This window comes from Musa acuminata, chromosome BXJ2-3, assembly GCF_036884655.1.
Source record: "Musa acuminata AAA Group cultivar baxijiao chromosome BXJ2-3, Cavendish_Baxijiao_AAA, whole genome shotgun sequence".
Classification (NCBI taxonomy): Eukaryota; Viridiplantae; Streptophyta; class Magnoliopsida; order Zingiberales; family Musaceae; genus Musa; species Musa acuminata.
Window position 1 is genome coordinate 31,010,923 of NC_088340.1, and position 71,835 is coordinate 31,082,757.

Below are 71,835 nucleotides of genomic sequence, written 5' to 3' on the forward strand. Positions count from 1 at the left end.
TTTTTCTGTGATTCTTAGAGATCAAAATTGTTGTAGAGGCCAAAAGTTCTTCTCCCTCTGTTCTTCCAAGTTCTTAGTTGTAAAGAGAGGAGAGAAAATTCTGTCAGGGTTGTCTCCTAAGCCCGTCAAAGGGAGTGAAACTGTAAAAGGGTGGTTGGCCTTCGCCTATTGAAGGAAGGCCTCTAATTGACGTCGGTGACCTCGTCGGTGGAGGAAGCCAAAAGTGGAGTAGGTCAAGATTGACCGAACCACTCTAAATCTCGGTTTGCATTTACTTTGAGCATTTTATCTTTACTGCAAACCTCCTAAATAGCTACTGCCTTCTGCGCTTTTATGAACGAGTTTCTAAGTTCAGAACTTTCCGAATCTGCATTTAGACGTAAATCAACTTTTTCGTACGATCATTACATTTCAGTTTACATTTACGTTTTGATTTCAATCATAACTGCAAACTGCCTTTTTGTGCATTTATAAAACATATCTCAAAGTTCAGTATCTTCAAAATTGACATTTAGACGTAAACCGGTTTTATCATACGAACGTTGCATTTCAGTTTGCGCTTGCATTATGATTTTTATCATAAACTGCAAACTGCCTTTGTAGATTTACTTTAACGTCATCTCGCTTAATCTTAAGTTAAAGTAATCTTAGAATCGACTTTTACATCGAAATCGTTTTTATCAAACGAATGCAGCTTTCGGTTTTAATCGCTGAAATATTTCCGCTGCACTAATTCACCCCCCCCCCCCCCCCCTCTTAGTGCTCTCGATCCTAACAGCATGTGCCCAGAAGCTCCCTTCGTCTTTGGCACCATACAAGATGAGTATGCTCCGTCAGAATGAAGGACCCATGGAATAACATGATCCTGCTCTTGCCTCTGCAAGAGTTCATGTCCTTGACCTCTGTCCAAGGAAAGCACTGTGCCTCCGCTCCATTTTCCATCTTCTATGCTGGCTCCCTTTATGCGGCTTGGGTACTTCACCAAGTTACACCCAAGTTGCTCCGCTCCTCGTTTTTGCATTGAGTTGATGGTGGCCCTCGCGCCCACCTTTCCACGGGTCAGCTCTCCCTTGAGTCCGATCTCCATATCGACTCCAAGTGTGCCTTCATTTTTGTTGCTTTGGGTCACTCCCCCACTTAATCTTGCTATGCATCCACTAATGCATTCTCTCGAACGAGATCATGCGACGACTCCTCGTCGCTTGCTCAGTCCATTGAGCTTCGTGGAGTTGTTGTTTGTTGAGATACTCCTCCTCAACATGTGAGGTCCGTCCCACATGATTCTCCCTCTAGAGAGCCGGAACTTATCCCTCCTGGATAACTGTCCTATTGGAGTAACATCTCTCTTCGTTTCGGAGACCACCATCTCCTTGGACTACTCCGATTTGCTGAACAAACTGTACATTGTTCTGCCTCCTGCAAACGCACTTGCTAGATTGCGACTCCATGTCAATACAGCCCCCGCTGCACCACTCATGGCCTAGTAACATGCTGAACTCGTTACACACTTCAGCCTCCTACGGATGTATCCTTCACATGCCGAAGAGAAAGTTTCAATGCTCTATGGTGCCGAGTTTTGGTCGCCTTGGGATAGCCGCGAACATTCCATCGTCCGCATACAAGCCCATGTATGAGTACCGAATTCTTTGAGTTAGCAATTCCCCTCACCTCTATGAGCTTTACACAACTCTTTCGGTCGCTGAGCAACTCATTCCACCTTGCATGGTCTCATCCTTTACCAAGCGCCTCACTTGCCTTGAGCACCATCAAGTATAGTTGTTAACGTTGAGCCGTAGCTCAAACTCAGCCATTCCAACCTTTATGCACTCCACATTCTTCCAAGCTTGCTTGTTCTCGTGGTACCTCTTACGCGAAGGGTTGGCCATTCTTCTGAATGCCAATCTCAGATGCCCGCTCCTCCGAGCGACTCCTTTTCCCTACATTTCCATGCCCTTTTTCCCCTAAACGGTCACGTGTGTGCTGACTATCCTCAACGCAGCCCCGCTAGGTCCCCTACGTTTGCATATTAAGTATTTCTATGAGTGCTTGTCCCACTCTGATACCATCTGTCACGAACTTAACTGGTTTTACCTAAGTCGTGCGGCACCCTTGCGTGTCCGTTCGCAAAGGTCAGCCTCCCCGAAGTCTCCCATGGTCCCTTAGGACCCACAAAAGAGAAAACGGGTTAAAGAAAATGCCTCACTCGGGATCCACAAGCAAACATTCCAGGAAACACTTCATAGACAATGCAAATTACAAGTAGACTTTACAAGCTCTGAATAGTTGCATATCAAAGGGTCAAAATGGTCCACTATAGATCGAAAATCTCTCGCAAGTGTCCACATGACACAACCTTTATTTACAACCCTAAAGCGGCCACCAAACCCAACTAAAATGGGACTATTAAGCCTTTGGCTGTCTCTCTACATGCTAGGCAAAGAATGAACATACCAAAAGACACGGACATACATAAGCATTACATTGAATATCCTGTTAGAAGTTTGTCTGTGACAACCCGTAGGCGATGCTACCCCACGGGCGGGTGCCCCTACGGGTAATTCAGCTCGAGGGCATAATGCCCATAGGCAACATTGGCCTCGCGGGCGAAGCACCCACAGGCGTCGCCCCTACGGTTGCTTGCCTACAACCCGCAACCAGTCAGCCACCGTAGATGGCCAAGGCTGTAAGTAGCCTTTGGCCATTCTACGAGCACAGCAAGGGCAACAAGAGTTGCTGCCCTTTCTTGCCTTTTGCGTCATAGTTTTGACGACAAAAGCTTTTCCAAAACACAACACACATAATTTAAAACTAATCTTTCGCATAAATAACCAAGCTCTGATACCACTATAGGAAAATCTAGGCGCGACATCACATGCACAACAGAATAATAGAAAACAAAAATCCCCAATTTTTTTAAAAATGTGTTCGTCGTCGTGCGAAGATTGGTGTGTAAAAACCTACGAAACTTAAATCAGCATATAAGATAGTTGTGGTTTACCTAGAGAGACTATATATCTCCGAATCCCTATAGATCTGTAGGAGAGGATGAAGGAGATCAAGCACCCTCCTCTCTAGTGGTGATCCATACAATAGGGCTGCGATTACGCTCTTCCAATCGCTACCTAAAACTCCACACTTGGAATAGTTCATGGCAATGTGATACATAGATGTATGATCGGGAGCTACTAAGAGCTTCACTTCGATGAACAACACGATGACAAGAAAGGTTATGGATTCAAGGAATGAATACCATGGTATCATAGAGGTGAGTCTTTTGTATGTACATCAAATTTTGCATTAGATAAAAGCCTCGGTTATCAGCATATGGGAGCTATGTACCATCGAGGGAGTATATCGAATGCAAGTACTAGTGAGTCACATGGGGGGGACTTGATAATATAGAGGTATAATCAGAGTGACTAAAGAGTTGGACTACTCCATACTTCATATCGCTTAAGGGAGCCCGACAAGTCAGAGGACAAGGCCGAGTATGCTAAGGAGAATAGAATCACTGTAAACCCTACAACATGGGAGTTATATTTTGTTTTTCCATCAACCAAGGAGAATTACTCGTAGAACAAAGAGATATTGAAGCAGAAGGTTGAAAGGGGTAAGGAAGCGACGATGAGTCTAGGGAGGCCTAGCTACCCAAAACTAAGCATCGATTAGAATGGAGGTAGACTTGGCGGAGTGCCATAGAACCACAGAGGCAGATCTACTGATCATAAAGAAAGGAACACAGATACGAGGTGATGGATAGTAGAGCCATGGGCTATATAGGTGGGACTTCCGCGAAGTCATTGATCCTTTGTTCTCTTTGAGGGAGAGTACTTAAGTGGTCATGAAAAGGGTCGAGGAGGCAGAGAATGCAAAGGCAAACTCAATGTACCGAGATAAAGTTGAAAGGCAAAGGTCAGGGAACTTCATAAGACCGGTGTCAATGAGCTTCTTATCAAGATAGTCAAAAGTGGAGAACTTCGGGTCGATGCAAGAATGTTCAACCAAGGAATAAACTAGGCAGTACGTGGTGTTGCACCTTTGCAACTAAGAGGAGTAGGCGACAAAGATGATGAAAAAGACGGTACAATCCTAGAGACGATCAAAACTAGTAAATACTTGTTCTACGTTGGGGTGAAAACTTCTTGCATTCCAAAAGTTCGATGGTATTGAAAAGGTAAATTATAGTAGCTAACTTAACACAAGGAGTGCAAACACTTTGAGTGCTTTAGAAGTGTGAACAAAGAGCGGGCAAAGGCTAATAACCAGCTCGATGCATAGAGTACAACCCTTGAGGAGGCAAGTGAAGTTAAATAACCTTTGTCTTCTCAACTTTTAAGAGAATGGGCGAAATCAAGTACCCTAATTCTTTTATATATCCAATAGTGGAGCTTTGCATAGGTTCAAAGACCCTTCGAAGAAACTTAATAGAAGATAATAGTTGTCAAGTCCTCGGTAATGGTGATCAGTGTTACTGAGAGTAGATTATTCCCTTTATTTTCTAACATAATGTCTATCGAAAGCAAAAGTGATGCGAACCTACTTAGAAATGACAACTAAATGGAAAAAGAATCGATAGATAAATTTTACGGAGGAATGACTCAAAAATTTTAAAGTCTATGAGGCAATGCTCGTTAAAGCTCCAACAAGCATTTACTTAGTTCAGGCGGCATGATGCATTTGAGAGACTAGCACATACTAATGATGGTTTTTTTCTTTATTTGAGAGATATGTAGGAAACAACAAGGATCAACACAACTCAACCAACCCCACACCAAAGTCAAAGTCATTGGCGAGTTGAAGCAGCATAGCGAATCAAAGTTTGACTACTCAACAATAGTGGCAGAGTGCAATTGGGAGCCAAGAGGTGCATTGCAATTGGAGTAGAAAATTGAAGACTCAGCAAATGCGAGGAGATGCAACGTCTGCAAAGGCTTTGATGAGGATGTCAAAGGAATAAGTGGGGGAGAATGTCATGGACAAAATTATAAACAGGGTATTTGATATAATGCTCATGTATTTTCGTATCTTTCGGTTTTGTTCATGCTTTGCACAACATGTAAAGGGCTAACAGTAGACTTAGCAACCCCATTTTCTTTGGTTTTGGTGGCCGTCATAAGCTTGCAAATAAATGTTGTGTCATATGAACACTTATGGGGATTTCGGTTTATAGTGGACCTTTTGTTGTGCGACCGTTCAGAGCTTGTGAAGTTTGTTTGTAATTTGTATTGACTATGAAGTGTTTACTGAAATGATTGCTTGTGAATCCCGAGTGAGACGTTTTCTTTTACTCATTTTCTCTTTTGTAGGTCTTAAGGGATAATAGGAGGTTTCGGAGATATTGATCTTTGCAAATGGATACATAATGGTGCCGTAAAATTTAAACTAAACTAGTTAAGTGAGTGGCGGGCGACTGTGTGCTCGCCTGCCTAATTTCCACGACTTCCGGCAGCATGCTGCGATCGAGAAAGGTGGCTCGGCTGCCATCTAAGCCCAGGCCTCGCTGCAAGATGTAGTGGTCTGCATAAACGAAGAAGAAGCTCGATCATTTCCTCACCTCAGGAGGGATGTCTACCCGTTCGATCAGCTTCACATGTAACGCCAAAGGTAAAATGATCTGGACATGGTCCTTTTTTGGCTCAATATCGTTGCTCCGATCAGATTAACTCTTCTTCACCTATTTGTTTGAATTCAATGCAGTATGTTGATTTTTGTCCATTAAACGTAAAAAGATGGGCATGAGCATGTGATTTCATAAGCTGCATTGATCGGAAAACCCATAATTAGGGAGAACCTGAGAGTGATTTTTTTGAATGAGATAAGTAGTGTTAATGTGTTCTTGGTTGTAGGTTAGTTGTACAGTCTTTAAGTGAGTCACCATACTCAAATTTCTCTCTTATCTTTGTTAATATATAAAGAAAAAGGATGGATTCAAGTAACAAGTTGTCAACTGCTTTATGAATTGTCCCTGCATATAAGATTTATCTCTGTAAAATAGGGAGTCAATATAATGTTGGTGAAATTAGGAAACAGTAAATGCATATCCAAGTGTAATCATACAAAATCTCTTGTATTATTTAGTTGATGTTGGGTGTCAGCAAGGAATGAATTACTGGTATCAGTCATAATATGAGATATGCATCATCATCATCAAGAATTCAACAGGGCATCCAAGAAAGGAAAGCAGCACACTGTTGTCTGAACACAATAATAGCTGTTAGACTTTGATCCTGAGAAGCTCCGATAAAATTTATGTACATTGTCATTCGTAACCATCCCAAGCGTCCATCATCTTTCGTCCACCTTGGCTCGTGGGGCTTGTTAATATAATAGAGGCAAGCAAGCTGTAGTGCTGCTGCTGCTGCTTAAGCCCCTCCTCCGGTCTCTGGTATCTCAATGGGAAATTTGTTTCTCGTCAGTAGTAACACTACCAGTAAGACTGTTTCATCAATCTTCTGAATCGAACATTTAATCCAAATTACCTGATTCCTCCTCCTCCTCCTCCTTCGTCTCAGTATCTTGATCCATCTCCCATTCCATGAAATCTGACAGTGTCATGGAACCGTTTGATTCTAGTTTATTAAGCTTTTCGGTTTCCTCCGCTGTATCGACGAGGGATTTGGCCGTTCCAGTAACTTGTTCTGAATCCAGTAACTTGCCATGAGCCGGATCTTGAGCGAGAGAATCTGCTCGAAGAACATCTTCTATCCGAGACATCACGGTGAAAGCTAAACTTTCTAGAATCCTCGAGTAGCTTTCGAGGATAGAGTAGCCCACATCCTATACGTACGTACGTACAGAGAGTAAAATATTTTTAGAGAAGAAATAACGTTCATTCTAGTGGTAGGAAGAAATACCTTATTGTATTGGATCTTGCTTATGTCCAGCTGTGATTGAGGGATTCCAGGGAATCTGTGCTTGAGAATGAGTAAAATTGTTTCTGCTCTATCTTCAAACTGCTCCCGCTTCCCCCAGCTGACGGCTGAAACCCATGATGATTTGACGTCTTTGTTGTGCATCTTCCTCTTCCAGATGACAACAGATGCTTCGATGCGATCTTTGAGGTCTAGGATCTTGTGCTCGGTCGATAAGTCCGCGGATTCAAGGAACGCTTCGGCATCAAAGTCTTCCTCTGTAATATTTCGATATAGTGCATCTCCGAGGCTTGATCTACCGTTCTGTTGTGTCATGAAAATTGGTCGATGACTATTTATTGGCGGAGGAACATAGGAAAGCAGTGCAAAGAGTAGGTAGACATTTAAATGTGACTCCCTTTGCAAAGTTCACACATGGTAAAGAGTAGGAAAATTCATCTAGTTGATGAGATGGTTGAACTCCCTAAAGTAGCGAGTCTGGCTACTATGGGAGCAAAATCACTTTCCCGGCCTGCAGAATGTAAGTTGTAAGTTCCCGCCTCTACTTCACAATTAGTGCAGTGGTGCTCCGGAAGCAGAAGATGATTGTGATACGCACTGCATTTGAGTCGGGCAAAAGCATCTCTTGCACTAGTTTTTATTCCAACCAGTTATGGGTTGTGAGGATATCAAACTCAGATGGCCTACCTTAGGAAGGGATTCGATGTAGTCTTCCGGAATCTCCATTTCCATTAGAACATTCGCGTTGATGGCCATAGCTGCTTTCAGCACTTGGTTCACCAGCTCTTTCTGATGCTGAATCCATTTTCTTGATGCTTCCGACAACCCGTTCGGAGGGACTCTCACGGTTGGGAGCCACCACTTATCATCGGTCCTCTGTGCGTTTCCCTTCTCGGATTCATCAGCATCTCTGGATACGTACCAGAACTCTTTTTGGTCCTTGAAATTGTCAAGGTATTCCTGTACGCACCATCAAGATCATATATATATATATATATATATCAGAATCGATTATGGTTAGTACATCCGAGGACCATCTATCTCCTCCAAGTTAAGTTATCTACTTACAATCAGCATCGCATCAAGCTTCCTCAATGCAGGAATGTTCATGCGAAGATCTTTCCGTTGCTGTGTTATCATTATCTGTAAAGAGGATGACACAAGTGTTGAATCGGGTTAGGTCTCGGGGTAGTTTTTGTAAGAGAAAATGTTGCGAGTGTTGTTCTTAGATGTCGATGAAAGGTAGCTTATTTACCTCCATGTGTTTTCCATCCTCTGATGTCTGCTGGGAGGCAACAAACTCCACAATATGATCGGTGACGGATAAGAGCCAGTCGATTTCCTTTCTCCACCTTGCCTTCCTTTCTGCCGACATCGGTTCCAAGCGCCACTGCTCTCCGAAAACAGAAGCTGAATAAAGCATGAGCAATGGGGAACCATTAGAGGGGGAGGGGGAACGTTCATTTGGATAGCTGAAGTATGCATCGGAACGGCAAACAAGTCTCTGGTTGAGATGAATTTTTTATGCAAGTTGGAATTCTGCATGTAACTTTATAATTTTCAGAATAATTGTTGCATTAATGTATTGTTTCTGCAAGATTTGGGATCGATCTACAGAAAGGAAGCAAGTTTTGAAAGGCCAGTTTATGACATCACATCACATACATTGATACCCATTATTTGTTCTATATGCTGTATATGAAATGCTTCAACTGTTGTGTGACATTGAGATACTGCTGAGCCAAGATATTAGACAAAACCTGCAAGATTTGTGATGGCATTAGAGAGAGCCAGAGCTGAGGAAACTCCTGTTCCTGCACCGGACATGTCTTCACCGAGAAGAAGCTTTGCGAACTTCTCCTTCATCAACTCCATATCTGCCAAAAGAGTTTGTCAAAGAGAAATGATTCCATCACAGTGAGGTTAGCTATGCCCCCAATCAAATTTAAGCTTCGTTACTGCAAGAACGATATTGTTGTATATGGTGTCCAAATCCGGGAGACCAAAATGTGGGCTGTAATTTTGCTGCAATTAATCTCAATGTGTCATCATCATTTTTAATATTCGAACAAGTAATTGCTGCTGGCTTACCTGATGGGGGGCCATTTCCATCCTTTCTCGGCCTTGACTTGGGTCCTTCCTCAGGTGAGCGATCAGGCGCGGTGCCGATCTGCTGGCCCTCCGAAGCGTCGCTGGCCGTTGTTGAACCCTGGCTCCTGACGAGCACCTTGTCGTCGGCAAGCGACCCGCCCCCTCCCGCATCCTCGAAGCTTAAGGTATGTGCTCTGTTGCCTGTGTCCTCCAACATCTCCTCCCGGTGCATCGACCTGTCAAACCCAAGTCCTAGCTCGAGAAACCGAGCTATCAAGCGCCGACGGCTCGAAAGGGCACCATGTCAAGGCAAGCCTTGTGCATGCCCGGCCGGCAGACGGAATGGAAGGCAGGTCGAAACGGTGTTCCTTGGACGACGAGGAGGGCAGCGCTGCTCAGTGCGACAAACAGAGAGAGAGAGAGAGAGAGAGAGAGACGTCGTCTTTGGCAAATGGTAGAACGGGTTGAGGAGGAGTCCACCTCCGACATGCACCCAAGGGAGGAGCGGGGATTGTGTCAGGACGTGGGGTGCATGTAAGAGGGAAGGGAGGAGAAAGAAAGAGAGGGTTAAGGAGGGAAGGAAGAAGAAGAAGAAGAATAAAATAGGAAAGGAGGCTATTTATGGGCTGTGGCCGGGTTTGTTGTGTCGAGGAGAGAAGTGGGTGGTCAGATTTCCGGTCCATAGATTCCGAGACTGGCAAATAGCCCCGGGAATTCTGGATCTTTCACTGACCCCAATCCCAACCACAAGGATTGATAACGGGTCGGATTCTTTTCCTAAACAGACGTCTGTCTATCCAACCCGTTTAAATTGGATCCAAGTATCTTGGGGTAGGAAATTAGACAGTTTCCTAATTCGGATTGATGAAGTTCACCAGTTTAATATCCATTATATCAAACACCAAAGTCCTCTATTTTATGATACCACGAAATTGACGGGCGCTTTGCCTAATAAAGATCTTGTTTTTTTTATATATAATAAGATTTTTGGGATCAAATCTCATCGCTTATCTTAAAGAAAATAAAAAACCATTAAGATGAGCAGCATGCTAATTGGAGCTTGCACTTGTAAGGAGTCGATCCTCCATTTCGATTTGCTTAATATGATATAATATTATGACATCTGTACAGCAGCGAATGTAGAGAATCATTTTATCGGATAATCAATCATTAATCAAGTTAATATCGAATAATCGACACTTTAATTAGCTCTCTCACACAACTGACACAATACTAATACCTCTCTCGCACTTTAGTTTTATGGATAAAGTTATAAACAGAGTGTTTGATATAATGCTGGTGTATGTCTGTATCTTCCGATTTTATTTATATTTTGCACATCAGAGGATTAGTCATAGGTTTAACAATCTTATTTTGATTGAATTTGATGATCATTTTAGGTTTATAAATGAAGATTATATCACGTGAACACTTATAAGGATTTCAGTATGATGGATTATTCATGTATGTCTGTACATTTCGATTTTATTCATACTTTTCACATCATGTAGAGAATTGGTCATAGGTTTGACAATCCTATTTTGATTGATTTTGGTAACCATTTTAGGTTTTTAAATGAAGATTCTGTCACGTGAACACTTATAATAGATCATTTTAAATCTTTTGTTGTGTGGTCGTTTAGAGCTTGCGAAGTCTATGTTTATAATTTGCATTGGCTATAGTGTATTTGATGAAATGATTACTTGTGAATCCCAAATGAAATATTTCGTCTAATTCGTCCTTTTTTTTTACGGGTCTTTAAAGGACCATATGAGGTTTTGTGGAGGCTGACTCTTAAAGAATGAACACGTAAGGACGTCACGTGACTTCGAAAAAATCAAGTAAGACTGTAACATTAATGTCATGCAATTGACACGTGCCCAACACTTTAGAATCATATGGCCAACATATATTTAACATATTAATATCGGTATCTCAACGTTACGTGCTCAAGTAAGCCAAAGTATCATTGTCTTGGCACTACGTGATCAAAATCAACTACTCATGATAGCCAACATCGATCATGAGAGTAACGATCTTAAGAGTTAATTGCAGAAGGCTCCCCAAGTACATTCATCAAAAATTTGAATGTAGCTTTAGACTAATTTAAATATCAAATGGGTATTTATCGAAAATGACTCGATACCCTTAGAGTTAGACAAATTAATCACAAATGGAGATTGAATTAATGCATACTTAGAAAAAGGTCACGATAAAAAAAAAAAAAAAACGAGTGGTAGGTTCAATTTTTTTTCTTTTCATTTTTTACAGTTTTACTGCTGGTAAATCATACGGCAATGAGTCGGCCAAAGATTAAACTTCTGTACTTTGTAAAATAATAATAATAATAATAATAATAATAATAATAATAATAATAATAATAATAAAGAAAACAAAAGGATCCAATTCGTGGGTTGCCCAAAACTTTGCAACAGTGTCATCTTTCTTTTGCCCACGCAAAAGTTGATAGACCAGTGCAGTGCTTTGTGGCAGCCAATGGTGGCCGTCATCATCTCAGTGCCAAGGACCTCCTGCTTTCTTCGTTGTTCAGCCATGTCCATTGATTTCCTTGCACTCCATGCAGCCTCCTGTGGGGCCCCTCAAGATTGACAGCCTGCCTAGTAACTCTCTCACATATGATAACTAATGAATGGACTGCCTTCTCTTCTGAAAAGATGACAGGATAAAAGGCATGCATCCACCATGAACAATAGATGGGAAGAGGAGAGGAGAGGAGATGAAGAGGTTTTGACTGCTGAGTTTAATCTCAGAGAATTGAATCGGTTTATAAGCCTAGAGTTGTGTATTACTATTTAATGTTAGACCTCGACAAAAAAAAAACATCAAGTCACTTTATTTTATAGAATTAGATTATGATTAAAAAAAGCATAATTAAAGTTTATCCATAATGTTCCTTCCTCAACCAAAATATACGGTCACCAATCGGGCAGAAACAGTGACAAAGGACAACAATCATGATGTGTGCATTATATTTGATATTTGATATCAGACCTGAGATATCAAATCATAGTATCCTTACTTACAGCTGCAGCTACAATCATTCATTCAGTGAGGAATCTTTTTGTTGTTGTTGTTGTTGTTGTTGTTCTCGAGAAGATTTTAATTGGTGCACTCACAATACCCACCCACGGAATCAGAAAAAGGCTGCAGAGACGTGAATGCCATAACCAAACCCCCCACAACGATTGGAAGCACAAGGAATAAGAGGTGATAGATATATTTGCTGGGACGATCCCATCATGCAGCTTAAAACCCAAGCGAGAACCAAGTTTAGAGGGCTGCTCTTCCTCGCTCCTCATCCGATCCCATCATGCATCGTGAGCGACTCCTCACCGTCTCCATCGTGTCCACCTGCTCTACGAACGAACGCTCTGATAGAGCGCTTTCGAGGGGGGCTTTCATCGATGAAAACATGGTGGGTCAACTCCTCCTCCATTATTCCTTGGAGAAGACGATCTCCCCACATCAAATGAAAGGGAAGAGGAAACGGCTAAGGTTCACAGATCTGGTCCTGCGTCTGCGGCACGGTTTCGTTGTCTTCCTTCCTCCTACTGCGGAGTAACAGCATCGCATGGACCCGCCAATTAAATGGGCTCAGTCTGCGTGACGACCAGCAGGAAGCACAAGGCTCGCTCGTCCTCCGCCTCCTCGTGCTCCGCGACGTAGACGAGTCGAGACATCGCATTTCTTCTTGGTGGGGATGGAGACAGGTCTTTCTTCTTAATCTTCCACGCAGATCATACGCTTCATGTCTCCGGTAGGTCTCTTTCTCCTCCCTTGTTCTCTTCGAAGAAAGGGTTAGTCTTCCACGCAGTCAAATTTGCTACAGATTTCAGTGACGTGCTGATGCTTCTGTTGGCGAGGAAGACATGGATCGTTTGGCCTCGTCTGTGGTAGTCTTATACCTATATATGGATAGAATAATGGTTTCAGCCAATTTAAGGTAGCTGGTTGTGGATTCGTATTGCAAATCCCGTCGGCAGAAGAGAACGATTTGGAACGGTTGAATGAAGATTTTGAGTCAACCGCATCGCCTTTTGCTGTAGTGGAATCCCCCGAAGAGGCTGTCGATTGCATCGGCTTGGGTGGCGAGGAGGGAAGGCGATGCGATGGCCTTCGGGGAGAGTGGCGACGTGCAGCTGTTGGAGATCTCCGGGCGAGCTCGCAGGCTGAGCTACGTGGTCAGCTCATGGTTCAAGGTGGTCAACCTCGATGGCGGATCGAAGAACGCCGGCCGTGGTCTTCAGAAGACGAAGGAGAAGGCAGGGTTTTTGGGCAAGGGAGAGCTCGTGGAGGGAGGAGGGTTGCAGGGGTCGAGAAGATTGGCAGTGCCGGAGGAAGAGAAGCTCTGCGGCAGTCGTTCGTGGAGGAGCTGCGGGGCGGAGCTGAAAGAAGTGATCAGAGACAGCCTCTACGGCCGCAGCCTGCTGCTGAACTCTTCCGACGATGAGAAGGCGTCGTCTAGCCGATCATTAGGTTTCCATCCGAGAAGTGGATCGAATGCCTCCCGTCACGAGGAAGAGGTCAACACAAGGAATCCAATCACAGCCTCGGGTCAACCCATGAAGATGAAAGCTCCAAGCTTGATCGCGAGGCTTATGGGATTGGAACAAGTCCCTGCCGAATCCATCAAAAGAAAACAACAGGTTCGAGCGCCCGAGGCGACAAGGTCGATGCTGCAAAAGATCGAACGCAGCAGAAGATTCGATACGGATGACGAAGCCACATCGTCGAGGAGAGGAGCGAAGCAGGAGGAGCTCGGTTCCTGTAAGACTTCAGGAAGACAAGTGGCACACGAATCAGAAAGGAAGGAAGTTGAGATCTCGAAGAGTGGAATGGCAGCAGGTTCTTCCGCGTGTGATGGGCGACAAAAGTCGGGTTCGGATCGAAAGCAAGCACAGAGCAGAAGAGATGTGAAGACTGCAGCAGCTCCGGTGGTTCACGCCAAGAAGACGAGAACAGCATCAACCGAGGCCCGAAAGCAGAGCATCGCTTTCGGCAGAGGGAGACCACAGCAACCGGTGTCGAGGAGCTCCACCATTACTGCGTCAACAGAGAAGAAGGTTACTGGATCAAAACCAGCTCAAAAGACTGCCAAATTCAAGGTAGAACAAATAAAAAGAAGCTTCTTTTTCTTCTGATGGAAAAGTGTTCGATCGATGCGCATAAAAGATGATTTATAAATGCATAGAATCTTTCAACCATTTTGGCTCCAAAGATATCCTTTAGAATTTATATATATATATACTCGGTGGTGGTCTGACTTGTAACTCTTAATTCACATTAGAATGCTTCGATATTACCATCTCTGTTTTTGTAGACTACAGAGCGGAAAGACGGTGAAGGAATCATCGATCCTTCCCGCAAGGCAGAGGATGCATCAGCGATCAACATTATTATACCTGCGGCTCAACCTCCTAAACAGAGAAGGCTGCACCCAAGAGCAGCCATTAATGGTACAGCATCCACTCAGCCTTGGAATCCACGGAGTTGGAACTCGAGAAATTAATTTCGTTTCCTTGTAACCTTGATGATCTCACAGAGAAGATCATGTGCGAGATCATGCCGAAGCCCAGCACAAGTCCTGGCAAAGCAAAAGCAGCAGTTGCGAAGCTTGTTGGCAGCGAGGCCAGAAACACCGCTAAAAGAGAAGATAAAGAGGGATACCTGGAAGCCTTACTTCTCTCACTCCTGTCGCATGCGCATGAGATGAGCCTCGCTGAGCTGAAGCAGGTTGACGAAGATGCCAAGCTGTATTGGGATTGCGCAGAGGAGTCGGTAGCGCGTAAAAGGAGCCATCGAGATCTCTGCGCCCACCCTCTGCTGCCGGCCTGCTCGAGGAGCTCGTCAGCGGACGACGCGGCCATGGATAAGCTGGTGGGGGAGATGAGCAGGGGAATGAGAAGGCTCGCCAGTTACGGTAAGGCGGACGAGAAGGTGGCTTCCACGGACGGGCTTTACGTGAGACTGGAGAGGGATCTCCGATGCGGAGATGGGTGGTTGAACGCGATGTGGGACTTGGGCTGGAGGAACGGCATTTGCGTGGAAGAAGTTGATGGCGTTGTGGGTCTGGTGGAGGAGCGTGTCATGTCTGCACTCCTCGAGGAGGTCGCCATGGAGTTGAAGCACTGACGGTTCTATTGCGAGAATAAACATGGAAATATACATATATCTCCATGATCCATTTGACACAAATGACTGTGTCAAGTGTTCTGAGCATCCATATCTCTCTCTCTCTCTCTCTCTCTCTCTCTCTCTCTCTCTCTCTCTCTCTCTCTCTATATATATATATATATATATATATATATATATATATATATATATATATATATATATATATATATATATATATATATATATATATATATATATATATATATATATATATATATATATATATTGAATTTAAATTACTAATATTAGATCTATCTAACGCAAGTTGGATATTATAATCCCCTGCACTTAAACAATTAAATAATCCTTAAATCCTTATAAGAAAGAAACTAATAAAATTAAACTATAATATTGTGCATGTGAGGTCCAATCTAGTGGTTGTTTCACGTCATCATATACTCTTCAATAGAGCCCTCATCATATATTATTTGTCATCACATATAACTTAATACAATTATCAAGTTCTTATAAGTAAAGTCAAGTCATTATTCATTTCTGATATTCGATATGAGATTAAACTTTCACGATGTTACCATAATACATAAAATATTTTAAGGTATATATATATATATATATATATATATATATATGAACTTGTATCAGAATGTTGGATAGCCAACTATCGTTGAATTTTTAGTTAAAAATCTAAAAGATATCAACACTTTTTACAGACTTATTATGATAGTAAGAAATACTAAAAACTAGTGTAGGCATTTTGCATGCCAATGTAACTCAAAAACCAGCCAATGTCAAACAAGAATGCACAAGAAAGATTTTAATATTTGAAAGAACATGCCATGAAAAATTTGCATGGGCAAAAAGACTGTTTCCAGATTTTGAGAAGACATAAATTCCCCAACTTCTGAAGGGTGGTTGACAATTACAGGACACTTTGGTGGTATGGAACCTCGTGCTGTCTTCCACATGCCACAGAGAATGAAGCAGCACATGCGTTGGGACTTCTCCTGAAGAGAATGCCTCCTCTGCCACAAGTCAATAACTTGGGTTTGGTAGCCTTCTCATTTGGAAATCACAGGAGGCCTGCACACAAAAGTAGAAGACAACAACAACAACACAGCCAAATCATATTTTTTGACTTGAGGCAGGTGGGCCGATTGCCGACACACAAACGACGACCTAAATCATTGATGATGAAGCAAGCACACAGACAAAAGCCATTCCACTCATGTTATATTCATTGTTTGTGTGACAACATAAGCACCAGGCAATGAACAGCTTGCTACTATTATTACATGGCCATGATGACAAAAGCATTCTCTAGCTTCTCTTAATTGCCAAAAAGGCACAAACCTAAATCAACTACCAACTTTGCGGTGATGAAAACTTATTTCTAAGCACAATCCATCATGCTGACATAAAACAAGGCATACTTTGTAGTGGTTTACCTTGGATTTCCACCAAACTCCTTGTGCATTGACCATCTCTGATAAGTGCGTCACTAGCTGCAGTGGTTAAGGCTGTAGAAATCATCACCAACGCTTGCATGAGCAGGCACAAGTCATAAATCAATAGGTTAGCAGTCATCAGACTCGAAGCAGAGGTCGAAGATACAATATAAATTGGGGTGATACATGGATTTCCCAGTTTCCAGCTCCACACCATCCAAACTATGAATCAGGTATTACATTTACACAACAGGCTACTACATCAAACCACCTTAAAATTACCATCCTCCAGTACTATTAAATAGAAACCAAGATAACCAGGCTAATCATTGAGAACAGAAATGTATCAGCCAAACAACACTGCGAAGAAACCTGCACCCTGCCCTCTAGTCATATATCTTAACACTCAAAGAGTCACAAGTTTATAGGAGCATCGGCTAGGGACCCACCTAAACAGTCCAGAAGCTATGCCTTGTCAGCTTCCATCAAGTGAGCCATCTTTTTCCTAAACTTTCTCATGGACATGAAATGAACAATACAAGGGCCTTCTATCTTCTGAGAACCACACTTCGGAAGTGTTATGAGTTTATGTCCCGGCTGGATGCAAGAAACCGAGACCAGATTGCCGCCTCACATGTTCTGGAATCAATTTGTTAATAAGCTCTGGTGATGCTCCAGCCAACTGCAAACACAAAGCAGCCTATTAATATCCATCAGTGTTGACCGTTTTCATGCAACTATTCAAGTTTGTACGGATGTGTAATTGCTATATCTCCAGATAACAACCAGGATGCCAAGTGAACGGTCACTTTCAGAATCCCAGCCCTTCTCACTCTAAGAATCATCCTAAGCACGCCCTTTCATTTCCTTGGACCACAGAAATGGAGTTCACAGGCATCCAAGATCTCACATCAGCATAGCATATGCTAAACTGGTCATCCAGGGAAGCAGCTTAAAAATTGATGGAAAAAGGGGTAAACTTTTTATGCCATTTTTCTAAAAGGGTAAAAGGAAAAGCAATTCAATGTTGGCAAAGCTGACAAACTTCATGATTGTTGAAGCAAATTTTTTTATTATCTCTTCCGGACAATCATCATTGACAACTTTTACCTCAAAAAAGTCATCAATCAGATCTGAAGATGACTGGAAGATATCAAAAAGGCCACCAGCGCATAGAAAAGTCTAACACAAAATTTAGAGAGACAATTGCTTAGCTTTGTTAGAAATCATCATTTGCTAACATAGCTGAGGTCTAAATTGTGGACAAAGTCCAGTCGGCATGGGCATGTTTAGGAAATAATCCAATATTAAGTTGTTGGATACTGAAATATAGGTGCTTCTGTGCATGATGTCTAGAACATGGTTGTGTAGCATAGCTGATTCGAGATATCAATGACCAGGAATTTAATTGACAAATCCTTGCTGTCTACAGGAGAAAACTTGTGTTGCAGTGTGAGTCCATATAAATAAAATCCGGTATTGTATCTGCGCAAGTACATGGCAAGGCACATAAAGTGCATACTGCAATGTATAATAGGATGGGAATGGTATGGGTTTTACAAACCATCTCAACCTACCTCTCGAAAGTCCCATCAGACCCCTGCCTAATCCCCAATTCAAGTAAGAGATACAATAGCATGCTTGACCCACACAAATGTATTGAATTATTCCCAACCGCCCCCTATGTGAATAAATTATCAATATTATGTTAATATTATCAATAATCAGCAAGAAAGCAAACCGATATATGCAGCTGATAGATTCTTATTTATCAATTTTTGTCAATTAAATTTCAGTTAGAGAAAAAACATAGCAGTACAAATGGGGAACATCAAAATTTGCAGACAAAGCTTTAAAAAGTTAGCATTCGTACTTCTTGATTAAAGTTGAAAAGAGGAGGCAGAGGGCGACCATTTGGCAATCGCGCATTAGGTTCTCGTAGCTCATCAAAGAAGGGATGGGCACATGCTTCCAGCTGGACAAAGATCAAATTCACAAAAGTGAAGGGAAAAAAATCAACATTTTTAATTTGTTCATGCAAGTACAAAAGGTGATCAAGGACAATTGTCCCTCCCTATATCCCAAATTGGCAGAAGCCTTAGGCACAGGGCCATTTTTTTTTAATCCAAACAATAAAAAATAATATGTTTACAAATCTTAGGAAACAAAATCCAACCATAATAAGCTTTAACTCTAGCATATTAGAAAGTTGTTAAATGCTTTATTGACTTGAAAAAAGTGGAGAAAAGTACTTACTGCAGAGCAACGAAAACATGGGGAGTATTGGAGAAGGCGTGATGTAAGATCTATAGCTTCGGGAGGCATTCGCTTGTGGAAAATCTGAAAATCAAAACTTACTACAGTTGCTCTTCAAAATAAGCACATTTACATTATGCATAATAATGGCAACAAGCTTTTTGAGAAGTAACTCAGCTACAGAAAAATTGTTTCAAAATATATTAACAGCACTTAAATCTGAAATTTTGGTAGTGAACTACCAACTTTTCCATGGTCACCAGACAAATTTAATGCATAGGCCAAAGATGATAACCTACACACTCATTTGATCAGGTAATAAAGATATAAATTGCACATATGGTTTTTAACTTCTTAGATGCTACCAATTTTAAAATTTCACTTGTAAACAAAGGGTCTTTTGACCCAATTTAAACCATATAAACCTGTGCCAAAATGTTCCCTAGCAGGAAACCCAGAAAGAAGTTAGCAAAGATGTATGAGTACATCCATAGATTAAGAGATGAACATCCTGCTGAGAAATGCATGGGATATCCACAGCTCGCCGGAAGAAGCGATTGACGTACCGGAGCAAGTTGCAGTAAATGTCTTAGGAAATAATCGTAGTTAGCACAATGATTAAGTTAGAAATGGGAGGTGATCCCATTAAATTAATCTTGGGGCAATCGGGCCCCTGAAAGACCCAAATTGGGCCGAATGAATCAACCCATTCGGACCTAAAATAGTGCTAGGAGGTAGCACCGCTAGGGTAAGAGGTAGCACCGCCCAGGAGGCAGTCCCCGAGCGAGACTGGGCGGTGCAACCGCCCCAGTCAGGAGGTTGCACCGCCTGAGCTCAGTCTTCGAGCTCTAACAGGAGGTGCAACCGCCCCTGACAGGAGGTGGCACCACCTGAGCTCAGTCTTCGAGCTCTGCCAGGCGGTGCAACCGCCTCAGTCAGGAGGTGCAACCGCCTAAGCTCAGCCTTCGAGCTCTGGCAGGAGGTAAAACCGCCCCTGACAGGAGGTGGCACCGCCCAGAGGCTCAGTCTTCGAGCTCTGCCAGGCGGTGCAACCGCTCCAGTCAGGAGGTGAACCGCCTGATCCCGAAATTCCGGGAATTGACAGTTTTGAGCTCCAAATTTGAACTGGGTTGGGGCCTATAAATACCCCACCCATTCAGCACTAAAAGAGCACAGACATACACCGAAATCTTGATCTTTTTCTGTGATTCTTAGAGATCAAAATTGTTGTAGAGGCCAAAAGTTCTTCTCCCTCTGTTCTTCCAAGTTCTTAGTTGTAAAGAGAGGAGAGAAAATTCTGTCAGGGTTGTCTCCTAAGCCCGTCAAAGGGAGTGAAACTGTAAAAGGGTGGTTGGCCTTCGCCTATTGAAGGAAGGCCTCTAATTGACGTCGGTGACCTCGTCGGTGGAGGAAGCCAAAAGTGGAGTAGGTCAAGATTGACCGAACCACTCTAAATCTCGGTTTGCATTTACTTTGAGCATTTTATCTTTACTGCAAACCTCCTAAATAGCTACTGCCTTCTGCGCTTTTATGAACGAGTTTCTAAGTTCAGAACTTTCCGAATCTGCATTTAGACGTAAATCAACTTTTTCGTACGATCATTACATTTCAGTTTACATTTACGTTTTGATTTCAATCATAACTGCAAACTGCCTTTTTGTGCATTTATAAAACATATCTCAAAGTTCAGTATCTTCAAAATTGACATTTAGACGTAAACCGGTTTTATCATACGAACGTTGCATTTCAGTTTGCGCTTGCATTATGATTTTTATCATAAACTGCAAACTGCCTTTGTAGATTTACTTTAACGTCATCTCGCTTAATCTTAAGTTAAAGTAATCTTAGAATCGACTTTTACATCGAAATCGTTTTTATCAAACGAATGCAGCTTTCGGTTTTAATCGCTGAAATATTTCCGCTGCACTAATTCACCCCCCCCCCCCCCCCCTCTTAGTGCTCTCGATCCTAACAGCATGTGCCCAGAAGCTCCCTTCGTCTTTGGCACCATACAAGATGAGTATGCTCCGTCAGAATGAAGGACCCATGGAATAACATGATCCTGCTCTTGCCTCTGCAAGAGTTCATGTCCTTGACCTCTGTCCAAGGAAAGCACTGTGCCTCCGCTCCATTTTCCATCTTCTATGCTGGCTCCCTTTATGCGGCTTGGGTACTTCACCAAGTTACACCCAAGTTGCTCCGCTCCTCGTTTTTGCATTGAGTTGATGGTGGCCCTCGCGCCCACCTTTCCACGGGTCAGCTCTCCCTTGAGTCCGATCTCCATATCGACTCCAAGTGTGCCTTCATTTTTGTTGCTTTGGGTCACTCCCCCACTTAATCTTGCTATGCATCCACTAATGCATTCTCTCGAACGAGATCATGCGACGACTCCTCGTCGCTTGCTCAGTCCATTGAGCTTCGTGGAGTTGTTGTTTGTTGAGATACTCCTCCTCAACATGTGAGGTCCGTCCCACATGATTCTCCCTCTAGAGAGCCGGAACTTATCCCTCCTGGATAACTGTCCTATTGGAGTAACATCTCTCTTCGTTTCGGAGACCACCATCTCCTTGGACTACTCCGATTTGCTGAACAAACTGTACATTGTTCTGCCTCCTGCAAACGCACTTGCTAGATTGCGACTCCATGTCAATACAGCCCCCGCTGCACCACTCATGGCCTAGTAACATGCTGAACTCGTTACACACTTCAGCCTCCTACGGATGTATCCTTCACATGCCGAAGAGAAAGTTTCAATGCTCTATGGTGCCGAGTTTTGGTCGCCTTGGGATAGCCGCGAACATTCCATCGTCCGCATACAAGCCCATGTATGAGTACCGAATTCTTTGAGTTAGCAATTCCCCTCACCTCTATGAGCTTTACACAACTCTTTCGGTCGCTGAGCAACTCATTCCACCTTGCATGGTCTCATCCTTTACCAAGCGCCTCACTTGCCTTGAGCACCATCAAGTATAGTTGTTAACGTTGAGCCGTAGCTCAAACTCAGCCATTCCAACCTTTATGCACTCCACATTCTTCCAAGCTTGCTTGTTCTCGTGGTACCTCTTACGCGAAGGGTTGGCCATTCTTCTGAATGCCAATCTCAGATGCCCGCTCCTCCGAGCGACTCCTTTTCCCTACATTTCCATGCCCTTTTTCCCCTAAACGGTCACGTGTGTGCTGACTATCCTCAACGCAGCCCCGCTAGGTCCCCTACGTTTGCATATTAAGTATTTCTATGAGTGCTTGTCCCACTCTGATACCATCTGTCACGAACTTAACTGGTTTTACCTAAGTCGTGCGGCACCCTTGCGTGTCCGTTCGCAAAGGTCAGCCTCCCCGAAGTCTCCCATGGTCCCTTAGGACCCACAAAAGAGAAAACGGGTTAAAGAAAATGCCTCACTCGGGATCCACAAGCAAACATTCCAGGAAACACTTCATAGACAATGCAAATTACAAGTAGACTTTACAAGCTCTGAATAGTTGCATATCAAAGGGTCAAAATGGTCCACTATAGATCGAAAATCTCTCGCAAGTGTCCACATGACACAACCTTTATTTACAACCCTAAAGCGGCCACCAAACCCAACTAAAATGGGACTATTAAGCCTTTGGCTGTCTCTCTACATGCTAGGCAAAGAATGAACATACCAAAAGACACGGACATACATAAGCATTACATTGAATATCCTGTTAGAAGTTTGTCTGTGACAACCCGTAGGCGATGCTACCCCACGGGCGGGTGCCCCTACGGGTAATTCAGCTCGAGGGCATAATGCCCATAGGCAACATTGGCCTCGCGGGCGAAGCACCCACAGGCGTCGCCCCTACGGTTGCTTGCCTACAACCCGCAACCAGTCAGCCACCGTAGATGGCCAAGGCTGTAAGTAGCCTTTGGCCATTCTACGAGCACAGCAAGGGCAACAAGAGTTGCTGCCCTTTCTTGCCTTTTGCGTCATAGTTTTGACGACAAAAGCTTTTCCAAAACACAACACACATAATTTAAAACTAATCTTTCGCATAAATAACCAAGCTCTGATACCACTATAGGAAAATCTAGGCGCGACATCACATGCACAACAGAATAATAGAAAACAAAAATCCCCAATTTTTTTAAAAATGTGTTCGTCGTCGTGCGAAGATTGGTGTGTAAAAACCTACGAAACTTAAATCAGCATATAAGATAGTTGTGGTTTACCTAGAGAGACTATATATCTCCGAATCCCTATAGATCTGTAGGAGAGGATGAAGGAGATCAAGCACCCTCCTCTCTAGTGGTGATCCATACAATAGGGCTGCGATTACGCTCTTCCAATCGCTACCTAAAACTCCACACTTGGAATAGTTCATGGCAATGTGATACATAGATGTATGATCGGGAGCTACTAAGAGCTTCACTTCGATGAACAACACGATGACAAGAAAGGTTATGGATTCAAGGAATGAATACCATGGTATCATAGAGGTGAGTCTTTTGTATGTACATCAAATTTTGCATTAGATAAAAGCCTCGGTTATCAGCATATGGGAGCTATGTACCATCGAGGGAGTATATCGAATGCAAGTACTAGTGAGTCACATGGGGGGGACTTGATAATATAGAGGTATAATCAGAGTGACTAAAGAGTTGGACTACTCCATACTTCATATCGCTTAAGGGAGCCCGACAAGTCAGAGGACAAGGCCGAGTATGCTAAGGAGAATAGAATCACTGTAAACCCTACAACATGGGAGTTATATTTTGTTTTTCCATCAACCAAGGAGAATTACTCGTAGAACAAAGAGATATTGAAGCAGAAGGTTGAAAGGGGTAAGGAAGCGACGATGAGTCTAGGGAGGCCTAGCTACCCAAAACTAAGCATCGATTAGAATGGAGGTAGACTTGGCGGAGTGCCATAGAACCACAGAGGCAGATCTACTGATCATAAAGAAAGGAACACAGATACGAGGTGATGGATAGTAGAGCCATGGGCTATATAGGTGGGACTTCCGCGAAGTCATTGATCCTTTGTTCTCTTTGAGGGAGAGTACTTAAGTGGTCATGAAAAGGGTCGAGGAGGCAGAGAATGCAAAGGCAAACTCAATGTACCGAGATAAAGTTGAAAGGCAAAGGTCAGGGAACTTCATAAGACCGGTGTCAATGAGCTTCTTATCAAGATAGTCAAAAGTGGAGAACTTCGGGTCGATGCAAGAATGTTCAACCAAGGAATAAACTAGGCAGTACGTGGTGTTGCACCTTTGCAACTAAGAGGAGTAGGCGACAAAGATGATGAAAAAGACGGTACAATCCTAGAGACGATCAAAACTAGTAAATACTTGTTCTACGTTGGGGTGAAAACTTCTTGCATTCCAAAAGTTCGATGGTATTGAAAAGGTAAATTATAGTAGCTAACTTAACACAAGGAGTGCAAACACTTTGAGTGCTTTAGAAGTGTGAACAAAGAGCGGGCAAAGGCTAATAACCAGCTCGATGCATAGAGTACAACCCTTGAGGAGGCAAGTGAAGTTAAATAACCTTTGTCTTCTCAACTTTTAAGAGAATGGGCGAAATCAAGTACCCTAATTCTTTTATATATCCAATAGTGGAGCTTTGCATAGGTTCAAAGACCCTTCGAAGAAACTTAATAGAAGATAATAGTTGTCAAGTCCTCGGTAATGGTGATCAGTGTTACTGAGAGTAGATTATTCCCTTTATTTTCTAACATAATGTCTATCGAAAGCAAAAGTGATGCGAACCTACTTAGAAATGACAACTAAATGGAAAAAGAATCGATAGATAAATTTTACGGAGGAATGACTCAAAAATTTTAAAGTCTATGAGGCAATGCTCGTTAAAGCTCCAACAAGCATTTACTTAGTTCAGGCGGCATGATGCATTTGAGAGACTAGCACATACTAATGATGGTTTTTTTCTTTATTTGAGAGATATGTAGGAAACAACAAGGATCAACACAACTCAACCAACCCCACACCAAAGTCAAAGTCATTGGCGAGTTGAAGCAGCATAGCGAATCAAAGTTTGACTACTCAACAATAGTGGCAGAGTGCAATTGGGAGCCAAGAGGTGCATTGCAATTGGAGTAGAAAATTGAAGACTCAGCAAATGCGAGGAGATGCAACGTCTGCAAAGGCTTTGATGAGGATGTCAAAGGAATAAGTGGGGGAGAATGTCATGGACAAAATTATAAACAGGGTATTTGATATAATGCTCATGTATTTTCGTATCTTTCGGTTTTGTTCATGCTTTGCACAACATGTAAAGGGCTAACAGTAGACTTAGCAACCCCATTTTCTTTGGTTTTGGTGGCCGTCATAAGCTTGCAAATAAATGTTGTGTCATATGAACACTTATGGGGATTTCGGTTTATAGTGGACCTTTTGTTGTGCGACCGTTCAGAGCTTGTGAAGTTTGTTTGTAATTTGTATTGACTATGAAGTGTTTACTGAAATGATTGCTTGTGAATCCCGAGTGAGACGTTTTCTTTTACTCATTTTCTCTTTTGTAGGTCTTAAGGGATAATAGGAGGTTTCGGAGATATTGATCTTTGCAAATGGATACATAATGGTGCCGTAAAATTTAAACTAAACTAGTTAAGTGAGTGGCGGGCGACTGTGTGCTCGCCTGCCTAATTTCCACGACTTCCGGCAGCATGCTGCGATCGAGAAAGGTGGCTCGGCTGCCATCTAAGCCCAGGCCTCGCTGCAAGATGTAGTGGTCTGCATAAACGAAGAAGAAGCTCGATCATTTCCTCACCTCAGGAGGGATGTCTACCCGTTCGATCAGCTTCACATGTAACGCCAAAGGTAAAATGATCTGGACATGGTCCTTTTTTGGCTCAATATCGTTGCTCCGATCAGATTAACTCTTCTTCACCTATTTGTTTGAATTCAATGCAGTATGTTGATTTTTGTCCATTAAACGTAAAAAGATGGGCATGAGCATGTGATTTCATAAGCTGCATTGATCGGAAAACCCATAATTAGGGAGAACCTGAGAGTGATTTTTTTGAATGAGATAAGTAGTGTTAATGTGTTCTTGGTTGTAGGTTAGTTGTACAGTCTTTAAGTGAGTCACCATACTCAAATTTCTCTCTTATCTTTGTTAATATATAAAGAAAAAGGATGGATTCAAGTAACAAGTTGTCAACTGCTTTATGAATTGTCCCTGCATATAAGATTTATCTCTGTAAAATAGGGAGTCAATATAATGTTGGTGAAATTAGGAAACAGTAAATGCATATCCAAGTGTAATCATACAAAATCTCTTGTATTATTTAGTTGATGTTGGGTGTCAGCAAGGAATGAATTACTGGTATCAGTCATAATATGAGATATGCATCATCATCATCAAGAATTCAACAGGGCATCCAAGAAAGGAAAGCAGCACACTGTTGTCTGAACACAATAATAGCTGTTAGACTTTGATCCTGAGAAGCTCCGATAAAATTTATGTACATTGTCATTCGTAACCATCCCAAGCGTCCATCATCTTTCGTCCACCTTGGCTCGTGGGGCTTGTTAATATAATAGAGGCAAGCAAGCTGTAGTGCTGCTGCTGCTGCTTAAGCCCCTCCTCCGGTCTCTGGTATCTCAATGGGAAATTTGTTTCTCGTCAGTAGTAACACTACCAGTAAGACTGTTTCATCAATCTTCTGAATCGAACATTTAATCCAAATTACCTGATTCCTCCTCCTCCTCCTCCTTCGTCTCAGTATCTTGATCCATCTCCCATTCCATGAAATCTGACAGTGTCATGGAACCGTTTGATTCTAGTTTATTAAGCTTTTCGGTTTCCTCCGCTGTATCGACGAGGGATTTGGCCGTTCCAGTAACTTGTTCTGAATCCAGTAACTTGCCATGAGCCGGATCTTGAGCGAGAGAATCTGCTCGAAGAACATCTTCTATCCGAGACATCACGGTGAAAGCTAAACTTTCTAGAATCCTCGAGTAGCTTTCGAGGATAGAGTAGCCCACATCCTATACGTACGTACGTACAGAGAGTAAAATATTTTTAGAGAAGAAATAACGTTCATTCTAGTGGTAGGAAGAAATACCTTATTGTATTGGATCTTGCTTATGTCCAGCTGTGATTGAGGGATTCCAGGGAATCTGTGCTTGAGAATGAGTAAAATTGTTTCTGCTCTATCTTCAAACTGCTCCCGCTTCCCCCAGCTGACGGCTGAAACCCATGATGATTTGACGTCTTTGTTGTGCATCTTCCTCTTCCAGATGACAACAGATGCTTCGATGCGATCTTTGAGGTCTAGGATCTTGTGCTCGGTCGATAAGTCCGCGGATTCAAGGAACGCTTCGGCATCAAAGTCTTCCTCTGTAATATTTCGATATAGTGCATCTCCGAGGCTTGATCTACCGTTCTGTTGTGTCATGAAAATTGGTCGATGACTATTTATTGGCGGAGGAACATAGGAAAGCAGTGCAAAGAGTAGGTAGACATTTAAATGTGACTCCCTTTGCAAAGTTCACACATGGTAAAGAGTAGGAAAATTCATCTAGTTGATGAGATGGTTGAACTCCCTAAAGTAGCGAGTCTGGCTACTATGGGAGCAAAATCACTTTCCCGGCCTGCAGAATGTAAGTTGTAAGTTCCCGCCTCTACTTCACAATTAGTGCAGTGGTGCTCCGGAAGCAGAAGATGATTGTGATACGCACTGCATTTGAGTCGGGCAAAAGCATCTCTTGCACTAGTTTTTATTCCAACCAGTTATGGGTTGTGAGGATATCAAACTCAGATGGCCTACCTTAGGAAGGGATTCGATGTAGTCTTCCGGAATCTCCATTTCCATTAGAACATTCGCGTTGATGGCCATAGCTGCTTTCAGCACTTGGTTCACCAGCTCTTTCTGATGCTGAATCCATTTTCTTGATGCTTCCGACAACCCGTTCGGAGGGACTCTCACGGTTGGGAGCCACCACTTATCATCGGTCCTCTGTGCGTTTCCCTTCTCGGATTCATCAGCATCTCTGGATACGTACCAGAACTCTTTTTGGTCCTTGAAATTGTCAAGGTATTCCTGTACGCACCATCAAGATCATATATATATATATATATATATCAGAATCGATTATGGTTAGTACATCCGAGGACCATCTATCTCCTCCAAGTTAAGTTATCTACTTACAATCAGCATCGCATCAAGCTTCCTCAATGCAGGAATGTTCATGCGAAGATCTTTCCGTTGCTGTGTTATCATTATCTGTAAAGAGGATGACACAAGTGTTGAATCGGGTTAGGTCTCGGGGTAGTTTTTGTAAGAGAAAATGTTGCGAGTGTTGTTCTTAGATGTCGATGAAAGGTAGCTTATTTACCTCCATGTGTTTTCCATCCTCTGATGTCTGCTGGGAGGCAACAAACTCCACAATATGATCGGTGACGGATAAGAGCCAGTCGATTTCCTTTCTCCACCTTGCCTTCCTTTCTGCCGACATCGGTTCCAAGCGCCACTGCTCTCCGAAAACAGAAGCTGAATAAAGCATGAGCAATGGGGAACCATTAGAGGGGGAGGGGGAACGTTCATTTGGATAGCTGAAGTATGCATCGGAACGGCAAACAAGTCTCTGGTTGAGATGAATTTTTTATGCAAGTTGGAATTCTGCATGTAACTTTATAATTTTCAGAATAATTGTTGCATTAATGTATTGTTTCTGCAAGATTTGGGATCGATCTACAGAAAGGAAGCAAGTTTTGAAAGGCCAGTTTATGACATCACATCACATACATTGATACCCATTATTTGTTCTATATGCTGTATATGAAATGCTTCAACTGTTGTGTGACATTGAGATACTGCTGAGCCAAGATATTAGACAAAACCTGCAAGATTTGTGATGGCATTAGAGAGAGCCAGAGCTGAGGAAACTCCTGTTCCTGCACCGGACATGTCTTCACCGAGAAGAAGCTTTGCGAACTTCTCCTTCATCAACTCCATATCTGCCAAAAGAGTTTGTCAAAGAGAAATGATTCCATCACAGTGAGGTTAGCTATGCCCCCAATCAAATTTAAGCTTCGTTACTGCAAGAACGATATTGTTGTATATGGTGTCCAAATCCGGGAGACCAAAATGTGGGCTGTAATTTTGCTGCAATTAATCTCAATGTGTCATCATCATTTTTAATATTCGAACAAGTAATTGCTGCTGGCTTACCTGATGGGGGGCCATTTCCATCCTTTCTCGGCCTTGACTTGGGTCCTTCCTCAGGTGAGCGATCAGGCGCGGTGCCGATCTGCTGGCCCTCCGAAGCGTCGCTGGCCGTTGTTGAACCCTGGCTCCTGACGAGCACCTTGTCGTCGGCAAGCGACCCGCCCCCTCCCGCATCCTCGAAGCTTAAGGTATGTGCTCTGTTGCCTGTGTCCTCCAACATCTCCTCCCGGTGCATCGACCTGTCAAACCCAAGTCCTAGCTCGAGAAACCGAGCTATCAAGCGCCGACGGCTCGAAAGGGCACCATGTCAAGGCAAGCCTTGTGCATGCCCGGCCGGCAGACGGAATGGAAGGCAGGTCGAAACGGTGTTCCTTGGACGACGAGGAGGGCAGCGCTGCTCAGTGCGACAAACAGAGAGAGAGAGAGAGAGAGAGAGAGACGTCGTCTTTGGCAAATGGTAGAACGGGTTGAGGAGGAGTCCACCTCCGACATGCACCCAAGGGAGGAGCGGGGATTGTGTCAGGACGTGGGGTGCATGTAAGAGGGAAGGGAGGAGAAAGAAAGAGAGGGTTAAGGAGGGAAGGAAGAAGAAGAAGAAGAATAAAATAGGAAAGGAGGCTATTTATGGGCTGTGGCCGGGTTTGTTGTGTCGAGGAGAGAAGTGGGTGGTCAGATTTCCGGTCCATAGATTCCGAGACTGGCAAATAGCCCCGGGAATTCTGGATCTTTCACTGACCCCAATCCCAACCACAAGGATTGATAACGGGTCGGATTCTTTTCCTAAACAGACGTCTGTCTATCCAACCCGTTTAAATTGGATCCAAGTATCTTGGGGTAGGAAATTAGACAGTTTCCTAATTCGGATTGATGAAGTTCACCAGTTTAATATCCATTATATCAAACACCAAAGTCCTCTATTTTATGATACCACGAAATTGACGGGCGCTTTGCCTAATAAAGATCTTGTTTTTTTTATATATAATAAGATTTTTGGGATCAAATCTCATCGCTTATCTTAAAGAAAATAAAAAACCATTAAGATGAGCAGCATGCTAATTGGAGCTTGCACTTGTAAGGAGTCGATCCTCCATTTCGATTTGCTTAATATGATATAATATTATGACATCTGTACAGCAGCGAATGTAGAGAATCATTTTATCGGATAATCAATCATTAATCAAGTTAATATCGAATAATCGACACTTTAATTAGCTCTCTCACACAACTGACACAATACTAATACCTCTCTCGCACTTTAGTTTTATGGATAAAGTTATAAACAGAGTGTTTGATATAATGCTGGTGTATGTCTGTATCTTCCGATTTTATTTATATTTTGCACATCAGAGGATTAGTCATAGGTTTAACAATCTTATTTTGATTGAATTTGATGATCATTTTAGGTTTATAAATGAAGATTATATCACGTGAACACTTATAAGGATTTCAGTATGATGGATTATTCATGTATGTCTGTACATTTCGATTTTATTCATACTTTTCACATCATGTAGAGAATTGGTCATAGGTTTGACAATCCTATTTTGATTGATTTTGGTAACCATTTTAGGTTTTTAAATGAAGATTCTGTCACGTGAACACTTATAATAGATCATTTTAAATCTTTTGTTGTGTGGTCGTTTAGAGCTTGCGAAGTCTATGTTTATAATTTGCATTGGCTATAGTGTATTTGATGAAATGATTACTTGTGAATCCCAAATGAAATATTTCGTCTAATTCGTCCTTTTTTTTTACGGGTCTTTAAAGGACCATATGAGGTTTTGTGGAGGCTGACTCTTAAAGAATGAACACGTAAGGACGTCACGTGACTTCGAAAAAATCAAGTAAGACTGTAACATTAATGTCATGCAATTGACACGTGCCCAACACTTTAGAATCATATGGCCAACATATATTTAACATATTAATATCGGTATCTCAACGTTACGTGCTCAAGTAAGCCAAAGTATCATTGTCTTGGCACTACGTGATCAAAATCAACTACTCATGATAGCCAACATCGATCATGAGAGTAACGATCTTAAGAGTTAATTGCAGAAGGCTCCCCAAGTACATTCATCAAAAATTTGAATGTAGCTTTAGACTAATTTAAATATCAAATGGGTATTTATCGAAAATGACTCGATACCCTTAGAGTTAGACAAATTAATCACAAATGGAGATTGAATTAATGCATACTTAGAAAAAGGTCACGATAAAAAAAAAAAAAAAACGAGTGGTAGGTTCAATTTTTTTTCTTTTCATTTTTTACAGTTTTACTGCTGGTAAATCATACGGCAATGAGTCGGCCAAAGATTAAACTTCTGTACTTTGTAAAATAATAATAATAATAATAATAATAATAATAATAATAATAATAATAATAATAAAGAAAACAAAAGGATCCAATTCGTGGGTTGCCCAAAACTTTGCAACAGTGTCATCTTTCTTTTGCCCACGCAAAAGTTGATAGACCAGTGCAGTGCTTTGTGGCAGCCAATGGTGGCCGTCATCATCTCAGTGCCAAGGACCTCCTGCTTTCTTCGTTGTTCAGCCATGTCCATTGATTTCCTTGCACTCCATGCAGCCTCCTGTGGGGCCCCTCAAGATTGACAGCCTGCCTAGTAACTCTCTCACATATGATAACTAATGAATGGACTGCCTTCTCTTCTGAAAAGATGACAGGATAAAAGGCATGCATCCACCATGAACAATAGATGGGAAGAGGAGAGGAGAGGAGATGAAGAGGTTTTGACTGCTGAGTTTAATCTCAGAGAATTGAATCGGTTTATAAGCCTAGAGTTGTGTATTACTATTTAATGTTAGACCTCGACAAAAAAAAAACATCAAGTCACTTTATTTTATAGAATTAGATTATGATTAAAAAAAGCATAATTAAAGTTTATCCATAATGTTCCTTCCTCAACCAAAATATACGGTCACCAATCGGGCAGAAACAGTGACAAAGGACAACAATCATGATGTGTGCATTATATTTGATATTTGATATCAGACCTGAGATATCAAATCATAGTATCCTTACTTACAGCTGCAGCTACAATCATTCATTCAGTGAGGAATCTTTTTGTTGTTGTTGTTGTTGTTGTTGTTCTCGAGAAGATTTTAATTGGTGCACTCACAATACCCACCCACGGAATCAGAAAAAGGCTGCAGAGACGTGAATGCCATAACCAAACCCCCCACAACGATTGGAAGCACAAGGAATAAGAGGTGATAGATATATTTGCTGGGACGATCCCATCATGCAGCTTAAAACCCAAGCGAGAACCAAGTTTAGAGGGCTGCTCTTCCTCGCTCCTCATCCGATCCCATCATGCATCGTGAGCGACTCCTCACCGTCTCCATCGTGTCCACCTGCTCTACGAACGAACGCTCTGATAGAGCGCTTTCGAGGGGGGCTTTCATCGATGAAAACATGGTGGGTCAACTCCTCCTCCATTATTCCTTGGAGAAGACGATCTCCCCACATCAAATGAAAGGGAAGAGGAAACGGCTAAGGTTCACAGATCTGGTCCTGCGTCTGCGGCACGGTTTCGTTGTCTTCCTTCCTCCTACTGCGGAGTAACAGCATCGCATGGACCCGCCAATTAAATGGGCTCAGTCTGCGTGACGACCAGCAGGAAGCACAAGGCTCGCTCGTCCTCCGCCTCCTCGTGCTCCGCGACGTAGACGAGTCGAGACATCGCATTTCTTCTTGGTGGGGATGGAGACAGGTCTTTCTTCTTAATCTTCCACGCAGATCATACGCTTCATGTCTCCGGTAGGTCTCTTTCTCCTCCCTTGTTCTCTTCGAAGAAAGGGTTAGTCTTCCACGCAGTCAAATTTGCTACAGATTTCAGTGACGTGCTGATGCTTCTGTTGGCGAGGAAGACATGGATCGTTTGGCCTCGTCTGTGGTAGTCTTATACCTATATATGGATAGAATAATGGTTTCAGCCAATTTAAGGTAGCTGGTTGTGGATTCGTATTGCAAATCCCGTCGGCAGAAGAGAACGATTTGGAACGGTTGAATGAAGATTTTGAGTCAACCGCATCGCCTTTTGCTGTAGTGGAATCCCCCGAAGAGGCTGTCGATTGCATCGGCTTGGGTGGCGAGGAGGGAAGGCGATGCGATGGCCTTCGGGGAGAGTGGCGACGTGCAGCTGTTGGAGATCTCCGGGCGAGCTCGCAGGCTGAGCTACGTGGTCAGCTCATGGTTCAAGGTGGTCAACCTCGATGGCGGATCGAAGAACGCCGGCCGTGGTCTTCAGAAGACGAAGGAGAAGGCAGGGTTTTTGGGCAAGGGAGAGCTCGTGGAGGGAGGAGGGTTGCAGGGGTCGAGAAGATTGGCAGTGCCGGAGGAAGAGAAGCTCTGCGGCAGTCGTTCGTGGAGGAGCTGCGGGGCGGAGCTGAAAGAAGTGATCAGAGACAGCCTCTACGGCCGCAGCCTGCTGCTGAACTCTTCCGACGATGAGAAGGCGTCGTCTAGCCGATCATTAGGTTTCCATCCGAGAAGTGGATCGAATGCCTCCCGTCACGAGGAAGAGGTCAACACAAGGAATCCAATCACAGCCTCGGGTCAACCCATGAAGATGAAAGCTCCAAGCTTGATCGCGAGGCTTATGGGATTGGAACAAGTCCCTGCCGAATCCATCAAAAGAAAACAACAGGTTCGAGCGCCCGAGGCGACAAGGTCGATGCTGCAAAAGATCGAACGCAGCAGAAGATTCGATACGGATGACGAAGCCACATCGTCGAGGAGAGGAGCGAAGCAGGAGGAGCTCGGTTCCTGTAAGACTTCAGGAAGACAAGTGGCACACGAATCAGAAAGGAAGGAAGTTGAGATCTCGAAGAGTGGAATGGCAGCAGGTTCTTCCGCGTGTGATGGGCGACAAAAGTCGGGTTCGGATCGAAAGCAAGCACAGAGCAGAAGAGATGTGAAGACTGCAGCAGCTCCGGTGGTTCACGCCAAGAAGACGAGAACAGCATCAACCGAGGCCCGAAAGCAGAGCATCGCTTTCGGCAGAGGGAGACCACAGCAACCGGTGTCGAGGAGCTCCACCATTACTGCGTCAACAGAGAAGAAGGTTACTGGATCAAAACCAGCTCAAAAGACTGCCAAATTCAAGGTAGAACAAATAAAAAGAAGCTTCTTTTTCTTCTGATGGAAAAGTGTTCGATCGATGCGCATAAAAGATGATTTATAAATGCATAGAATCTTTCAACCATTTTGGCTCCAAAGATATCCTTTAGAATTTATATATATATATACTCGGTGGTGGTCTGACTTGTAACTCTTAATTCACATTAGAATGCTTCGATATTACCATCTCTGTTTTTGTAGACTACAGAGCGGAAAGACGGTGAAGGAATCATCGATCCTTCCCGCAAGGCAGAGGATGCATCAGCGATCAACATTATTATACCTGCGGCTCAACCTCCTAAACAGAGAAGGCTGCACCCAAGAGCAGCCATTAATGGTACAGCATCCACTCAGCCTTGGAATCCACGGAGTTGGAACTCGAGAAATTAATTTCGTTTCCTTGTAACCTTGATGATCTCACAGAGAAGATCATGTGCGAGATCATGCCGAAGCCCAGCACAAGTCCTGGCAAAGCAAAAGCAGCAGTTGCGAAGCTTGTTGGCAGCGAGGCCAGAAACACCGCTAAAAGAGAAGATAAAGAGGGATACCTGGAAGCCTTACTTCTCTCACTCCTGTCGCATGCGCATGAGATGAGCCTCGCTGAGCTGAAGCAGGTTGACGAAGATGCCAAGCTGTATTGGGATTGCGCAGAGGAGTCGGTAGCGCGTAAAAGGAGCCATCGAGATCTCTGCGCCCACCCTCTGCTGCCGGCCTGCTCGAGGAGCTCGTCAGCGGACGACGCGGCCATGGATAAGCTGGTGGGGGAGATGAGCAGGGGAATGAGAAGGCTCGCCAGTTACGGTAAGGCGGACGAGAAGGTGGCTTCCACGGACGGGCTTTACGTGAGACTGGAGAGGGATCTCCGATGCGGAGATGGGTGGTTGAACGCGATGTGGGACTTGGGCTGGAGGAACGGCATTTGCGTGGAAGAAGTTGATGGCGTTGTGGGTCTGGTGGAGGAGCGTGTCATGTCTGCACTCCTCGAGGAGGTCGCCATGGAGTTGAAGCACTGACGGTTCTATTGCGAGAATAAACATGGAAATATACATATATCTCCATGATCCATTTGACACAAATGACTGTGTCAAGTGTTCTGAGCATCCATATCTCTCTCTCTCTCTCTCTCTCTCTCTCTCTCTCTCTCTCTCTCTCTCTCTCTATATATATATATATATATATATATATATATATATATATATATATATATATATATATATATATATATATATATATATATATATATATATATATATATATATATATATATATATATATATTGAATTTAAATTACTAATATTAGATCTATCTAACGCAAGTTGGATATTATAATCCCCTGCACTTAAACAATTAAATAATCCTTAAATCCTTATAAGAAAGAAACTAATAAAATTAAACTATAATATTGTGCATGTGAGGTCCAATCTAGTGGTTGTTTCACGTCATCATATACTCTTCAATAGAGCCCTCATCATATATTATTTGTCATCACATATAACTTAATACAATTATCAAGTTCTTATAAGTAAAGTCAAGTCATTATTCATTTCTGATATTCGATATGAGATTAAACTTTCACGATGTTACCATAATACATAAAATATTTTAAGGTATATATATATATATATATATATATATATATATGAACTTGTATCAGAATGTTGGATAGCCAACTATCGTTGAATTTTTAGTTAAAAATCTAAAAGATATCAACACTTTTTACAGACTTATTATGATAGTAAGAAATACTAAAAACTAGTGTAGGCATTTTGCATGCCAATGTAACTCAAAAACCAGCCAATGTCAAACAAGAATGCACAAGAAAGATTTTAATATTTGAAAGAACATGCCATGAAAAATTTGCATGGGCAAAAAGACTGTTTCCAGATTTTGAGAAGACATAAATTCCCCAACTTCTGAAGGGTGGTTGACAATTACAGGACACTTTGGTGGTATGGAACCTCGTGCTGTCTTCCACATGCCACAGAGAATGAAGCAGCACATGCGTTGGGACTTCTCCTGAAGAGAATGCCTCCTCTGCCACAAGTCAATAACTTGGGTTTGGTAGCCTTCTCATTTGGAAATCACAGGAGGCCTGCACACAAAAGTAGAAGACAACAACAACAACACAGCCAAATCATATTTTTTGACTTGAGGCAGGTGGGCCGATTGCCGACACACAAACGACGACCTAAATCATTGATGATGAAGCAAGCACACAGACAAAAGCCATTCCACTCATGTTATATTCATTGTTTGTGTGACAACATAAGCACCAGGCAATGAACAGCTTGCTACTATTATTACATGGCCATGATGACAAAAGCATTCTCTAGCTTCTCTTAATTGCCAAAAAGGCACAAACCTAAATCAACTACCAACTTTGCGGTGATGAAAACTTATTTCTAAGCACAATCCATCATGCTGACATAAAACAAGGCATACTTTGTAGTGGTTTACCTTGGATTTCCACCAAACTCCTTGTGCATTGACCATCTCTGATAAGTGCGTCACTAGCTGCAGTGGTTAAGGCTGTAGAAATCATCACCAACGCTTGCATGAGCAGGCACAAGTCATAAATCAATAGGTTAGCAGTCATCAGACTCGAAGCAGAGGTCGAAGATACAATATAAATTGGGGTGATACATGGATTTCCCAGTTTCCAGCTCCACACCATCCAAACTATGAATCAGGTATTACATTTACACAACAGGCTACTACATCAAACCACCTTAAAATTACCATCCTCCAGTACTATTAAATAGAAACCAAGATAACCAGGCTAATCATTGAGAACAGAAATGTATCAGCCAAACAACACTGCGAAGAAACCTGCACCCTGCCCTCTAGTCATATATCTTAACACTCAAAGAGTCACAAGTTTATAGGAGCATCGGCTAGGGACCCACCTAAACAGTCCAGAAGCTATGCCTTGTCAGCTTCCATCAAGTGAGCCATCTTTTTCCTAAACTTTCTCATGGACATGAAATGAACAATACAAGGGCCTTCTATCTTCTGAGAACCACACTTCGGAAGTGTTATGAGTTTATGTCCCGGCTGGATGCAAGAAACCGAGACCAGATTGCCGCCTCACATGTTCTGGAATCAATTTGTTAATAAGCTCTGGTGATGCTCCAGCCAACTGCAAACACAAAGCAGCCTATTAATATCCATCAGTGTTGACCGTTTTCATGCAACTATTCAAGTTTGTACGGATGTGTAATTGCTATATCTCCAGATAACAACCAGGATGCCAAGTGAACGGTCACTTTCAGAATCCCAGCCCTTCTCACTCTAAGAATCATCCTAAGCACGCCCTTTCATTTCCTTGGACCACAGAAATGGAGTTCACAGGCATCCAAGATCTCACATCAGCATAGCATATGCTAAACTGGTCATCCAGGGAAGCAGCTTAAAAATTGATGGAAAAAGGGGTAAACTTTTTATGCCATTTTTCTAAAAGGGTAAAAGGAAAAGCAATTCAATGTTGGCAAAGCTGACAAACTTCATGATTGTTGAAGCAAATTTTTTTATTATCTCTTCCGGACAATCATCATTGACAACTTTTACCTCAAAAAAGTCATCAATCAGATCTGAAGATGACTGGAAGATATCAAAAAGGCCACCAGCGCATAGAAAAGTCTAACACAAAATTTAGAGAGACAATTGCTTAGCTTTGTTAGAAATCATCATTTGCTAACATAGCTGAGGTCTAAATTGTGGACAAAGTCCAGTCGGCATGGGCATGTTTAGGAAATAATCCAATATTAAGTTGTTGGATACTGAAATATAGGTGCTTCTGTGCATGATGTCTAGAACATGGTTGTGTAGCATAGCTGATTCGAGATATCAATGACCAGGAATTTAATTGACAAATCCTTGCTGTCTACAGGAGAAAACTTGTGTTGCAGTGTGAGTCCATATAAATAAAATCCGGTATTGTATCTGCGCAAGTACATGGCAAGGCACATAAAGTGCATACTGCAATGTATAATAGGATGGGAATGGTATGGGTTTTACAAACCATCTCAACCTACCTCTCGAAAGTCCCATCAGACCCCTGCCTAATCCCCAATTCAAGTAAGAGATACAATAGCATGCTTGACCCACACAAATGTATTGAATTATTCCCAACCGCCCCCTATGTGAATAAATTATCAATATTATGTTAATATTATCAATAATCAGCAAGAAAGCAAACCGATATATGCAGCTGATAGATTCTTATTTATCAATTTTTGTCAATTAAATTTCAGTTAGAGAAAAAACATAGCAGTACAAATGGGGAACATCAAAATTTGCAGACAAAGCTTTAAAAAGTTAGCATTCGTACTTCTTGATTAAAGTTGAAAAGAGGAGGCAGAGGGCGACCATTTGGCAATCGCGCATTAGGTTCTCGTAGCTCATCAAAGAAGGGATGGGCACATGCTTCCAGCTGGACAAAGATCAAATTCACAAAAGTGAAGGGAAAAAAATCAACATTTTTAATTTGTTCATGCAAGTACAAAAGGTGATCAAGGACAATTGTCCCTCCCTATATCCCAAATTGGCAGAAGCCTTAGGCACAGGGCCATTTTTTTTTAATCCAAACAATAAAAAATAATATGTTTACAAATCTTAGGAAACAAAATCCAACCATAATAAGCTTTAACTCTAGCATATTAGAAAGTTGTTAAATGCTTTATTGACTTGAAAAAAGTGGAGAAAAGTACTTACTGCAGAGCAACGAAAACATGGGGAGTATTGGAGAAGGCGTGATGTAAGATCTATAGCTTCGGGAGGCATTCGCTTGTGGAAAATCTGAAAATCAAAACTTACTACAGTTGCTCTTCAAAATAAGCACATTTACATTATGCATAATAATGGCAACAAGCTTTTTGAGAAGTAACTCAGCTACAGAAAAATTGTTTCAAAATATATTAACAGCACTTAAATCTGAAATTTTGGTAGTGAACTACCAACTTTTCCATGGTCACCAGACAAATTTAATGCATAGGCCAAAGATGATAACCTACACACTCATTTGATCAGGTAATAAAGATATAAATTGCACATATGGTTTTTAACTTCTTAGATGCTACCAATTTTAAAATTTCACTTGTAAACAAAGGGTCTTTTGACCCAATTTAAACCATATAAACCTGTGCCAAAATGTTCCCTAGCAGGAAACCCAGAAAGAAGTTAGCAAAGATGTATGAGTACATCCATAGATTAAGAGATGAACATCCTGCTGAGAAATGCATGGGATATCCACAGCTAAATTTTCCTTTTGCTTTACGATGACGATGGAAATCACAAGTTACCACAGGCAGTTGATTATAAATCTTTACCGTTAAGACCTAAAATGAACATAGAAATCAAATTATGAGCGTAATACACACAAAATTAATCTGGATCACTTTCAGACTAGTCTTATCTCATTTAGTGAAAAAAAAAAGCAATAGAACATATCAGAACAGATCACTTTCAGACTAGTCATCCAACAATGTCCTTTACTAAATGAGATAAGGCTATCAGTATTTGGATGTTCATTATTATCTTCTGGCACTTTAGATTCAAGTTAAAGCATTGTTCTCTGCTAGCACCTTTGATGTGTATATTTTGAATTTTGAAGATATATGTTAGAAAAAAATGAAAAGCTACAGTCATTCAGAAAAGCATGCAACTAACCTTATGCCATGGATGAGCTTTTATCTGTGGAAACCTGAACTCTGTATAGCTAGGATTCATGCACCGAATTTCCTCGCGCGTTGGAGTTCCAAGAACCTACATTAGAGCACTTCATCTACCATTTACAATTTTAAAGAGTATATATATATATATATATATATATATATATATATATATATATATAAACACACACACACACATTTGTTATAAACTGAGGATGTCACAAAGCCATACCTTGACTATCTGGACGAGCTGATCGACAGCACTTTCACCAGGAAACAGTGGCTAGCACATATAGACAATTTAAAATAATTAAATTTCTAAGACTGCATCAAATGTCTGCTCTTTAGAATTTGTTGTATGCTTACCTGGCCAATAAGTAACTCAGCAAGAACACAACCTGCTGACCATATATCAATTGATGTTGTATATTCAGTTGCACCAAAAATAAGCTCTGGAGCACGGTAATAGCGAGAACAAATATAAGATATGTTCACTTCACCCTTAACCTGGTAGGAAAGTTTGTGAGGGAGGGGTATATTTGTTTGCTGGCAAGGTAAAATGAAGTTTCTCTTTTTTTCTTCTATGATGCATGAAAGGGACAGTCTCTATATATTGATCCATCTAAGACCCTGCATTGGCAGAACCTCATAAATTGGCCACCCATTTTTCGGAGATCTAGTAAAAGTGTGATCTATAATGTCATCTGTTCAGAAACAAACAAGGGTCATATGCAATGACATGTGTCATTGACTAGGCAAACCATGTATAACCAATAATCAGGATTACATTACGGGGCAAATATCATGTTTTCTTTTCGCTTTGAGGATGAATATGCACAATCAAAATATATACATATCATGAACCACCAATCATTAAGACGCCTATAAACATGACAGGACATGTCACATTGTGCACAAGGTTGGTATCATTACATGATAGAACTTGGTACTTCAGAATTACTTTGCCCAGCCTAAAACAATATAAATTCTAAAATGTAAGGAAGACTCATATAATAGTCAAACTATGCAACACAATAACAGGAGAAGCAGGAATTTTCTTGCAGAACATTCTACCACTACTACTGTTTGCTCAAGCAATAAAGTATATTAATTGCTCTAAACATTGGCAAGCCATCATGAAGTTCATGCCTACAGAAAATTATTGAGATGCTTTAGGGCCAGCTGTCTAAGTTAATTTCTCCCATATTTTCCAAAAAGTTAATTTTCTAGTACTAATAATACATATAAGCTAGAAATATGATATGAGGGTGACCCAGGAAGACAATGCCATGTCAGCTAATATCACACATCTATGATAGTGCAACAAATGCTAAGTCTGCATATATTTCCTGTATGTTCCTTTTCGGTCTCAAAATGGCTAGAAATAAGACATCATGGGATAAAAAAGGGATACTTGTGATGAGCATTCAAAATATTTTACACATGAAATGCAGATAGCTGCACTGACATATCATCGTATCGATTTTTGTTGCACCTAATAAGTAGGATATCAATTTAACCAATGATGTTAAGATGAAATCATGGTTTTAAATTAAGGTCATACCAGAAAATACCAAGTATTTATAGGTCAGACCACTATCTCCTATTTCTTTCAAAACCGAGACTAAGTGTGACAATTATTTGCCACCATAAAAATTCTTGCAAACAAGTCCACTGTAACTGACAATTGTAATCCAATTAGTAACATCCACCATTCCTATATTTTTTACCTATATACAATTTGGTAAGAGTAGTAACTCCACACTGGTCCCTTTTACACCATGCCTGTGCATCTCATAAAAAGACAAGGAGTGGCTTCAGTAGTTGAAGAACAAAATTTAGTAGATTGTTGGCACTAATTATCCAAGTTTTGGTCATTTATTTTGTTTTTATTTAATAATGGTATATCAATGTTCAAGCATATGAAAATACCTAATTGTCTTGCACCAGTGTAGAAAAGAATTAAGCTCAATTTCTGGTTCATTAACTCAATGGAGAACCCATATGGAACTCATTTGTTAAAGGTTAGTTTTAAGAAAACATAATTATTCATTTAAGAATGTGATTCTCCTATTCATGTTTATTTTGGGTGTGGCTAGACCGCATAGCAGATTTGGAGAAGGAATGGCCATCGATTGTCACAATGACATACCTAATTTATACCATTTAAGTATTTCCCAGAACAAAAAAATATAAATGGCACAATATTTGTTGAGTATAAAACATACCAGAATTTTCGCACTTCCAAAATCACATAATTTGACTTGGTGAGTAAGAGGGTCAACCTGTGGAATGTATAAATAACCATATAACAACAGATTTTCTCAAACAGAACTAATAACTTACTAATAATTGGGTAACAATAACCTACCAGAACATTCTGTGGCTTCACATCTCTATGGCAAACTCCTGGAACAGTATGGATATAAGCCAGCCCTCTAAATATCTGCATAAATTATTTATGTAAATACTAAATTAAATGTGTACATCAAGAAATCTTCAAGAATTGGCAAGAATACCTGATATGTGTACAGCTTGACATAGATAAGTGGCATCCTCTGATTCACATTACTGAAATGCCTTAGGACGCCATACAAAGATTCAGGGACATATTCCATAACTAGGTTAAGGAAAAGCTCATCTCTGCTTGTAGTGGAGAAGAAACAATGCTTAAGACAGATAACATTTGGATGATCCATTGAGCGCATCAGTTGCAGCTCACGATTTTTGTATCTTTTGTCCTGTAAAACCTTCTTTATGGCAACTGTTTCTCCCGTTTCCAAGCATTTGGCCTGCCAGAGACGAACCATATCTGAATCCAGAGCACAAAATCACATGATACAAATCCTGAAGTACGAAACCTGGAAGACTACTCCAAATGAGCCAGTCCCTACAACACGCTCAGCCATGTAGCTAATTGTCTGCATGTCAAGTAAAAGGCACCACAACAAGTGAACTAAAGCAGAATCTTAAGATCCCATTTGACATCATCGGGCACAACACATTTGGCTTCGAACCTGTTTTGGTTCACCGTTCTTGCCTCCGATGGTGGTGGAGATGATATGACCAGTTACTGGTTCACTCTCCTGAACAACAGATGCTTGTTATGATAAGTCGTCGTAAATTTGTTTGGTGGATATTGCAAATTTTTTTTAACGTAAATAAAGATGAAATGATGAAAAAAAAAAAAGAAAGAGCAATAAGTCGCAATCAAGCGCGGCAGAAGAAATCAGATCAGAAGAACAAAATTCGCAGTTTGTTAAAACGACGTTGTGATGAGAAAAAGAGGGAAATCACCGAATTTCCAAGAAAACGGGGAAACGAAAGAACCGACAGATCCACGACCCCTCATAACAATAACTCAAAACCCAATTTACCATCGAGATCTGCAAAAGGAACGCGGAAAGGTCCCTTGCACAAGTAATCTCTCAGACACGATCAAGCTTTTCCACAGGGGTGAACACAAAACAGAAGGCACGACGAAATCGTTCCGCAACCATGGCGATTGCAAAGTAATCGAAGATGCTACCCAACGCAAACAGCGGAAAAGGGAATCGGCAGGATGCGATGAGGTGGAAAAGGGGGCGACCTTCTTGTCGGCCATTTCCGGCCGGGGAGGTGGAGCGAGGGTGAGGGCGGCGTCGGCGGCGGCAGCGTCGTGGCCTGGCGGCGGTGGTCCCAACGGCAGCGAAGCCATGTGGGGCGGCGCTTTAGTGGTCTAGATTGGGATCGCTGGTCTCATGCTCTCCCTCTCTCTCTCTCTCTCTCTCTCTCTCTCTCAAGTCGCCACTTAAGACAGTCCAACACTATAATAAATGTAGCCGACATACAACACATTTTACTTGCGTTATATTTAGTGGGAAATAAAAGGTGGTTTTGTAGTATCATGTCTGCCCATCACAATAAATAAGGATATATTCCTCTTTTGAAACCTCTTAACAGTTGTCAATCATTGCGCAGCTATTCGAGTCACAGTGACAATATGTTTACCCTAAATATAATAGCTTCTCATAGAATCATAATCCATCGAGAGGGAAATAATGGCTAATAAAAAATGCAGATGAATTAACTTTAAACACCCGTGAGCTCGGATAAAAAAAGACATATTGTCGGGTTAACGGATCAGATTTTTTTTATTGGATTTCAGGTACTTTTTATGAGGCTAGATTTGTACTAGAACCAGATTCGAACCCCGAAGAAGGAACTCGGGCATTACATCCAAATGGCTCAACGGAATTGTATAGACTGTCCCTTGGTTAAAGTCAAGGCTTGGCCTCGCCAAGCGACTTCTGAAAACAATTCGACATGAACACGTCTTGATCTTGGCGTATCTCTGGCTGAAAGATTTACATGAAAACATTTTGGTCTCAATTTGGTACCGGCATAACGCATCAAAATAAAGCTCTTAGTGCAAGCATGCATTGTCGAAGAAGAGGATTTACATGGAAGACCGATGTGGCAAGCGCTTTCTCGGTAGGCCTACAATACAATCCTATACTTCAATGGAGGAGCTCTTGATCATCGAGCTTCAAGAGTTACCATAGGGCTGCATCTGGTCGTTGAATGCTGCTCTTTGACTTAATTAGCTGCCGAACCGGGGGAAAAGGTAAGCATAAGGAGTACAATTGTACCTGCGAGAAAACAAAATGGGCATATCAGGCATACGTTCTGTAGAGAAAACACACACACACACACACAAAAGTAGGAAGAAAAAACTTTCACCATATAAAGATTATTTAGGTGCAAGGATAACCTCTCCTAGAACTTCAATCAGGTCATGATCTTTTGTCAAACTTCCTATCACCCACCTTCTTTTCTTCTGCTTCTCTTCTCTTTTGTTGTCTGCACAGATAAACTTCTTAAGGACAGCATTCCAGAAATCAGTATAAGATCTTACGTTGTAAGAATCAATTAGAGAAAACCTTAATAATTCAGGGGAAAAAACAGATGCAATAATATGAAACAACAAGGATTATCTACTTTTTTTTCCAAAATGAAGGTCCTGAAACAACAGGCATACGTTCTACTTCAGAATTAACTAAGATGACTCCACCAGGTTACTTCTATTACTCCCTGAAACCTTCTCTATTAAGTACTCACAGAAAAACCCAGCATCGACCAAAGAAGTCAGAATTAGGAAGAAAAGCTAACGACAAAAATGTGAGGACATCACACCAAAAGATTAAGCATGAATTTAACAGCCAAATTGGTTTTTAAGATCAATTCAAGACCAAAAAACACTACCCCATTACATTTTCATTTGCACAACAGGTTGAATGAGATGTCCACAAAGTGAAGGTGTAGAGTCAATATTAGATTGATCTCAATGTATCCAAATGAAAATGAAATATCATATTAAACATATGCATTTTTCATTTGCCTGTGTAGAAAATGAACAAAATGATGAAGAATAATAAACACATTTTTTTCTGCACATGCTAATATAGAACAGAATACTCTGTCAGTATCCTCCTTCCAAAGTCATAGATTATCACTAAATAATTTCAGGACAACTGGTTACTATTTTAAACCTTACAACTACAAACAAATCTTATTAATTTCAAGAAATACACTAATTAATTTGTAGCAGATATTTGACTAAACTCTTTGTTTTAGGCTTGATAGAAGACTCGAAAAGTTATATGTCCAACATGATTGTTAATCACGTGATGTACAAGGGGTTCATCCCCTGCAGATAACACCCCATAATGTTGCAGATAACTCAACAAAGACTAGTGCATCCAGCAAAAAGACAATCGTTAATGTACCAAACCTTGTAGGAAAGTGATCAAAGAAACTGATTAATAAATGTTTCACTCTACATTCTGAACACCTAATATTATTATGAAATAAAAACACATAATACATATACATAATTTTGTAAATACATACATAACATAGGCATTTTTATTTATAATATATTGTAAAAAGAGTGGAGGAAGAATAAAAAGCATATTGGCATCAAAAGCTTACGCAAAAGCTGTATATCCAGCACCAGCATTGGCAGCAGACAGTAGTGCTGCATGTACACTCGTTGTTGATGGATTGTCATGTCCTCCAGAGAGTGTTGAGCTCTTTATATCACCATCTACCTGCAGGAAAGAAAAACATAGATGTAATAGTTAACATTCCTGAATCCATTAAAGTTTTAATGGCATCACAAGTGTTAAAAAACAAAACCTTATCCCATTTTGTTTTCTTGTTCTGTCTACCGTCTCTTGTTGTCGCATCTACAGTTGTTGGAACCGGTGGTAATACAGCTAAAGCAGCAACTGCAACTGAAGCTAACAAAAAAAAAAGAATTTGCAAAAAAGAGTTTCACAAATGATTACAGCCAATTTGCATATAAGCACTGACCAATCATATTAAAGCAAACACAAAACAGAAATCACCGAAAAAAGTCATTTTCCACTCTTTTGGGTGGAGCCTTTGATTGGTACCTGAATTTTGTGTGTTAATGTTTAATGATGGAACAACAGTGGCAGTTTGTGTGCCACCTGCAACAAAATCGACTTTCTGACTCTTTTTCCTTTCCTGCTCCTTCCTTTCCATTTCACGCCTCATCTCATTCTCTGTAACAGAAGACCACGTTAGGAACAATGTACAAGGAGTGCCTGCAAAACTGTTACATTATTTAACATGAATTAATAGACAAAACAAAAAGCCGATTGTGATGCAACAGAGATGAACAGCATAAAATGACATAACAAAAAGTATGATAAAGAAACTCGTTTACCATGCAAGCATATTATGTCCTTGAAAAAAACACTTGGGAAAAAACGATACAGTATTTAGCCCAAAAGAATGATCAATGACACTTTGGGAGCATCTTAGAAACTATGAGAACACCACCAGTATTAGCAGCATACAGAATATATAAGTAAAAGCAATTTGTAAACAGTATCAACCTATTATTCTTGGGTTTCAGTTTACAGTTTCCCTGATGCTCTTAACTTTGCATCCACACCCGTTGCCTTTTAGAATCACAATGGTTTGTGCACCCAAACAACATAACAATGACCACCGAAGTTTTGATATACAAACCATCTATGTTCTATTTATAAATATATGCATATAATGTAATGGAAAAACTGAAATACTGATGCAAATAACCTCTTTTAAATAATTTTATAGCTTTATTTTTCTTAAATTGCTTCAATTTTCTGAAGTAGAAAACTTCCATTAACATATGTAATTATGAACAAACCTTCCGCTTTCGGTTACCTCCATATAAAGAATAAATATAATGTTAAAATGGCAAACAATCAAGTAACGAGTTTAAAGACTACTGCTTTAGCCTGAATATAAATAGTGCTCAAATGTCATACTGTCACGGACAAAACTGTAAACATGGTGTTTAATGCAATGCTCATGTATGTCCGTGTCTTTTGGTTTGTTCTGTCGTTTGGACAGTCGAAGATTGTGTCATGTGAACTCTTGTGAGAGATACTCGGCCTGTAATGGACCATCTTAGATTCTTTGTTGTGCAACCATTCAGAATTTGTAAAGTTTGTTTGTAATTTGCATTGGCTATGAAGTGTTTTCTAAAATGTTTGCTTGTGTATCCCGAGTGAGGCGTTTTTTCTAGCCCGTTTTTTCTTTTGCAGGTCCTAAGGGACCATGGGAGGTTTCGGGGAGCCTGACCTTTACGGACGGACATGCAAGGGTGTCACACAACTTAGGCAAAACAAGCTAAGTCCATGAAAGATGGTATCACAGTGGGATAAGCACTCGTAGAACTTGGCATGTAAACGTAAGGAACCTAGGGGGGCTGCGTTGAGGGCAACCAGCATACGTGACCGTTTGGGGGAAAACGAGCATGGAGATGTAGGGAAAATGAGTCACTCAGAGGTGCGGGCATATGAAATTGGCATTCAGAGGAATGGCCAACCCTTCGCGCAAGAGGCACCACGAGGACAAGCAAGCTTGGAAGAATGCGTAGCGCACAAAAGTTAGGATGGCTGAGTTCGAGCTACGGCTCGACATTGACAACCATATATAATGGTGCTAAATGCAAACGAGGCGCTTAATAAATGATAAGATCATGCAAGGTGGAATGGGTTGCTCAGCGACCGAAAAAGTTGTGCAAAGCTCACAGAGGTGAGGGGAATTGCTAACTTAAAGAATTCGGTACTCATGCAAGGGCTTGTATGCGGACGATAGAATATTCGTGGTCATCCCAAGGCGGTCGAAACTCGGTGCCATGGAACATTAAAACTTTCTCTTTGGCATGAGAAGGATACGTCCGTAGGGGGCTGAAGTGCGCAGCGAGTTCAGCATGTTGCTAAGCCTTGAGTGGTGCAGCGGAGGCTGTATTAGCGTGGAGTCGCAATCTAGCAAGTGCGTTTGCAGGAGGCAGAACAATACACAATTTGTTCAGCAAGTCATAGTAGTCTAAGGGTATGATGGTCTCCGAAACTTTCAAAGGGCAAGAAACGAAGAAAGACGTTGCTCCAACGAGACAGATATACAGGAGGGATAAGTCTCGATTCTCCAGAGGGAGAATCATGTGCAACGGGCCACACATATTGAGGAGTACCTCCAAAACAACAACTCCACGAAGCTCAACGGACCGAGCGAGCGGCGAGGAGTTGTCGCATGATCTCGCTTAAGAGAATGCATTGATGGATGCATTGCGAGATCAAGTGAGGGAGCGACCCAAAGCAACATAAATGAAGGCACACTTAGAGTCGATATGGAGATCGGACTCAATGGAGAGCTGACCCGTGGAATGGTGGGTGTGAAGACCATCATCAACTCAATGCAAATCGAGGAGCGGAGCAACTTGGGTGTAACTTGGTGAAGTACATAAGCCGCATGAAGAGAGCCAGCATAGAAGATGGAACATAGCGCGAAGGCACAAAGCTTTCCTTGGACAGAGGTCAAGGACATGAACTCTTGTAGGACAAGAGCGGGACAAGAGCGGGATCATGTCGTTCCTTGGGGTCCTTCTTTCTGATGGAGCGGACTCATCTTGCATGGTGCCAAAGACGAATGGAGCTTATAGGCACATGCACCTTATCTCGAAAAAGTCTTTGATGGAGGAACCAAGGCGACTCAACTCACGAAGGCGAAGTTGGGTTCAGAAGGCCTTAGCACGAAGCAAGAGGATGTGAAGGCGAATACTCTTGAAGAATATGCCACAATGCTGCCATGAAGGAAGCGGTGCGTAGCGGAGATTGTGCTGGTAGGGGCAAAGACCCAGGATTCAAACAATGGCGCATCAATTTCAGCGAAGTTGGTAGACTTCGAGAGCTACCAGGCGACGGACTGTCCTAGAGCAATGCTTCGTCTGGGTGTGACCCGAGAGCGGGTGGACGAAGGTCGAGTGCCAAAGGAGCGAACACAATTGAAGGTGGAAGAGGCCACACATTGAGGGATCACAATCCGAGTTCATCCCACAAGGATCAGAATGCAATTGAGATGTCACCAGGAGGCGACATGGTGTAGTGGATCGTGGTGGAACAGTTCGTGGTAATGCAATACACACGAATCTTGTCCCGTGAGGGACTATATCATACAGAGGTATGATCGGGAGCTACTGGGAGCTCCACTTCGATGAACAACACGACGACAAGAATGGCTATGGATTCAGGGAGTGAAAGACAGGTACCGTAAAGGCGGGTCTTCCGTGCGTGTATCGAATTTTGCATCAAATGAAAGCCTTGGTCATCAGCATATGGGGGCTATATACCACTAAGGGAAAATTTTGAATGTAAGTACCAGTGAGTCCCATGGGAGGGACTTGATCATGCAGAGGTATAATCAGAGCAGCTGGAGAGTTGGACTGCTCCAGTGCTCATATTCGCTTAAGGGAGCCTGACAAGTCAAAGGACAAAGCCGAATAAACGAACATTGCTACCAAGGAAGCTAAGGAGAACAGAATTGGTACGAACCCTATAACATGATAGCAAAAGCCATATATAGGAGTTGCAGTATGTATTTCCATCGACTAAGGGGATCTGCTTGGAGAACACAGAGGTGTTGAAGCAGGGGGTCGAAAGAGAAGAGGAAGCGACGACGAGTCCAGAGGGACTTAGCTACCCAAAACCAAGCATCAGTTAGAATGAAGGTGGACTCGGAGGAGTACCATAAAGACATATCTACCGATCGTGAAGAAATGGATGTAGATGTGAGGCGACGGATAGTAGGGTCATAGGCATGGCAGCGCCATGGTACCGCAGAGATGGGACTTTCGTGAAGTCATTGATCCCTTGCTCTCAAGGAGGGAGAGCGCTTGGTCGTGAAAGGGGCCAAGAAGGTGGAGCATGCGGAGGCAAACTCCAAGTACCAAGACAAGGCTGAAGGGCAGAGGCCAAGGAACTTCGTAAGACCGGTGTCAACGAGCTTCTCATCAAGATAGCCGAAAGTGAAGGACTTCGGGTCATACAAGAGTGTACGACCAAGGAATGAAGTAGGCAGTACACGGTGTTGTACCTTTGCTACTCAGTGGAGTAAGCGGTAAGGTTGATGGAGAGGACGGTACAATCCCAGTAGCGACCAAAACTATTAAAGACTTACTCCAAGTTGGGGTGAAAACTTCCTGCATTACAGAAGTTCGATGGCAGTGAGAAGATGAATCACAGTAGCTATAACTCAACACAAGAAGTGCAAACATAAGAAGTGCTCAGAAGCGTGAGCAAAGAGCGGGCGAAGGCTAGTAACCAGCTCGATGCATGGAGTACAAACCTTGAGGCAAGCGAAGTCAAGTAACCTTTGCCTTCTCAACTCTTAAGAGAATGGACGAAACCGAGTACCTCAATTCTTTTATCTATCTAGTAGAGGAGCTCTGCACATGTTCAAAGACCCTTCGAAGAAACCAAATGGAAGACAATAGTTGTCAAATCCTTACCAATGATGATCAGTGCCACTGAGAGTAGATTATCTGCTTTATTTCCTAACAGAATGTCAATCGAAAGCGGAAGTGATGCGAACCTACTTGGAAGTGACAACTAAGTGAAAGAAGAGTCGATGGGCAAATTTTGTGGAGGAAAGACTCAAAAACTTCAAAAGTTTGCGAGACGATGCTCATTAAAACTCCAACAAGCATCCACCCAATTCAAGCAGCATGAGGCATTTGAGAGACTGGTGCATAGGAAGGATGGTCTTTTCCTTTATCAGAAGGATCCGCATGAAACAACAGGGATCAACACAACTTAGCCAACCCCACATTAGAGTCAAGAGTCATTGGCGAGTTGAAACAGCATGGCGGATCAAAAGTTCGACTACTCAATAACAACAGCAGAGAGCAATTGGGAGCCAAGAGGTGCATTGCAGTTGGAGCAAAAGATTGAAGACTCAGCAAAGGCGAGAAGTTGCAGTGTCGGCAAAAACTTCGACGAGGACGTCGAAAGAATAAGTGGGGGAGAACATCATGGACAAAACTGTAAACAGGGTGTTTAATGCAATGCTCATGTATGTCCGTGTCTTTTGGTTTGTTCATGCTTTGCACAGCATGTAGAGGGACGGTCGAAGGCTTAATAGCCCCATTTTAATTGGGTTTGTTGGTCGTTTTAGGCTTGTAAATAAAGGTTGTGTCATGTGGACACTTGTGAGAGATACTTGGTCTGTAGTGGACCATTTTAGATCCTTTGTTGTGCAACCGTTCAGAGCTTGTAAAGTCTGTTTGTAATTTACATTGGCTATAAAGTGTTTTATGAAATGTTTGCTTGTGGATCCCAAGTGAGGCATTTTTTCTAACCCGTTTTCTCTTTTGCAGGTCCTAAGGGACCATGGGAGGTTTCGGAGAGGGTGACCTTTGCGAACGGACATGCAAGGGTGCCGCACGACTTAGGCAAAACCAACTAAGGCTGTGACAATACGGGACATTATACTCTTAACAACCATAATTCCATATAATGCATTTGTTATTTGTTATAACCATCACTTTTGTTGTCTGCCATATTGTAATGTTTGTCGCCACAACCATGAGACCCTAGAAAAAATTTAATTATAGAAAATTATAAGATAAAAGTCGCTCTTAATATATTAAAGAAATGGGGACCCTTGCATCAAGAAGGGGGATGTCATGAGGATTGAAATTGATCATATATCTCATATGTGGTCTCTTTAGACAGTTTCTTATTTATTTTTCCATTACACCATAATTCACCTATAAGTAAATTAGAATAGAACTGGGATCACAGAAAGGGTCAATTGCTATCTTCAAAATCATTAGTGAATAGAATTGGATTTCTGTATGAATTACAGAATAGCTAATAACTACAGTAACATATTTGTATAATATAATTAATATCTATTTTTAATAGATATAGCATACTCCTTTAATGAATTATTCTTCATTGTCTTTTTTCAGATTTTGTATCTATTATATTTTAATACTACAAGTTCTTTAAAATCACATCTTACAAGAAAATGAAGATAAAGAATCTGTTAGCATATAAGTTCCCAATTTTATTTAATTTTTCATATTTTTTGCTTTTTTAATTATTAATCTTTCTCTATGATTCCCGATTTCACAGATCAAATATGATAGATCGTTCCCGTACAACTTGCATTGTTCATAACATATCTCAATTCAGAGGGGATTTTGCACACTATGGTGCAAAATAACATACTAGACCAGCAGCTTGCATTGTCAGTTTGTCACTATCAAAGATATGTGCGCAAGTGTGAAAGTAGATTTTTTATATTGTCAGCATGTCCATCTACACATGAACATCTTTTCATTATTTACAAAATGGAACTATTTAGATGTCACTATTCAGGCTATCACAAATGGTAACAAAGAACCTCTAGAGATTAGTCCACCTGCATAGACACATGCCAAAATGAAGGTCATCTCTCATATGCACCAAACAAAACAAGAGTTTCCTCAGAAAAGAAAAAAATCATTCTTCATGAAAGTGTAGCACATGCCAATAAACTTCAAGTTCACATGAAATAGACAATCTAAGAAACTCACTTTAGACCCAAAAGAAATACGCATAGACAATTTATGAAGTTCAAAAGTTACTGTGAATGACCTATTTCATCAACGTAGTCACTTTTGTCATATCCATGAGGGTCAAAAACATCTTTACTGAAGCATGTCCCAATCTGGTCTATATCTTGATACCTCACAGCATGCTGCAGGAAGTCAGGATTTCGATAATCCTTCCTATTACGTAAATCAGCATTAAAACTTTTCCCACACCTCTTATATGCAAGAAACTTGTTTATCTTTTCCTGAAATAATGAGAATGAAAAGATCAGCAAAAAAAAAAGGCACAAAAACACAGATATAAATGAGACTATGCACAGGTTTCTTACAATTATCTGAATCATTCTGGTCATTATGGGTCCATTCATTTGTTAATTAAGAAGATGTTACTAGTAACAAAATAAACATAAATATGCATTGCCTAAGTCGGTTACATTGAACAATGCACCAAAATTTAATCATTTTTTATCAACTGGTTGACTACAGAGTACAGACATGAAGTACACATGCAGGACAAACAGTAACCAATATTGTGTCCCTTGATAAAATATAACAGCATATTTCAAACAAATATAATAAACAAAGTTGACACCAGCATTGGATAATATTGATAAACATAAAACAGAAGTTTAACAAAGGCAAAAATAGATTTAGGTGGGAGGAAACCTGTAGCTCCGTAGGGCATTCAGTTGATGGAGGTGGAGGAAGAAAACTACTTAATGGGTCATCCTTTTGCACTTCCATGGAAACTACAGCATCTTCAACCTGAGTTACTTCGGTCACAGATCCAGTAACATCCATTGGCATACCATTTTCAGATCTAGGCTGTTCAGATAAATCAGAAGGTTGGAGTGGTTCTAGCTGAGTGTTTGGCATTAATATGTGGACAGTTCCTGGAGGCGTTCTATCATCTGCATTCCCCAGAAAATCAACAAGAGAACACAATGAGTGTCCTCTCTATGAATCTACGTACGTGCATCAAGATGCAAACTGCTATAATGCTATTTTAATGACCTTAAGCAAAATTGGTACTACGAAATTAGTTTCAGAAAAAAAATGTTAATCTTTCGGAAAGAAACTCAATGAAATGACCAATAATAAGGTCAAAAATATCTTCCTTAACAATATAAAGTACTGCAAAAATAAGAGAAGTCCTCAACATGTAAGAAGCAGATATTTGGTCGTATGTGTCATCATATAATCATTTTAATTTCAATTTATTAGAGTTACTTGTTAAGTATCTAAATAACTAGGTTATTCCTTACGGAAATCAAGATTATGGACACTGTGGTAAGCTAAATTTGTTATTTCAACAAATGGAAATGGCAGAATTTACTTTTATGGAATCTTCACAGAAAATCTCAGATTATTACACAGTGCAACTTGTGTGAAGCTCAACTTCATGAACTTGAACATGTTTCCTTGTGCACTACAAACCTGGAACATCTGAACCAAATTGTCAAAACTAAGGTCACAGAGTGACAACTTAAAATTGAAGGTGCTGACCAATTTCAGGATTCCTTTTGAATCATAGTATTTCCACTTTATAAGACGATTTAATTCCTAAGATAACCAGTCTTAAGGTTAAAGTGACGAATAGATTGTGGCTGCAACAGAACTGACGAAATAGCCTTTAAAACATATTTATGAAATACCTAGTTAGAGCAAACATTAACAAGGCAAAATTGTTATAATTTGCATAATATTCTTAATTAAAAAAGGTTCGGTATTAAAATTACCATCAGGAACTTGAACCTCTGCTCCAAGCATGAGACGACCATTGCTCGAAATCTCTCCCTCCTGCCACATCCGATGCTTTGCAATATAAGAAAGCTGTACTATAAAATCCACTCAAACTTACAAGGAACATGCTACTATACAGATCAGTCAATTCTTATACAGTCAAATTTGTAAGGAGAGTAGGAAGAAACCATCATTAGGGCATGGATAGAGAGAATGACTAACTAATTTGAACAGGATTAAGGTACTGTAACTAAAATGAACAAAGAAACCCTAAACGTCTAAACGTCACCTCGGGCTCGGGAGACATAGCGGTCTCATCATGTTCGTAATCAACGATAGCAAGTGACCCCGTCCTCATCCTCTGAGAATCCAGAGGCTCCGGAAGAGAAGAAGACGTCAGCAGCGGAGGAGAAGGGGAAATTGCGGGGAGGGGAGAAGCCTGTAGCTGAGAGGGGAGCAGCGGCGGCGGCGTGGGGCTCCGGGCGACGGGACTCCTTAGGGTTTCGTAATCCATGGCATCGTCGACAGGAGGGGATCGAGGAAAGCCGGGGGGCGGAGTGGCCTCGAATGACAAGTCCTGCAGGGCAGCCCTCGTGCCTCCATCGACGTCATCGGCGCTACCAGCTCCGGCGACGGGATCCGCCGAGGTGGCCGGAGGCGCAACCTGCACCTCCTCCTCTTCCTCTTCCTCTTCCTCGTCGTTGTACACGGAGAGCAGATCGATGCCGCCGGTTCCGGACGCCATGTTTGCCTTCGGGAGAAACGTCGCAACTTCGATCTGACCTAAACGTGCGAGAGATTCCGGGCCTTATCGCGAGCCAAATTGCGACTGGGCGAGCGAGCGAGCGACCGCAGGAGTATATGGAGTCGGATCGAGAAGGGTCGAGTCGGATCGGGTCGGGTTGATTTAAACACGAAAATCCAATTCACCAACTCGAAATCGATCCGTTTCTTAAGTCGAAATTATGGACTAGGATTCATTCCATATACGTATTGATAGGGGTAAAAATAAATAGGACATGACACACCAGATTTGACGTAGCACCGTCCAACGTCAGCCACCCCTGAGCGGCACACTGCCCCAGGGGACGAGCATTAACACCAACGTAACGTGCACCCTCGCTCACCATACCCAGACGACCTCATCATCTGACCCCGCACGATCGGACGAGGCAGAGGAATGCGTCGACCAAGGCTCGCCATACCCTGCGGCAGCTCGGCCTTCCACGCAACGCCCACGACGACGACGGACGCGATCAGGTGCACGGCCCTGCCCCGGCAGGATAGCGCATCAGATAACATCAAACTCACATATAAATACCCTTGGGCTCCAAACGAGCAAGATAAGCACAAAAAGGCACGATTTCACCCAAAATTCCTCTCCTCATCACTGACTTGATCGTTGGAGGGGTCGGGCCGAATCGCCGACCCGACCTGCGCAGGTACTCGAGCGAAGCCGATCCGACCCGACGGCGCGAAGCATTCCAGGCAGATCCCCCGTAATCGACCACCCCAAGACCCCGAGAGAAGCCTCGTCTGATCCTGGTCGTTCGGACCCCTGAACCAACTGCGTCGACCCCAAGGCGACAGCTAAAAAGATTACTTACCGTAACACGTATTATTCGAATAAAATATCACCAAAAAACATATATTTACAATAAATCAATCCAATTTATTGATTAATATGAAATTATAATTATATGTGATATAATGATAACTTATATCCAATAGTAATAATTGCGTACCAAGTCTTCTTGATTAGCCTTCTTGTGTAGTTGATTTTATTTTCTTTCGTAAAGATATTTAGTCCCAATTAAAATGTAGTGGAACTAAGGATTTATCAGATTCTAGCATCATCCTTATCCATAAAGACATTTTTTTAAAGTTTATTTTAAAATGATAAAATTATGTTAGGGGCACTAAATAAGATTTTTCATCCTATATTAGTGAGTAAGGGAATCAAATACTTATAAGTTTTTATTTCACTTATTTCTTTATAGGTCTCTTTTAGAGCTCACTCTAAAACGGTAAAATCATAGAGACTAAGATAATTTGTATGTATGATAACAAAATTATCTTATTATTTTTGTTTTTGGATTTACAACTTAAATGTTATTTTTTTCCCATCAGGTAGTACTTACTCTTACGTAAAAGATAACCTTTATTGATAAAGATAAGTTCAAATGGATGATGATGTGCGGAGGCTTACGGTTTCTTCAAAAGTTAAATTATTTTTATAAAATTATTTTAAAATAATATATTACTGATCTTTATATTTTTTAATAGAATCTTACACTCTCAATAGTATTAGGATCAAGAGCGACAATAAGAAGGGGGGTGAATTAGTACAGCGAAAAAAAATATTGATTCCGAAAAATATTCGTTTCGATTCAATCCATTTCAGAAAGAGTTTTGAATTGATTTCATTATCAAAATCCAAGATTCAAAGATCTCTCCCTTTTTGATAATGACAATCAATTGGTGAATAAGTTAACCTTAACTCTCCCTATCTATATATCATATTTTGAGAAAATATATTTTTGAATTCAAGGCTTTTAAATTCAAGCATTAAATTGATAACTTATTATTCAATCATGCACAACATAATATTTATCATGATTCACCGATTCAAAATATGATACCACGTATCCATTTTCAAATTTCGAAAGATGATACGAATGACAATTCATCATGGTATCAATTATAAATAGCAAGTTAAGCTCATGATATCTCATCATAATAATTTGATATGAAATAAAGCATAATACTAAGAATGAAACATTTAAAAGTAATCATGCCACATAAGTAATTATGTCACATTACGATACATTTCAAATAAATATTTGATATTTTTCAAGTATTTATATTTGACAATACCAATCATATTTCAAGCATTTATGATAAGATACAAGCATATTTACGATAAGATACATTACATATATTTATAATGCCAACTGGTCATCAATATTGCCATATTTTGGTATCATTTCTCCCTCTTTGTCATCAACAAAAATGAGAACAATTTAACAATACAAGTGTGATAAAAATTCAAGCAAGTTTCACGCTAATTTATCCAACCGTTATTGCATCATTGCATGATAACATTCAAAAGTTCTTAACATTAAAAGTTATCAATATTAAAGTGATCACAGCAACATCAAAAGTTATCAACATTAAAGAGATAGATTCTCTCTCTTGTCATCAAAAGTTTGAACGAAGAAGAGGAAGGAAGGTAAGGAGGGAATCCAATCGAATTTGTAAAATGATTTGATTCAAAATATCCTGTGAAATCAGATCGTCATTCTTGCAAATAATCATCATACACTAATATTCATCTTTCAAGGATCAAGATATTCATCGGAATTCATAAAATTCATCTTTCATGAGAAGAATAATAAAGAATTCATGGGAGAGGAGTATCACATGAAAAAAGATATTCACGAATAGAACTTCATAATTCAAAACTGTTTCTCATTCAAAATTTACAAGAGTTAAACCCGTGAGAGATGTATTTGTCAATGAAATCGATAAAGTGATTAAGTGTATCAAAAATCATTAAGTGATGGAGCAAGGGTACGAAGTAAACTTGATACCAAGAAAGATAAAAATGAAATAGATTCATAAAAGCCCCATTCATGAAATACATTAAGATAAGAATAGTCCAGAAAAAAATACAACAAACTCATGCATTCAGACAATTTAACATTCCTAACTCCCTTCTAATGAAATCAAATTATTCTTCATTTAAAGGTTTTGTAAAGATATCGACCAATTGATGTTTTGTATCAATGAATTCTAAAATTGCATTATGATTATTAATATGATCTCATATAAAGTGATGCCTAATGTCAATATGTTTAGTTCTAGAGTGCTAAATAGGATTTTTCGTTAAACATATTGCACTTGTGTTATCATACTTTATAGGTATATTCTTCAGATAAATTCCATAATCCTCTAAAGTATTTTTTATCCATATAATTTGAGCACAACATGCACCAACTGCAATATACTCAGCTTTAGTTATGGATAATGCAACCGAGTTTTGTTTCTTGGAAGACCAAGAGACAAGTGTGTGTCCTAAAAATTGACATGTTCTGAATGTTATTTTTCAATCTATTTAGCAGCTAGTAAAGTCAACATCAGCATAACCAAGAAATTCAAAATTTTTATATTTTGGATATCATAATCCTAGTTTATGGGTTCCTTTTAGGTATCTAAAATTCCTTTTGACAGTTTTTAAATGAGATTGCTTAGGGTTAGATTGAAACCTAGCACAAAGTCCTACGCTAAACATGATGTATGGTCTAATTGCGGTGAGGTATAGTAAACTACCTATCATATCCTATAAGTTTTTTAATCAAAGCTTTCTCCACCTTCGTCAATGTCTAACTTAGTGGAGGTACTCATAGGAGTATTGATAGTCTTCGAACTATCCATATTAAATCATTTTAACAAGTCTAATGCATATTTTGTTTGACTCATAAAAATATCATCATTAAGTTGTTTGATTTGTAAGCCTAAAAAGAAAGTTAATTCACCCATTAAACTCATTTCAAACTCTTAGTTCATACTTTTGGCAAATAATTCGCATAAAGATTCATTCGTGAAACCAAAAATAATATCATCAACATAAATTTGAATAATAAGATATAAATTACACAAATAAAAAAGTAAACTAGAATTTAGAGTGGTTCGATTGACCTACATCTACTTCTGATTCCTCCTCCGTCGAGGTTACCATCGTCCACTAATGGTCTTCCTTCAATATGCGAAGACCAACCACCTCTTTACAACACTTTCTCCTTTTCACAGGTTCAGGTTCAGGAGATAACCCTTACAAGTCACACACCTCTCTTGAATGATCTCAACACTTAGAAAGGGAGGAGGAGTACTCTAATACTTTTACAACACTTTAACACTTCAAAGACTCAAAATTATGTTAATACTTTCGTGTCATTTCATGCAGAAAAATGTGAGGTATTTATATGCCCCAATGGCTTTAAAATTGGAGTAAAAAAGTATTTCATCCCAGTTTTCCGAGGTACTAGTGGTACCACCGCCTGACACCTGACACTGGATGGTACCACTATAACATCCCCCATTTTTGAAAATTTAGTAAAAGGTATGTTTGTAAAAATAAGGATTATTTAATAATTATTTTATATTAAATGATATTATATTAAAGGTTTATGGCTAGGGACCTAAGAGTAAATATTAGAATTTGATATAATTTATGAAAGATTCAGATTTAAGTTAGAAAATATATATATATATATATATAGTGGACATGTGTCACTAACTAACATAAGGTTGGTGCCACTTATGTTCACTCTAAAGATGACACCTAGCCCCTTTCATGCATGCATGACACATTGCAACTTTTGCATTAGCCAAAACCCAAATAATTAGATGAAAGGTTAAAGAAAACAAACCTGAAGAGTTGCAGCCAACGTGAGTTTGAGAAGAGAAGGGAAGAAGAAGAAGAAGAAGAAGAAGAAGAAGAAGAGCTTGAGGTTTTTCATCAATTTTCTCACATTTGGGATTCAAATAATTTTAAGGCAAGTGTTCTAACCCAATCCCACAGTAACCTTAATCTCTGTTTTCATTTTTATTCTGTAAAATTTGAAAGATTTCAACTGGGAACCAGACCTTCTTTCGTTTTGATATAAAGTTATGAATCTGTAATTTTTTGGTAATCTGACCTCTATGCAATGTTTCGGTCATAACATTTTGTAATAAACTCTGATTTAGACAAAACTTCTTCCATTTGAAAGTAGACAAGAAAATATTTATTTTGATATAAAGATCGAATGATTTGGAGTTTAAATGCCTACTAAGACTTCTGTTTAAATTAATCCTATAGATTCTGCAAAACAGGGACCGAAATTTCTGACCTCTTGTTGCTTAACTACTTATAACTTTCTGTTGTGAACTCAGATTCATACAAATTATGTTTTATTCGAAGCTAGACTCAAAATTCTTTCTGTATATACCTGATTTGAAATTTTTGGAGTACAATTGCTAACTGAAACATCTACTTTCATCGACCCTATGGATTCAGTAAAACAGAGCTAATATTTTCAGACCTTTTGCTGCGAAATTATCTGTAACTCCCGGTTGTAAATTCTAAATCTTGTAAAACTTGATTTGCATAAAACTAGATTGACAAAGCTTTCTAATGACACCTATTTTGTATAAATTGGAGTATAATTGGTTATCCAAATAGTTCATAGAATGTTCCTATCAAATTATGCCAGAATCGAGCTTTGGTCGATTTCGGCTTTCCTTGTTACTTTCCTTTGGAAATCGATTTTGGCAAAAACTCTTACTTCAGTTAAGCTTTACATTATTATCTTAAATTCCTGTATACTTTAGTCCTTTATTTATTTGTATATCTGCAGCTATCATCTAAAGTTCATGTTTGCATTGTAATTCGGCACATGCATCCCATTGTTCCGCATTTGCTTTTGAAATGTGCCTCTTCCAGTTTCATTTCATTGGCCATTGTATTCACCTAACTTTCTTATTTCAATTGAGCTATATGTGATTTCTTGAAATCCTTGTATGCTCTTGCTTTTGCTTCCTTTCAAATCTGAATATACTTGTGAAAGATTATTGCTTACTTCGGATTGACTCGTAAAGGCACATGTACGCTTTGTTGTTCCGCGTGTGCTTCCGATATATGCTGCTTATTGTTAAAACTGCCCTCTTGTACTCTGGTGTGTGGGATTGTCTAGACCCTTGCCAGAAATGGTAAAGGAAATGCGCTTGTTGCCCGCTATGTGGGATCCCGCTATGTGGGATATGCGCTTGTTGCCCGCTATGTGGGTATGTGCTTAGAGCCTGCGATGCTCTGCCGGCCCCCTTTGACTTCACCTAGATGTGGGTGGATGGAGCTCCCAGACGTGGGAGACTTTTGTCAGGTGGTCATTCAGAAATGGATGAATCACATTCTGACTGAGATCCCACTACACCTTCTGTATGTTTGATATGATATCCAAAGCTTTGGTTATGTGTTTTTGTATATGCTTTGGATAAGATTGATATGTTTGCATCGTCATGTGACATTTGAGCTTCTATTCATGTTTTGTTCTTTGATATATTTATGAAATGTTATAAGTCTTTGTTATACCTTGAAAACTACCATATGTCATCGATATGCTCCTTATGCCAATGATATGCTCCAATTACCTTTCCTCGATTGTATGAATAAAACGTGCTTCGAACGATATGATATTGAAATTCTGCATTCAAACAAAACATGCTACTGTTTCATCCTGTATCTCTGCTTTGTATTTTGATACCTCATTTGTTTGAAAACTGTCATCTTTGCTATGGATATGTTAGTCATTTGCTGAGCTTTATATGCTCACCCCGTTGCTATATAAATTTTTCAGGATAGCTTATCGCTCACTAAAATGTGTAAATTGGGTTGAGGTAGTGGAAGACTAGAAGATTTTTGGGCAAATATTTTGTACTTGATAGGTTGATGTTGTATAAGTTCTTTTTGGGAGTAATGAAATATCAATGACAAATCTAGATTGATGTATATTGTAAATATTTGAAAAGTATCTCTTATGTTAGAATTTTGGAAATGTTAAGTCTAAACTGTGTACTGATATAAACATGTAGTACATGTTGGTTTTGTGATTGCATTAATTACCGCGCTTATGGATTTATGATATAGTTATGTTTTAGTTAAGTTGCTTTTGGATTTTAAGAATCTTATAGTGACATGATGTATGATTATAAACTGCACAGGTTTTGTGAATTGTGGATTGTAGAGATGAATGACTTGAATGTTTTTCTTAGTGACCTCAAATGTGTGATTGGATCCTGGATTGTTTGTTGAATTATAATATTATCAATCTTGAGTTAGATTCACACCTCCTGAATGAGAATTATATTTGGGAGGGGCGTGACAGAGTGGTATCAGAGCATAGTTTGAGAATCACTGAAATATTTGATATGTTGACGTGCAAAATATATTGAGGTCTAGTGAACTATAATGATTGGTGTAAATTTTCTTTGATGCAATTTACGAATCTAGGATGACGAGGACATTTAGTCCTTCTACTTCATTTGCTTTTGATTAATTAAGTGCGATAAAAGGGTTGATCGGCGATATTAAATCAGAGTGGCGCAAGAGAAGCGTGGTGAACCTAATACATTGGTAGCAGAAAAATAGATGATACGATTGGAGAAGATATTTGATATACGAAATTGTTCTAATGATCAAAAGAATTTCTTGAGATCAAGAACAGGAATAGCAAGGATAAGTTTACCAAAAAAAAAAAAAGATTAGAAATGAATTAGAATGTGATAACAGGAGGGTCAAGACATCATCGATTTGAAAAGGGAAGTCATCACAAAAAAAAAAAAAAAATCAATCCTGTGTAAGATGCGAGTTAAATTATGAAATAAGTTTGTATTCGTAGGGTGACTAGAGCCTATTTTGCTTGTGGAAAGTTGGATCATTAAATAAAAGACTATCGTTTGAATAAGAAGAAAGAATCACTGCCTCATAAATCATCAGTCCATGTTAGAAAGAATCACTGCCTCATAAATCATCAGTCCATGTTAGAGTGTATGTTATCACGGAATATGATTCTAAAGCTTCTGAATTAGTGGTCGAAGGTACAATTCACGTTTCTGAAAGAATGCAAATATTTGTTTGACCATGTGTCTCATCTATGATTTGATTCATAATATTTTGCTTATCACATGGGCATTCAACCTAAACCACTGCATTATATGCTATATGTAAATACGACTATTAGAGATTGTTTGATAACAAACTCGATCTGGTCATCTTGTTTGATTTCTATTGGAGAACACGAACTTCTTGCTGGTTTAGTTCTCCTAGATATTTGGAGTTTTGATATTATATTAAGTATGGATTGACTATCTTTCAATCATACCAGTATAGATTGTTATACAAAATGATCACGTTTTGTATACTAGATCATCCCATCTTTTATTTTGAGAGTATTGGGCATGATTCACCTCCTTGCCTGATGTATCTTAAGATGACTTGCCTAGATTATCTCTAGACAGAGAGGATGAATTTGCTTTTGATTTAGTCCTTGGGACAATTCCAATATCTAAGCCTCTTTATAGAATGATACCATTTGAGTAAGTGGATTTGAAAAAAAAAAAAAAAAAAAAGCAACTACAAGGACTATTAGATAAGGGTGCTCCGGTGCTATTAGTTAAGAAGAAGGATGGAACGTTAAGGCTTTGTATTGATTATAGACAATTGAATCAGCTGACAATAAAAAAAAAAAACAAGTATCCCCTACCCAGAATTGATGATTTGTTTGATCAATTGCAGGGTGCACAAGTATTCTCCAAGATTGATTTAAGGTTAGGTTACTATTAGTTGAAGATCATGAAGGAGGATATTCCAAAAACAGCTTTTAGAACTCGATATGGTCACTATAAATTCTTAGTGATGTCTTTTGGTTTAACTAATGCCCCTACAGCTTTTATGGAACTGATGAATAGGATATTTCAGCCATTCTTGGACGATTGTGTGATTGTATTCATTGATGACATATTAGTATATTCAAAGAGTAATCAGGAGCATGAGGAACACTTGAGAAATATATTATCCATACTAAGAGAAAAGAAGTTGTATGCAAAGTTCAGCAAATGTGAATTTTGGTTGAATGAAATTGCTTTCTTAGGCCATGTGATTTCAAGGAAGGGTATATCTGTTGATCCAAAGAAAGTGAAAGCTGTTGTTAAGTGGGAAGTACCAACAAACGTGACAGAAGTTAGAAGCTTCTTGGGCATGGCAAGTTATTATAGGAGATTTGTGGAGGGATTTTCTCGAATTGCTCAACCTCTCACCAAACTCACTCAAAAGAATGTGAAATTTATATGGGGTGATGATTGTGAGCAAAGTTTTCAAGAGTTAAAAAGAATTATGATTGTACCATTCGTTATCACCCGGGTAAAGCTGATGTTGTAGCAGATGCCCTTAGTAGAAAATCTACAAGTTTTATGGCGACTTTGGTTGTGAAGCAATTGAAGTTATTAGAAGAGAATTATGATTCAAATGTTATGAGAAAAGGGCAAGACTCAATGATATTAATGGCCTCCATCCAAGTGCAATCTAATCTCATTCAACAAATTAAAGGAGGACAACTACAAGATCGACGCTTGATCTGCTTAAGGAATGAAGTAAAAAAGGGATTGAAAGTGAATTTTCGAGTTTCAGAGGATGGCCTATTGAGATTTGGGGATAAAATATGTGTTTCAAATGACTCAGATATCAAAAACCAAATCCTGAGGGAAGGTCATAATTCAAAGTATACTATGCATCCTGGTAGCACTAAGATGTATAGAGATCTCCAAAGTTATTATTGGTGGGAAGACATGAAGAAAGAGATTACAATATATGTTTCAAAGTGTTTGACTTGTCAGCAAGTCAAAGCAGAACACCAAAGACCTAGAGGTTTGTTGCAACATTTAGATATTCCTGAATGGAAATGGGAATGTATTACCATGGACTTTATTTCAGGACTACCCCAAACTTCTAGAAAGCATGATGCTATTTGAGTTATCATTGATAGGTTAACGAAATCTGCACATTTCCTACCAATCAATATGACTTATTCTCTTGATAGATTTGCTGATTTATATATCAATGAAATAGTAAGACTCCAAATTTCTATCTATGGGCACTAAAGTCAAGTTTAGCACTTTCTCTTATTGAGTTCACCTACAATAATAGTTATCATTCAAGGATTCAGATGGCTCCTTATGAAGCTTTATATGGGCGAAAGTGCAGGACGCCTATATGTTGGGAAGAAATTTACGATAGAAAGTTGTTAGCACCAGAAAAAGTACAAGAGACTACTGAGAAAATCCAACTTATAAGAAAAAGGTTAAAGACTGCTCAGAGTCGTCAAAAGAGTTATGCTGATAACAGAAGGCGAAATATTGAGTTTCAAATCGGGGATTTTGTATTCCTGAAGGTCTCCCCTTCTAAAGGCATTGTAAGATTTGGGAAGAAAGGAAACTTAAGCCCAAGATTTATTGGACCTTTTGAAATTCTTGAGAGAGTTGGTTCTATCGCTTATATAGGATTGCCTTGCCACCATCATTGTGCCATATCCATGATATGTTTCATGTTTCAATGATCAGAAAGTATATACCTGATCCCTCTCATATAATTAAGTATGAGCCGATGGAGATTGATAAAGACTTATCTTATGTGGAAGAGCCCACTCAGATTGTTGATAAAAAAAGAAAAGATCTTGAGGAATCGGGTTATCCCTATAGTTAAAGTAATCTGGAGATATCATTCTGGAGAAGAAACAACTTGGGAGCTTGAGGAAGGAATGATGAAAGCTTATCCTCATCTTTTCGTCGAATGAGGTATGATAAATTTAGATGACTAAATTTTTTTTTTGAGGGGAGAATGTAACATCCCCCATTTTTGAAAATTTAGTAAAAGGTATGTTTGTAAAAATAAGGATTATTTAATAATTATTTTATATTAAATGATATTATATTAAAGGTTTATGGCTAGGGACCTAAGAGTAAATATTAGAAGTTTGATATAATTTATGAAAGATTCAGATTTAAGTTAGAATATATATATATATATATATATATATATATATATATATATATAGTGGACATGTGTCACTAACTAACATAAGGTTGGTGCCACTTATGTTCACTCTAAAGATGACACCTAGCCCCTTTCATGCATGCATGACACATTGCAACTTTTGCAATAGCCAAAACCCAAATAATTAGATGAAAGGTTAAAAAAAATAAACCTGAAGAGTTGCAGCCAACGTGAGTTTGAGAAGAGAAGGGAAGAAGAAGAAGAAGAAGAAGAAGAAGAAGAAGAAGAAGAAGAGCTTGAGGTTTTTCGTCAATTTTCTCACATTTGGGATTCAAATAATTTTAAGGCAAGTGTTCTAACCCAATCCTACAGGTTTCGGTCATAACATTTTGTAATAAACTCTGATTTAGACAAAACCTGTTCCATTTGAAAGTAGACAAGAAAATATTTATTTTGATATAAAGATTGAATAATTTGGAGTTTAAATGCCTACTAAGACTTCTGTTTAAATTAACCCTACAGATTCTGCAAAATAGGGACCGAAATTTCTGACCTCTTGTTGCTTAACTACTTATAACTTTCTGTTGTGAACTCAGATTCATACAAAGTATGTTTTATTCGAAGCTAGACTCAAAATTCTTTCTGTATATACCTGATTTGAAATTTTTGGAGTACAATTGCTAACTGAAACATCTGCTTTCATCGACCCTATGGATTCAGTAAAATAGAGCTAATATTTTCAGACCTATCGCTGCGAAATTATCTGTAACTCCCGGTTGTAAATTCCAAATCTTGTAAAACTTGATTTTCATAAAACTAGATTGACAAAGCTTTCTAATGACACCTATTTTGTATAAATTGGAGCATAATTGGTTATCCAAATAGTTTATACAATGTTCCTATCAAATTCTACCAAAATCGAGCTTTGGTCGATTTCGGCTTTCCTTGTTACTTTCCTTTGGAAATCGATTTTGGCAAAAACTCTTACTTCAGTTAAGCTTTACATTATTATCTTAAATTCCTATATACTTTAGTCCTTTATTTATTTGTATATCTGCAGCTATCATCTAAAGTTCATGTTTGCATCGTAATTCGGCACATGCATCCCATTGTTCCGCATTTGCTTTTGAAATGTGCCTCTTCCAGTTTCATTTCGTTGGCCATTGTATTCACCTAACTTTCTTATTTCAATTGAGCTATATGCGATTTCTTGAAATCCTTGTATGCTCTTGCTTTTGCTTCCTTTCAAATCTGAATATACTTGTGAAAGATTATTGCTTACTTCGGATTGACTCGTAAAGGCACATGTACGCTTTGTTGTTCCGCGTGTGCTTCCGATATATGCTGCTTATTGTTAAAACTGCCCTCTTGTACTCTGGTGTGTGGGATTGTCTGGACCCTTGCCAGAAATGGTAAAGGATATGCGCTTGTTGCCCGCTATGTGGGATCCCGCTATGTGGGATATGCGCTTGTTGCCCGCTATGTGGGTATGTGCTTAGAGCCTGCGATGCTCTGCCGGCCCCCTTTGACTTCACCTAGACGTGGGTGGATGGAGCTCCCAGACGTGGGAGACTTTTGTCAGGTGGTCATTCAGAAATGGATGAATCACATTCTGACTGAGATCCCACTACACCTTCTGTATGTTTGATATGATATCCAGAGCTTTGGTTATGTGTTTCTGTACATGCTTTGGATAAGATTGATATGTTTGCATCGTCATGTGACATTTGAGCTTCTATTCATGTTTTGTTCTTTGATATATTTATGAAATGTTATAAGTCTTTGTTATACCTTGAAAACTACCATATGTCATCGATATGCTCCTTATGCCAATGATATGCTCCAATTACCTTTCCTCGATTGTATGAATAAAACGTGCTTCGAACGATATGATATTGAAATTCTGCATTCAAACAAAACATGCTACTATTTCATCCTGTATCTCTGCTTTGTATTTTGATACCTCATTTGTTTGAAAACTGTCCTCTTTGCTATGGATATGTTAGTCATTTGCTGAGCTTTATATGCTCACCCCGTTGCTATATAAATTTTTCAGGATAGCTTATCGCTCACTAAAATGTGTAAATTGGGTTGAGGCAATGGAAGACTAGAAGATTTTAGGGCAAATATTTTGTACTTGATAGGTTGATGTTGTATAAGTTCTTTTTGGGAGTAATGAAATATCAATGACAAATCTAGATTGATGTATATTGTAAATATTTGAAAAGTACCTCTTATGTTAGAATTTTGGAAATGTTAAGTCTAAACTGTGTACTGATATAAACATGTAGTACATGTTGGTTTTGTGATTGCATTAATTACCGAGCTTATGGATTTATAATATAGTTATGTTTTAGTTAAGTTACTTTTGGATTTTAAGAATCTTATAGTGACATGATGTATGATTATAAACTGCACAGGTTTTGTGAATTGTGGATTGTAGAGATGAATGACTTGAATGTTTTTCTTAGTGACCTCAAATGTGTGATTGGATCCTGGATTGTTTGTTGAATTATAATATTATCAATCTTGAGTTAGATTCACACCTCCTGAATGAGAATTATATTTGGGAGGGGCGTGACAACCACCACCCAGTCTAGGCAGTACGATCGCTTGACAAGGGCGGTACCACCGTTAGCAGCATTAACTGTCGGCGGTACCACTGCCTGGCAGACCCGATCTCCCAGGTGTTCTAGGCTGTGGTACCACCCAGTCTGGGCGGTTCCACCGCCTAGAACACTTGGGAGATTGGGTCAGTGCCACCGTCGACCATAATTTCAAGTGCCGAATGGGCTATTCAATCCAGCCCAATTCAGCCCTGTTAAGGGCCCAATTGGCCCTTGACTGAGTTAGTGGGATTACCTCCCGATCCTAACTCAATTAATATTCTAACTACGATTAAGGCCAGCAATTAGTCCAGTATATTGATTTTTCTTTCAGCGAACTTCTCGGCAAAACTTTCGGCGAACTCCCGACGAACTCTCGGTGATCTTCCAACGAACTCTCAGCGATCTTCCGACGAGCTCTCGACGATCTTCCGACGAGCATCTGGCGAACTTCCAATGAACTCTCGGCGAGCTCCTGACACACTTTCGGTATATCGTCCGAATCTTCGACTTTGGCTTATTATCAGCTTTATGCCTTACTGCTATTGCAGTTAATCCTACACTTTTATCTCAACACATAAATTAGGTCAAACAATTCACCAATTGATTTCATCATCAAAATCTGAGATTCAACAAATCGAATACTTGTCTTGTTTATAAACTTTTACGAGACTCTATATAACATCCCTCATTTTTAAAAATTTAGTAAATGCATATTTGTAAATATGAGGATTATTTAATATTTTTTTATATTAAATGATATTATATTAAAAGTTTATGGCTAGGGACCTAAGAGTGAATATTAAAATTTTGATATGATTTATGAAAGATTCAAATTTAAGTTAAAGAAAAAAAATGATGGACATGTGTCACTAGCTAACCTAAGGCTGGTGCCACTTATATTTGCTCACCTAGCCCCTTTCATGCATGGATGACACCTTATAACCCTTGTATTAGCCAAACCCAAGTAATTAGAGTAATTAGATGAGAGATTAAAGAAAGAAAACTTAAGTTTATGCAACTAACATTAGTTTGAGAAGAGAAGGGAAGAAGAAGAAGAAGAAGAAGAAGAAGAAGAAGAAGAAGAAGAAGAAGAAGAAGAAGAAGAAGAGGAAGCTTTACTTTACTTGAGGTTTTGTATCAACTCCCCACATTTGGAAATCAAAATATTCTAAGGCAAGTGTTCTAACCCCATCTTATAAAAATTCTAATCTTTATTTTAATTTTAATTTTTCATAATTCGAAAGATTTCAGCTTAGCACCAAACCTTTCTTTCGTTTTGATACAAGTCATGAATCTATAATTTTTCGGTAATCTGACCTCTATACACTGTTTCATACCTAAATTTTAGCACTTAACTCTATTTATGTAAAGCCTAATCTATTTGAAAGTAGACTTAAAAATATTTATTTTGATACTAAGATTAAATGATTTGGAGTTTAAATACCTACTAAGACTTCTGTTTCATTTAACCCTATAGATTCTGCAAAATAGGGATTACAATTTCTAACCTTTTGTTGCTTAACTTCTTATAACTTTCTGTTGGGAAGTCAGATTTATTCAAAATATAATTTATTGAAAACTAGACTCAAACATCTTTCTGTGCTTATGTGATTTAAAATTTTTGGAATACAAATGCAAACTAAAAATATCTATTTTTATCGACCTTATGGATTTAGTAAAACAGAGCTGATGTTTTCAGACCTTTCATTACAAAATTATTTGTAAATCCCTATTGTAAACTCCAATTCTAGCAAAACTTAATTTATCTAAAAATAGATTAATACATCTTTCGAATGATACCTATTTTGTATAAATTGAAGTATAATTAGTTATCTAAATAATTTATGCAATCTGCCTCTTAAATTCTACCAGAATCGAGTTTTGGTCGATTTTGCCTCCTCTTGTTTCTTCTTTTTGGAAATTGATTTAAGTAAAAATCTTTAGTTAATTGAGCTTTATATTATTGCCTTGAATTCTTATATCCTTTTATCCTTTAAATATTTGTATACCTGTATTTATTATTGAAAGTTCAAGTTTGTATCATAATGTTTTGTATAGGCACATGCATTTCATTATTTCCGCATGTGTTTCCGATATGTCCCAATTTTATTATTCACTATCCTTTTGTACTTTGATGTTTTTGGGATAAATATAAACCTTATAAGAAATCATTGATACCAAAATATATTTCTAGATCAATATAATAGAAACATAATAAAAACTTATGCGGAAACGAAATAGCGTACCTGTTGTCAAGAATTCCTGCAGAGGTTTCTTCTTGAACTTTGGCACTTCTCGGCTCAGAACTCTCACTTTAGATAGTGTAGGAAATCCTTTTTGCTTCAAAGAGATGTTGAGCCCAAGGACCAAAATCCTCGTTTATATAGATGTTTTCCAATCAAGAACATTTATTATCACCAACTCATAACGTTCTAGAATTAATTCAAATTTATAATGTTTGGACCATAATTAAGAATTTTAATGATATTAAATATTTAATTTAATAATAACAGTTTCATGTATAATGAATAAAAAATTAAAATCATTTAAACCATAATAAATGAAGAAATTCATGATAATGAATTATGAATCTTAATGAGAACGATTTTATTATTATTAAATAAGATATTTAATAATAACGATTATATTCTCCCAAATGGTCCATACGTTTAGCTTAATAATTTGAATTAATCTTTCTCAAATAAATTTCTTAAGAAATAAATACATGAATCATAGTGATAAGTCCTCTAAGAGCGAGTATTATCATTCATGTATCATGATGTATTTAGTTTCTTAATCTTAATATGATAATATTACTTAATTAATAAACCTTATATTTATTCTTGGTCTAGTAACAATATATTTTCTCAAAATAATATGCACATAAATGAGAAAATATCACAATATATAAGAGTTTCAATATCATTACAAAGTGGAACCAAGTCCTATTTTCTCTACATGATCCTTGAATTTCAGATATGGCATGCCTTTAGTCAAAGGATTAGCAATCATCAATTCAGTGCTAATATGCTCAATGACCATTTTCTTTTCTTTTACACGTTCTCTTATGGCTAAATACTTAATGTCGATATGTTTACTTCGAATTCGACTTTTATTGTTTTTAGCCATAAAGACAACAACTGAATTATCACAGAAAATTCTTA

At 39.7% G+C, this 71,835-nt stretch overlaps 4 protein-coding genes, 1 long non-coding RNA gene and 2 pseudogenes across 8 annotated transcripts; 2 read left to right on the forward strand and 5 right to left on the reverse strand.

Moving 5' to 3' along the window:
* Positions 1–6,089: 6,089 nt before the first annotated feature.
* On the reverse strand, positions 6,090–9,535 carry LOC135607682 (rho guanine nucleotide exchange factor 8-like; annotated as a pseudogene).
* A 3,558-nt stretch (positions 9,536–13,093) lies between these two features.
* On the forward strand, positions 13,094–15,116 carry LOC135607680 (uncharacterized). Its single transcript, XM_065099679.1, has 3 exons — positions 13,094–14,089; positions 14,305–14,440; positions 14,527–15,116. Exons 1-3 carry the CDS (start codon positions 13,094–13,096, stop codon positions 15,114–15,116), a joined length of 1,722 nt encoding a protein of 573 aa, XP_064955751.1.
* Positions 15,117–15,920: 804 nt separating this feature from the next.
* LOC135607683 (uncharacterized) lies at positions 15,921–19,297 on the reverse strand. Its single transcript, XR_010485229.1, has 4 exons — positions 18,821–19,297; positions 18,438–18,539; positions 16,565–17,246; positions 15,921–16,199 (listed from the first exon to the last, which is right to left on the reverse strand). It is a non-coding gene; the product is annotated as an uncharacterized LOC135607683 (long non-coding RNA).
* Positions 19,298–26,106: 6,809 nt separating this feature from the next.
* On the reverse strand, positions 26,107–29,547 carry LOC135607681 (rho guanine nucleotide exchange factor 8-like; annotated as a pseudogene).
* A 3,563-nt stretch (positions 29,548–33,110) lies between these two features.
* Positions 33,111–35,133, forward strand: LOC135607684 (uncharacterized). The gene is made up of 3 exons (XM_065099681.1): positions 33,111–34,106; positions 34,322–34,457; positions 34,544–35,133. Exons 1-3 carry the CDS (start codon positions 33,111–33,113, stop codon positions 35,131–35,133), a joined length of 1,722 nt encoding a protein of 573 aa, XP_064955753.1.
* A 1,585-nt stretch (positions 35,134–36,718) lies between these two features.
* On the reverse strand, positions 36,719–43,588 carry LOC103978372 (shaggy-related protein kinase eta). Its single transcript, XM_009394147.3, has 12 exons — positions 43,379–43,588; positions 42,807–42,875; positions 42,651–42,710; positions 42,309–42,581; positions 42,161–42,235; positions 42,018–42,074; positions 40,156–40,296; positions 40,022–40,072; positions 39,788–39,883; positions 38,834–38,917; positions 38,451–38,552; positions 36,719–37,259 (listed from the first exon to the last, which is right to left on the reverse strand). Exons 1-12 carry the CDS (start codon positions 43,484–43,486, stop codon positions 37,164–37,166), a joined length of 1,212 nt encoding a protein of 403 aa, XP_009392422.2. The 5' UTR covers positions 43,487–43,588; the 3' UTR covers positions 36,719–37,163.
* Positions 43,589–44,001: 413 nt separating this feature from the next.
* LOC135607685 (uncharacterized) lies at positions 44,002–55,307 on the reverse strand. 4 transcript variants are annotated; one of them, XR_010485230.1, is made up of 10 exons: positions 54,765–55,307; positions 54,472–54,532; positions 53,399–53,643; positions 52,776–52,977; positions 46,230–46,361; positions 45,970–46,073; positions 45,763–45,881; positions 44,543–44,631; positions 44,232–44,420; positions 44,002–44,126 (listed from the first exon to the last, which is right to left on the reverse strand). XR_010485230.1 is itself a non-coding variant. In XM_065099683.1 (9 exons), the coding sequence occupies exons 1-8, from the start codon at positions 55,218–55,220 to the stop codon at positions 44,565–44,567; spliced, it is 1,380 nt and encodes a 459-aa protein (XP_064955755.1). In that variant the 5' UTR covers positions 55,221–55,307; the 3' UTR covers positions 44,002–44,420; positions 44,543–44,564. The 4 variants fall into 4 exon arrangements, 2 of the variants coding, with proteins under 2 accessions (XP_064955755.1, XP_064955754.1); XR_010485231.1 differs by having other exon boundaries at positions 44,002–44,420; positions 44,512–44,631; XM_065099683.1 differs by having other exon boundaries at positions 44,002–44,420; positions 45,970–46,067.
* Positions 55,308–71,835: the final 16,528 nt, after the last annotated feature.

Coding starts and splice junctions, on each gene's coding strand:
- LOC135607685 (XM_065099682.1), bottom strand. CDS start 55,220: ATGGCGTCCGGAACCGGCGGCATCGATCTGCTCTCCGTGTACAACGAC. Junction 53,644..54,471: donor AGAGGTTCAAGTTCCTGATG/GTAATTTTAATA, acceptor TGGGGAATGCAG/ATGATAGAACGCCTCCAGGA. Junction 46,074..46,229: donor CATTAACACACAAAATTCAG/GTACCAATCAAA, acceptor TTTTTTTGTTAG/CTTCAGTTGCAGTTGCTGCT.
- LOC135607680 (XM_065099679.1), top strand. CDS start 13,094: ATGGCCTTCGGGGAGAGTGGCGACGTGCAGCTGTTGGAGATCTCCGGG. Junction 14,090..14,304: donor AAAAGACTGCCAAATTCAAG/GTAGAACAAATA, acceptor CTGTTTTTGTAG/ACTACAGAGCGGAAAGACGG. Junction 14,441..14,526: donor CCCAAGAGCAGCCATTAATG/GTACAGCATCCA, acceptor ATGATCTCACAG/AGAAGATCATGTGCGAGATC.
- LOC103978372 (XM_009394147.3), bottom strand. CDS start 43,486: ATGGCTTCGCTGCCGTTGGGACCACCGCCGCCAGGCCACGACGCTGCC. Junction 42,236..42,308: donor TCAAGCTGTACACATATCAG/GTATTCTTGCCA, acceptor TAATTTATGCAG/ATATTTAGAGGGCTGGCTTA. Junction 38,918..39,787: donor AAGCTCATCCATGGCATAAG/GTTAGTTGCATG, acceptor TTTGATTTTCAG/ATTTTCCACAAGCGAATGCC.
- LOC135607684 (XM_065099681.1), top strand. CDS start 33,111: ATGGCCTTCGGGGAGAGTGGCGACGTGCAGCTGTTGGAGATCTCCGGG. Junction 34,107..34,321: donor AAAAGACTGCCAAATTCAAG/GTAGAACAAATA, acceptor CTGTTTTTGTAG/ACTACAGAGCGGAAAGACGG. Junction 34,458..34,543: donor CCCAAGAGCAGCCATTAATG/GTACAGCATCCA, acceptor ATGATCTCACAG/AGAAGATCATGTGCGAGATC.